We start from the raw sequence: 72,089 nt of genomic DNA on the forward strand, positions 1-72,089 counted from the left end.
CTTAGGAACCTCTAGTTAGAGGGGCTGAGGCAGAAAAAGATCTGTGTCTTCAAAGGTGACTTGTTTGAGAGAAGAGCTTATCCCAAAAAGCCTATCCCCAATTCACCACATACCCTCCCCCCCACCTCAGATGCCCTGATCTCCTCCTGGAGATTCCCAGTTGGCATGAGTCCTTCAGGCAGGGAGTAAAATACTATAGAACTATGGAAATCTTTCCAGTCTATTAAAGCAGTCAAAGGGAAAGTCAAGAAATTAGACAGTAGAAGCAAGGAGCTGCATGCAGAGAAAGGTGCAATGTTTTTCCCATATGACAGAGGATACCTGCTCACACTTATACCAGTGTCACTCAGAAGTAATTCACCTGAAATGAACAGAGCAGCCAAAGTGCTGAACCCACTGAAAACAGGATCAAGTCTGCAGGCTCTTTAAAGGACAAAGGCAACGATATATTCTGAGACTCAGCTCCCATTTCACAATGGCCGGATGGAAAGAAAGCAAAGCCTCCAAGTCTGACACACTTCTCAGAGCTTCAGAGAAACAAAAGAGAATGTGAGAGTACCAAGTATAGGTTTGTAATTTAATTTATGTTTATTTTGGTCCAAGGTTGAGGTCAATGCACAATGAGGAGGTTATCAGATGACTCATATTAGCCTGAGCGCTGTGCTGGGATAAAGTTAGTACTGTGCCTACCGGGAAGATGTAAGATTGTCAGATGGCCAGGGTACAGCCTTATATAATTCATTTCTATTCTCGAAGTAATTTTCTTGACCAAGTCTGAGAAGGGAAGGGTCATTATTTTGTAGGCGAGAAATCTGGGCTTTACACATAATGTGCTTGGCTGAATTGACAGGAATGATCATCTGATTGCCTTATTAATGTAGACTACTTGGGCTGTTTAGCACTTACTGTGATGATAAGACACATAGCAATATCTAGATTTTTTTTCTACCTGACAAAACACAGATGTAGATTTCTAAGCAGCAGTTTCTTGCTGTTTGGCCTAATTAATAAAACAAGCAGTAGGAATAAGACAAAAATTTGAAGAACCCAAGTTTTTTGCTTCAATTAACTCCAGAGCAAAAGCTCTGTGTTTTGTCTGTGGAAACAGAATAGGACTCCAGGTGTCATGAGGGAGACACAAAAATGAAAAGATGACCCAGACAGGATGTTAAAGAAATGTGAACCTGATGCTCTGCATGTATTTGAACTCAGGCCTATAGGAAATCTAGCCAAAATGAATTAGCTATGATTATCCATCCTTTTAGATTAAATATAAAAATCTGAAGCATAAATAGCTATTTCATGGTATCCTTAAAAAAATGGGTTAATGTTCACCTGGAAGCAATACCTGTGAATATTATATTTTTTATCAGTTGGCCAGAACATGAATTGCTCTGCTGCACTGTAAACAGTATCACCCCGCTACGCAGACTGTATTTTTGCTAATAGGTACTATGACAGACTTACAGGAGAAAGAGACTGTCTTCCACAACAAAGATTTCTCTTGTGTAATACATCTTGAAACTCCCCAGGTGTGGCTGCCCTTCAGAACAGGAAATGGGACAGGTCTGACATCTCTGTGAGAAGCTTCCCTTTCTGAAATGCCCTGACTAGACCCATAGGAACCTTTTGAGTATTTAGAGATAATTCTCACTTCAATACCATGCCCAAGCCTACTGTATAAGTGATCTTTGTGTGCGGTGTGTCACCTCACAGGCTTGCACAGCTGAGTGCACTTAACTGTATTGGCATAGGGTGATGTTCCACCCAGTAAGTTCTCATGAGATTGATTTGCTCATGGAGAACACAACAAAATGCTCAATGCATGGACCATAGCTGTTTCTGACCAGAAAATTCACAACTCTTCAATTATGCCCTAACAGGAGTCTCCTGAGACCTTTACTATACTGGATGTTGTCCCAGTGGTTTGAATTTCCCTAACTGCACCTTCTGACCCCATCCTGTGTGAATGGTATCTCAAACACTCTCACAGGGATGATGAGCAAGGTGCGGAAGGAAATTTAATCCATGCAGAGCTGAGGGCTCCCTGGCAGAAGTTTTAATTATGGATGAATGAACCAATTTGCTCTGTATTGAGAAAAAAGTAAAAGCAAACCAAAGCAAACCAAACCAAACAACAACAAGAAATCCACAACAGCAGTGGATCTGTTTCTGCTCTCTCTGTCTGTACTACAACACCACATTAATTTTGTCTTAATTTGTGTGGTTAAAGGCTCATCTCCACAAACCCGAAGAAACACAGAGGAACAACAGCAGGTGGGAAAACCTGAGTAACTTGGGCAAAACCACTGGACTACCCTGATCAAGCTGCTTCCAGGACTGCCATTGGGCAGTGACCAGACCCATTTTTGGGCAGTGAGACCCACCAGAAGAGTCAACTGGAGACAATCTCTGGGTTATCTTCTAGATGGGAGTTACTGCCTATGATGGGAAGAGACTCTTTTGAGGATGCTGTGAAGGATATTTTGAGACTGTACAAGACTGGAATGGGCCTGAAAGCCTCAGGCTTTCATATGCTCAGGTGCTAGCAACTGGCAATACCTGGTGGTCCAGGCTCTAGCCCCTGAGTGGGGTGGGTTTCTAAGACCTGCTACTGGAGGGATATATGCTGTGTATACACACATTTATATACACAGACGTTAGCCATTACTGAGCCTTCATCATGAATAGGGAGTGAGGGGAGCAGGGCAAACCTGTTGGTGCTGTTCATGCTTGCATGACTACTGTGTTTTCCACATTCTGCATATGTTGATCTGTGTGGCCAGACGTATATATGTATTTAAGTATTGTGTGCATGTGCATGTGTGTGTGTTGTGTGCCTTATACATGCTCAGCCTTGCTAATGGCTGGACCTGGGGATATGGAGTTGCTGTTAACGTGAGAGGATTTTAACTTTTGGCCCTTTTTTCATGAGAAAATATTGCTGCCTACATCCAGAGCTGGAATATGATTAGCTTCAGTCCATCTGCGAAGAATGAAATGAAGACTGTGTCCAGAAAAACACTTTTCTTTGCCCTGTCCATCCTTATGTTCACAATTCTTGGTCCTTCCACCCCAGACTGCACAGCTGCTGAGATACATTGTGCCTTGTTTTTCTTGTCTTCAACATGAAGCTCTTTCAGATGTGTGTACCTGGAGAGACAGGTCAGAGAGACACAACTAGTGAATCTCTTAAGAAATCTCAACACATGCGAGTCCATGGGACCAGATTGGGTGGATCTGAAGGTGCTGAGAAAGACGGATGTCATAATGGGGCCAGTCTCATGATGACTGAAAGGCAGATTGGTGGTTATCCTGGTGACTGGAGAAAGGCAAATATTGCACTTACCTTTGAAAAGAGTGAGAAGGACTATGCAGTGCACTACAGATCAGTCAGCCTTACTCCAGTCCCTGGGAAAACCAAAGAGCAGGAATCCATTTCTGGACTTATGATGGAGAAAGGGGTGGCTGGGAACAGTCAGCATGTATTTACCAAGGATAAATCAAACCTGAACAATCTGATTATGTTCTGTTATGAAAAGACTGGACATACAGTGAAGGGAGACCATGGATGTTTTTTATCTTGACTTTAGAAGAGTTTTCAACGTATTCTTCCACACCATCTTTGTATCTAAATCAGAACGTTACAGTCTACATAGGCAGACAATCAGCTAGCTGGAAAACTGGTTGTAACGTAGGAATCAAAAGGAGTTTGGGAATCACATCCTGGAGACTGGTTACAAGTGGAGTGTTGCAGGAATCTGTTCTAGTCTATGGCTCTGTCCTGCCATGTTCAATGTCATCTTCATCAAATATGCACAAGAGAAGACAGAGTGATTGCAAATGAAGATGAAGAATTGCAAATTACACCAAACCAGAATACACTTGTTATACTGAAAGACCCAGCCACTATTCAAAGAAACCTAGACAGACCAGGGGAAGCGCCTAGAGGAATCTCAAGAAATTTAACTTAACCAGTGAAAATAAATCTTGCTCCTGAGCTGAACTAACAATCTGTTAAGGTCTGACTGGTTGGGGCAATGAACTGGAGGTTCTAGTGAACAATCAACTAAGCAGGAATCAGCAGCTCACCTGGAACACGCCGCCCAGGGAGGTCATTGAGTCACCATCTCTGGAGCTGTTTAAAAGGTCTGACCTGGCAGAGTTTTGCACAACCTGGACTGACGTCAGAGTCGATCCTGCTTTGTGCAGCAGCTTGGTCTACTGCCATCCAGAAATACCTCCCAATTTGAATGATTCTGTGATTCTAAGCTATAGCCCTGAAAAAGGTATCTGTTTAGAGGCCAGTGCAGCCCTTGGGGTTTTTTTGTTTTGTGGAAAGATATGGAAGCTAATAAAGAACAGTATATGGCTCCCCAGCTTCCAAGGCTTCCCAAAACGATCACCTGAAAATAAAGAAGATGCAAAGGGAGACCAAGGTGACAAGGCATTTTCTTGAAACAATGCATCTGTAGTGCAATATTCACATTTTCAGGGAAAACATTTTGGTTCTATGGCTTTCAAAAGACCGGAAAACATGTGAGCCACTCAGTTTCTGAACAATAATCAACTCCCCTAACAAATTCTGCATGCCCTGATCTCCAATTTGATGCCAGATTATCCTAAAGATCAGCAGAACAAAAGCCTTTTAATCTTTGCTAGATGTATAGGTGCCCAATGTAGATCTGTCTTAAACTATTAAATATAATACCTTAATTCAGTAAAGCAACAAATCAATTGATCTTTACTTCTGCAGTTATAGGCACATTCTCTTTTTTTAGTGCTGGATTCCAGCAAAGCTATTTCATGCTAGCTATTGTGGGATGATGAGTTAACATTGATGACAGGGTATAATTTTCCAGGGCTTCTGTGTCACAAAAACTCCATCTTTGGAGGTCTTCAAGATTCAGACAGTCAAAGCCGTGACTGGTGTGGCCTAGTGTTGGCTGGCAGTTTGCTCTTGCAGAAGGATAGACTAAAGATTTCCAGAGGCACTCTCCAGCCAACACTTCTATGATTTTTCAAAGCCTGTCCTTATAGCTATCACTAAGCACTATGCAGATAGACGTGCATATAGAAGTCATATAGAATGGACCTTTTAAAAGTGTGCAGCCACTTCTGTTATCATCCTAATCACAAAAGTCCTTTTCTCTAACATAAGCATTTTCCAGCAGTAAGATGGGGAATCAAATCTACATGAACAAGAGTAAACTCTGGGGTCAGGAGACTGATATCTTCTCATGCAGTCTCTGTTAAAGAGTTAGACAGAAAACTTGCTGTGCAAGTCAGCTTGAAAAAAAGGTCTTTTTTTTTTCCAAATTTCCTTGACTTCAATGAAAAAAAACAATAAAAGTAAAAAAAAAAGTGCTATTTGAGATGTCTCCTGGGTACATCTGTATAAAACAGATTATGCTTCTTTTTCATTAATTTTAGATCAAAGGTCTTCATTTTTGAAGCAGGGAACCAAAGGGACCAGGTAGAGTAAATATCCTCTTCTCTCCAATTTCATGTGCAAACAACTAAGTTTTCAGGCTATGAAGAGGTGATTTAGTAGTTTTACTGCAAAAGAAAAATGTGCATTTATATCCTGTTCTTCATATAGATGACTCTGCTCTTTTTCAATATTTTTTTTAGTGTGATGATTATATCTAACTAGAGATTAGATTACATCTAACTATCTAGCCTGGCTGACATTTTTGTGGTTCTGGAGATCACTGCCATGGACAGACTGAATAGGAGAGAGAGGAATAGGTTTGTGCAGTTGGAGCAACTTCTATGTGATTTATTGTATTGGTTACTGCTAATGGGGGCAGAAAGTCCCATCTTCACATATCCATACTTACACCTCCTCCTGCTCCATGCAGTCACATGAAAAATGCCTCATCAATTAAAAAAGCATTCCTGGTTCCACTTTTTTATCTGTAGTCAATATATTTTCTTCTGTTTTCTATCCTGTCTGCTCCATTGTGTGGAAGGTAGCCTGCCTTACACACAGAACTTCACATGGATGATCAAATCAAGTAATGTTAGAGGGGTTAGTGAACATAACAGCCCTTATATGCTTATAAGCTGTTATGATCAACTCAATACATTGTGCTGTGAGGCAGTGTCCTAACAACTTTTTTCTCATGTCCAGAAGTCCGAGTCACAGCGACTGCTGATTCACATTCAACTTGTCCTGCAGGAATCCCAGCTTTTCCCCACTGAGCTGCTCACTAACCAGTCAGTGCCCAACATGCACAAGAGGGTGGGAACATTCCCTCCTGAGATTCACATTTATCTTTGCTGAAAGTAATGAGGTTGTGGTTGACCCAAACCATCAGCTCATGAAAGTCTAAATTATATTTGTGGTTCAATAAGTTCCTAGGCTTAATACAGGAGGAATTTGATGAAATGTCATACCCGCCATCATTAAGCATGTTAGACTAGATGTACTATTCTATGACATCTGTAAAAATAAAAAATAAAATGAGTAGACACTCAAATTCTATTAAAACATTGCTCAAAGGTCCAAGGCAACACACGGAGTCTGTCATGCTCCGCTGCTGTACAAACACTGACATAGAATGTTTCTGTACAAAGGAGACATTCAGATTTAAAACCCATGCAGCTGAGGTCTGTCATACCACTACTTTGAAGTTTGTCTGCTGATGAGAAGTGCACAACCAGTCAAGTTCTGCTCCGATCAGTTTTATCAAAAATAAAAGTCTGTTCATGAGGTCAGACAAAAATTTTTGCACCAGCTGCCAATCATGAATGGACTTTGCTAACCAAAGCAGAAAACTTTAAGATCAAGGATTTATAAGAACACTATTATGAAATTTTACTCAAAAAAAAAGCTTAGAGCTCTTTCAACCTAGAAGAAGGGTACTATATAAGTGCTTGTGTGCAGATTCATAGCTTCAGTCTAAGCACGATCATTATGGAGCTGGATTTACTACTGAGGGTGGGGACAAAATCTGTTTCGGTCAAGATATATTTTACTCAAGTACCTACTCCTCATCTTTTTCCAGTTTTGATAACAATCCCTATTGCTACATATTTATTTATGTTGGCTTCCAAAGTTGTCAAAAACTATCATTTGATGCACAGATAAGATCATGGCTTTGTACGCAAACCAACATACTCCAGTAGGATGCCTTCTGGTTTATTTTGTAACTGAAATATGGTAGCCCTAGGAGTTACACAGCAACGTTAAATGAAGATGATCCAATAAGCCATAGATTTTTCAAGTTCATTCCAAGGAGCATAGTTCAGGAGAAGATAGGTCTGACTTTTAATATGGCACAATTTATGCTAGTATAAACCATCTTTTACAATAATTGAGCCTGTTTACGTGGATATTTTTAGAGCTGTTTCCCAAACTTAATATCCTTTGTCCGAGAATCTCAAGGTGCCAACCACTTGCAGCTGATCTCCAGCAGCTTTTCGTATCTGTGACATGAGAGCACTGATACTCCTATGCAGGATGTGAGGGACTTCAGTAAGACACTGAACAACATCGGAAAAAAATCAGCCTCACTGGCTCACTCCCTGGCAGCTTACATACCAGTAAGGCCAAGTTGGATGGGGTCTTGAGCAGCCTGGTCTGGTTGAAGGTGTCCCTGCCCATGGCTGGGGGGTAGAACTGGATGATCTTTAAGGTCCTTTCCGACCCAAACTATTCTATACTTCTGTGATTCCCTACAGTGGAAGCTGACCCCATAGCAAGGAGGCATGGGTGGCAGTGGTACAGTGGGTTGATGTGTTAATAATGGAAGAAATAAGGAAAAGCTTTTTAAAGGATATGGTAAGTGAAGTCTTTAGGGAGTGATATCTTCACTGCAATTTGTCATCACCAAAATTTCCCATCTGGAAAATGTTGCTGTTTCATGTGGAATTTTTCGCTTAGAAATCAAATATTTTAGTGACACATTCTGAATCCTGAGCCTTACCCAGCCCTTAAGTGCCTCATATGCAGAAGAATAGCACAGATGTTCTGTACCACAAAGAATTTATCCAAAACCTCCTCAGGCTCCTGCTGTGAAGAGTTGTCCATAATTAATCAGGTAACCCTCTGTCTTTCCCCTTGAGATAGGCCACAAAGTTTGCCCTGGAGCCATGGAGTGAAGGAGCCAGGGGACTCCAAGCCTTGGGACTGAGTTGACACAAGGCCAACTTCTGCTTATACTTTTGTAGGAGTTTTCTGAAAGCAATATGACATCAGATTCTGTATTTTCAAAGCTGATGTTTTTCTGTGAAAGCACAGTTCCTTGGAAAATACTAATAAGAAAATACTTTCTTCCTGCTATTTTTTTCTACAGAGAAAGGTCAACCTTCCACCCCTCAAGAAACTCTAGCTATGCTGGCACAAGGCTAACAGGAATGCTGCAGGCTCAAGTGTTTACATGCATGAAAACTAATTTTGCAAAAATCGATAATTCCTTCTAAGATTTCTTGGCATTATTGACAATCAATTGTAGTGTCCTTGGCTGTGGCCTCAATAAGCATTTCATTTAACCTAGCAGAAGCATACTTTCCTTACACTCCAAAACTGGCTCAGGCAGATGCTAATGTGTACATTCCCAACCTCCCTGCTCTCATAACTTTATTTTCCAAGCTGATGACCACCCAATATTCCCACTTCAAATGAAGCCAAACTTTTTCTGGCCCATTTTCTTCTTCATGTACCGTTTCAGTTTTTGTACAGACAGTATCTTGCATAAAAACATTGTTTCTTCAGGTGAGGAGGGTTAGGGGATCTGATTGCTTTGTCATTTGGTTTGTTTTTTCTCATTGCCAAATATATCTGGAGTTAAAACTACAAACTGTCACTTGTAGAAAGACTGCTTCTTTGTCTATGATATCAAGAACCATATCATTAGTTCATTAAACAAGTTTCTTCTGAAAGAATGGAAAATCAATCAAAAAACTGAGTGAACTGAAGGACTAGAACTATAAAAAGGAGAGAAATAATTTAAGTCTAAAAGCGTATATTTAGAGATCGATAAGAATTTCTCCTCACTATTATGTGTTTATGGACTGGCAAAGAATGAAGATGAGTACCCCATGTACTCCTTGATTACAGGATGATTGCAAGACATCAGTAGGACAAGAATGTGAAAACAGTTAAGAAAATCCTAGAATGCATCAAGAAAGGTATTTCCGGCAAACAGTAAAATACAAATTACATAGCAGTAGGTGTTGGTAAGTCTTCCTTTGCAGTACTGTCTGTATGAATCTGATGCCAGTGTTTGAAGACAATGAACAATAACTATAACGGATGAAGGGCAAACACAAGCAGGATGATCTGGAAAGGAGATAATATAAAAAGGAACGAAAAAAAATGCTTACTTTATGTAGCCTAAGAAAGTGAATTTGAAAAGGGGGTACGATTTATTTTCCAAGGAGGGAAGATACAAAGGAGAAGGAACTTATAACCTAAAAGACAATTTTGGCAGAAGAATAAGTGATCTGTTTATTTATATTACCCAAGGAAGGATGTGGGCTGAAAAACTGGGGGAAGTTTCCAACAATAAAAGCTATGAAGTTCTACAACAGTCTTCCAGGACTGGGATGCAAAGGAGGTGTATTTTATATAGAGCTTGGCCAATCCTTCAACTGCAGGATTTAAGAGATCATTTGCAATACTGGGAACACAGATATGAAGATTAAAGAAGTTGTAGGAGGCCTTGTATTCCTGCCCAGACTCTTGATCCTCAATACTGCGTAGAAGTTTTAGAAAGAGGGGTGGTACGGAGGACAAGGACGGGAGAGAAGAGGAGCAGAAAGAGAGTAGTGAATACTTTAACTTTCCAAAAATGATGCTCTGGACACCATCAGTGTTTGTTAGTTGCAGATCCTTTTGTAGATAACTTTGTTCATTGAGGTAAAATGAGTCAGAAAACGTAGGTCAAGATTTTTTATATTGTTAATAGTATTAGGCATGTGTATACTTTTATAAGACTGTAGGTGAGAAAAATACAAGCTGATAAAGAGCAAAGAAACCACCCAGCTTGAAAAAACTTGAAAACAGAAATGGTAGATAACCTTCAACATCAAATCTCAAGCACAATCTGATATGCTTTCTCTGTGCACTCCTACGACTGCAAACAGCACTCTGCTATCTAGCAGTGGACAGAAGACAGAGGAAGTGGCAGACAGCCTTCAACCAGGCTCTAGTCCAGTCCATCTTTCTCCTTCCACTTGGTCTTTCAGCCTTTTCCATCTACTTCTTTTTACCTCTCCTACACATTTTTTCCTCATGGAGTTGTCTTTTTGGAGTTTTTCTGTTATGTTCTTCTCTTGCTGCAAAGTCATTTGGAACAGAGAAAGATGACAAAACTCATATGGGAGAAAAGAGGATGGTGAGACCAGACCAGATGATCATAGACCTACAGACTGTGTGGACTGTGAATGCATCAGCAATTACCATGAACAGACTCATGGGAAACTACTACAGAGCAGAGCTGGGAAACACTTCCACAGATTTTTGCTTATTGTATTTATCAGTCAAAGTTCACTGAATCTTTCCTGTTACTACTCATCTTCCTGAGGTGATGAAATCACCAAAGGTAAACAAAGGCAATCCAGGCCCTTTGCCAGAACTGCTACATTTTGACTAAAAACACAGTAGGAAGCAAGTGAAGTCTTTATTCAAACTACAGTGTGTATTTACATAGTTCTGCCTGATGTGCAAATATTTAATATGTGTGGGATATGTAGTTAGCATTCCACATATACAGCACTTTCGGCATGAAAAGCAAGAAATTTTGTACACTACCACCAGCTTCAATTGACCAAGAATGCATAGTAATACCTGCAGACAAATGTATCCCTGATCAGCATTGAATTGCTATTGCATTACTAGAGTCTTCTACAAGGGTGTTGAGTGTGAAATATCAGAGATAGGGTATTGTTTCCAGAACAAGGTTTACTGTGAACTTGAATGATTATTTCTTTGATTAGAGAAAAGAACTTACTCTTCAAGTGAGCTTAAGCAACCCAGAGGACTGAGAAGTAAAAGCGTTCAAGGAGCAATAGGAGTTCCCCAGGAGGAAATAAGACCCTGCTTATTATAGAGACCCTGTAAAGGCTGGTCCAGACCTCAGGCTATTAACACCAAGCTCTTCAATGTGAACACCATTGATACCGCTGAGGGAGACCTGAAGCATATCAAGCGTGACCACATGGCTTAGCGGGGAAATGATCAATGAGCAGTGGCATGGGATCCCAAGCTATGTTTTCTTTCATCCTGCCAGTGAGACAGAAGGGTTTGTGGAGGCTAAATGGATTCTGCAGGTCAGCAGCTGTTTGTACACCTGGTGTTAGCAAGAAGGTTTTGGCTTCTATGACCATGGGACCCTGTCTGAAGATCAGTGATAGCTTGGAAAGGACAAGATCCATGTGACCAAGTGGGAAAAAGTATCTTTGCCAACAGACTACTAAGCCTGAGAAAAGCTTTAAAGAACAATGAAGGAGAGAGAGGATGACCAGCAATCAAGTGAAGAAGTGGTGGATGGGCTTAGCTAGCAAAGAGGCTGGGAAAATATGGACAGCAGGGAACTTGCAACCAACAAAACAAGGCTGAAGTGGTGTCACCGCAACCATGTGCAAATAAATAAGGAAGCATCTATGGAACAGCATTGTATGGAAAGCTCTCATGCCTTTTCTGGGAAACCAGCATGCCAGGGTGCCTCTCTGAAGTGCCAGTGCACCAATGCACACACCACAGGGTACAGCAGGAGGAATTAGAAGTCTGCGTAGTTACTGGGCTACAGTCTCATTGGTATCACAGAGACACAGCTTACACAACCTAAATGCTGTGAAAGAAGGTTCTGTGCTCTTTAGGAAGGCCAGGCCAGGCCAGGCCAGGAAGTTGAGGATAGAGTACCCTTTATATGAGAGCACCATGACAATGCATGGAACTTTGTGTAGGAGAGGATGATGAACCAGCTGAGAGCTTATGGGTCAGGACTTGGGGGTGCTCATTGATGAGAAGCTCAAAATGAGCCAGCAGTGCACGCTAGCAGCCCAGAAGCCCAACTTTATCCTGGGCTGCATAAAAAGAAGTGTGGCCAGCAGGTCAAGGGATGTGATTCTGCCCTTCTGCTCTGCTCTTGTGAGACCCCTCCTGGAGTACTGTGCCCAGTTCTGGAATCCTCAACATAAGAAGGATATGGAACTGTTGGAACGGGTCCAGAGGAGGATCACAAGATTATCACAGGGCTGGAGCACTTCTGCTATGAGGACAGGCTGAGAGAGTTGAGATTGTTCAGCCTGGAGAAGCGAAGGCTCCAAGGAGACCTTATAGTGGCCTTCCAGTACCTGAAAGGGCTGCAGAAGAACCAGGGAGGGACTTTTTACAAAGTGATGGGATGAGGGGAATGGCTTTAAATTGCAAGAGAGAAGATTTAGACTAGACGTTAGGAAGAAATTCTTCACAATGAGGGCGGTGAGTCACTGGCACATGTTGCCTATGGAAGTTGTGTGTGCCTATCCCTGGAATTGTTCAAGCCCAGGGTGGATGAGGCTTTGAGCAGCCTGGTCTGGTGGGAGGTGTCCCTGCCCATGGCAGGGATTTGGAAATGAATAATCTTTAGGGTCCCTTCCAACTCAAGCCATTCTATGATTCTATGATTCTCATGGGCAGACCAACATGGGTGACATTGCTGCAGACATGGGTGTCTGCTACAGACAGCCTGATCAAGCCGAAGAAGTATATGAGGTCTTCTTCAGGAAAGTGGAAGAAGTCCTGTGTTTACAGTCTCTCGTCCTTGTGGGAAACTTTTACCATCCTAACAGCTTCTGGAGGGACAGCACTGCAGGGCATAAGCAGTCCAGGAGATCTCTGCAATGACAATTTCCTAACATAGATGTTTGAGGAGAAAACAAGGAGAGTCCCTCTGTTAGGCCATATGTACAGAAGAGGAAGAACTGATCAGGAATGTGAAGATTGGGAACAGTCTTGGCTGCGTGACTGCGAAGACAGAGTTCAGGATTCTGAGAAGAGGAAACAGGGCAAAAATCAGAGTAACAGCCCTGGACTTCAGGAGAGCAGACTTTAGCTTCTTCAGGTGTTTGCTTTGAAGAATACCATGGAATACAGCCCTCTAGAGAAGAGACATCCAAGCGATCTAGTTAATATTCTAGGATCGCCTACTCCGTGCTCAGGAATGGTGCATCTTAACAAGCAGAAAATATAGCAGAGGCAGCAAAGTACAGCTCGAGGCTGGTTACTGGTGGTGCCCAGTAGGAATCAGTACTGGGTCCAATAGTGTTTAGCATCTTCATTAATGACCCAGATGATCAGAAAGAGTGCACCCTCACCAAGTTTGTAGATAATTCAGAACTCAGAGGAGAGGATGATTTATCAGATAGTTGTGCTGCCATTCAGAGAGACATGGACAGACTGGAAAACTGTTCAGAGAGGAACTTTATGAAGTTGAATAAAAGGAAATGTGAAGTCCTGCTCCTGAAGAGGATAATTCCATGCACCATCACACTCTGTGTGGACTGGCTGGAAAGCAGATTTGGAGAGAGCATTCAGGGTTTCACAGCAGGCATCAGGTTTCTTTCCAAAGATCACTTTCAACCACAACTGTTCTGTGATTCTGTGAACTCCCTGATGGTGATGTGGTAGCACAAAACAGTCCAAGAAAAATAAAGGTGGGATCCTATCAAGACCACAGAGCTTCTGGTGAGGTACAGAGCAGGCCTCAGCCACACTGTCCTGTGAAATGTCTGTCAATGAACTTAGGTCACTCTGGGGATACAGTCTATTGAAAAGGATGGAAAGGCTAGACAGTGTCAATGTTTCCTTTCTGAATAGGATGCTCTTTAGATGCCCCTTAGTGCATGAAAAGAAGGTGGTGGTTTGAAGAGTTGGGGAGTAGAGGCCTTTAGAAAGCTGCTGGGGATACTGTCACAGAATAATGCAGAAACAAGCCATGATCTATTGCATGAGAGCAACATCAAAGCTCTGATAGACATCAAGAACAAAAAAAGAAACAAGGTGCTCCTCTGTATCAGTAGCAACAGAGAGCAGCGTGCACATTAACTTGGAACAGTCTGTCTGGGATGACAAATCAGAGACTGAGACATGAAAGGAGCAGTTGCTGGAACAAGCTTACAAAATAAATAGCTGCAAGCAAGTATCTAAATAGCTGCAAGTAGGTATTTAAATATCTGAAAGGATTTAAAGATTAAGTGGTTGCCCTTTTAACGAAAGTAGGTAAATCTCATTAAAACTAATGGCACTGCTATAGAATGGGGAATATCAAACACTGTACTTAACCTCCTGGCAAGGTGAAACATGTCCTGGACTCCAGTGGTCAAGTATCGGATTTTAACTAGTAATTACGGTGTTAAATTTCTACTTTGGTTTCCTGGAATAATTTTAATAGGTCTGAATAAGTAGCCCTTATTTCTTCAGCTGTCTGAACTGAATGGTTTAACTGCATCATGAATGATTGTCCAAGCCATGAGAGTAACTGCCCAAACACCCAACAAATGCCCATCAAGTTTTACAAACCAAAGGTGTGTTAAGTCACAGAAATACCTCCCACTTCTTCCTCTCCAGAGCTATACCCATACTTTATACACAATGGAGAGGCGTCATTGACTCCACTAGGCACAATTAATCCGCATCTTAGAGCACTATCAACTGCCCTGGCCAGAGTATTAAGTAAAACAGTGATGAAACTAGTAGGACATTATCTCCTGAGGTCTGGAAGGTGTGATGTTGAGGACAGTCGAAAGCATAGGCAAACTATTAATGTCTTCCTTTACTTCATGACATACATATGCTGCTGCGTGGCCAAAGATGCCACTTCAAACCAATGTTTGACCCCTGCACAACACAATTCTGTCTTTGAGAAATGTTAATCTTGACTCCCTTCTGCTCATGCACCCTTTTTGTAATGTACTGAGCTCTTGGGACTTGCAGATGAACTGGATACTGGAAAAAAGCATGACAGTTACACCCCCGGATCTCAGTATTACAGAGCTGGGATAATGAAGGGGAAGCCGCTGAGTAGCACATCTGCTTCTACTGTTCCTCACATTCAAGAATGCATGCTATGGATCTGCAGGGTGCATAACATGGCAAACTAAGTAGGTTCTTCCCTTCAAGTCCATCATAAAAGATCAAAGCATCCAACTTTCAAAAAATTTCAGTTCAACATCTTCCCAGTCACCAGAAAAGAAAGAAGAACTTGTTGCTGTTCAGTTACATCACAGTTCCCTTGGATCTTTGCAATCCTCCACCAGAAGGATTCATATTGATTAATTTTATAATTCATATTGATAACAAAATTCATTTTATTAATTTTATAATTCTATTGCAACCCATTGCAACACACTTGTCTGATGATAGTAGCTTGAGTCTATCACAACAGGGCTGGGCCAAGCCGAGCCTCCCTCAGGAACTCTGCCAGTTAGCAGTCTCTGAATCACATCTGTTAACAACTGTATTGCTTATCCCAAAATGCTACTCTGATTTTTCATGTGGATGGATCTCTATTCAAAGTAAATAGCTGTATTTGGTGACTCATTTTCTCTAGATAATCATGCTATTTCATATTTATCACACAATCCCCAGCTTCCTTACTGTACATGGATATAAACTTAATTGAATTTCAAGCATCAGGGAACTGAAATATTACCAAACTAATAGTTTACCTTTTGTCCAGCACTACTTGACAAATAATGGCAATGAACTTTAATATTGCCATTTCTTTTTAAGCTTCTGCCTGTAGCTGCCAGCACAAGGTAAATGAATTAGGTCAACTCTTGTTTGCTTGTTCTAGAAAGCCCTGCCTTCTTTTGCACTCTCTTCACAGACTTTAAAAGCCATCCAACAGGCAGCAATGAAAATAATTTTAACATTTTAGGAGATGATGCTTTCATTCCAAAACATATTTTATTCCAAAACATTATTTTAGAATAAAAATGTTAAATAAAGGCTATTACATGTCTGCCTACTTGCAGAACCTACATGCAATGCAGTAGCCATTGCACATACAGTTTTAAGGCAGATTCAAGGTACATAAGGAAGACAATTTAAAGTGAGGTATACTGGAGAATAGCAAGTAACAGCTATTTGCCCATGTGAAGTAGGAGAGCATCCATCCCACAAGGGCAGAAATACAAGCTATCTCAGTGTAGCGCAAGGTGTGCGACCAGGCAGCTACCCTGGAACTCACATACAGAAATTTCTTACATTTGCTTATCCCACAGCAACAAGTGTGTGTGTGCCATCATCATCTTGTTCTAAGGGCTTTTCCCTTGCAAGCCCAAAGGCGTTCTTTTAATTAGGGAGTGTTAACTGCAGATATTTAATAAACAGTGATTATTTGAGTTTTAATCTGTTCTGCAGGTTCTTCTAAGAGGAACTCACACCTTCAGGGGAAAAATCAATGCTCATGATGCTTTTCTAAGGTACAGCCAGAAGAATTTTTTTCCCTCCTAAAGAGCAACAAGCCCTGTCACAGTGTGACATAGGTAACAAACTGTGAATTTAATTAAGTGTGTAATTATACAGCAGATTGCAGCACAGTATGCCATTACTTAAATCAACTGACTTGCATGTTGGAAGCATGACAGTCCCGCAAACATGGCACTCAATCTAAACTGAGCCAAACACATTAGGGACCATTTCCACTGGGGGTGAAGAAGGAGCCAGGCTCAGTTCAACCAGGCTAGTGGTACTTCCAAGCATCTAACAAAAAAGAGAGCAGACACAGAGAAATTGAAATTCTAAAGGAGACACAGAAGCAAACTCATGCAACTCTGTGGTGTGGAAGCTATCAGGTGGAGTTTTCTTGCATCATAGGCTTGTACATTTTTGTATCAGTCTTTTTTCCTGCTCTGGCCATCAGTGTAGAGCTCTGATGCTGCATCTCTTTTCCTTGAGATATGGTAAATTGACAATGTCTTTTGAAAGCATCTAAGGCAAGTATTTCCCTTTTATCAAACTACTCTTCCCCCAAGAATAGTAGTTTTGGGATGTGTGTCATTATACTAGGCAGTTCCTAAGTTTGAATATTGACACTTACGTAAATATCAGTTGCAGTGAGAATTTCTGCTAAATAATCCACCCCAAACTGACATACATTTGCAAATCTCCTTTGAACCACTGTAACAGAAACACACATGGCATTTAAAACAAACAGCTATCATGATACTGAATTCAAAGCTCTGAATTCACCACAGCCGGGCTCAAGTGAATATGTTGGTGCTTCAAAGGTGCTGTCAGTATCATTGCTGCTTTGAGCATATAGTAACAGATGGCACATTTCAGGGGGAGTTTTGTATGTGCTGTAAGTCACCATTTTGCTTCTCTGTGAGGGGAGGTTGGGAGGAATAGGGACTGCAAGTAAATTCTCAGTGACCAGATGGACAAACATGCTCTGAAATAACAGTGAGTATCCAAAAAATCGGCAAAAGCAGCCTCAAATTTAATCTCCAATTACAAACATGACTATGATAAGGATCACATCTGAGTAGACAGAAGTTACTGAAGCAATTGTTGAAATACCATCAGGGAGCTGAACTGAGGCACCATTAATGTATGGTTTCAAGCATGAAGCTTTATGAAAAGCCCCAGTGACAAACAGTCCAAGCAGGAGGGACAGGACATGGCCCTGTTCTACCCTGTGTAATTGATGGATGCTCTTTATCATTGGCAGTCTTAGGCCAAACTTTCCTGTGCCTAATAAGCACATAAGAGTCTTCTGAAGTTTTAATTTATGCTGTATCACCATGGCGGGGGGTTGGAACTGGATGATCTTTAAGGTCCCTTCCAACCCAAACTATTCTATGATTCTATGACATTTTAATTTGTTTCTTTAATATGTTTTCAAGAACACACAAGGAGATGGGAGGCTATTCTTCCTTTGTTAAAGATTTATAAATCCACTGAAGTGCAGGCTGGGAAAATTCATACTTTTTTTGTTGACTCAGAAGGCTTGATGCTTCTAATATCTTCAGCACTTCGTGCAGGAGAAAAGTTAAATATTCAGAAGCACTGAAGTTAATCAAAAGGAGAAAAACCCTGTAGTTTAAAGGACAACAACAATGATGATGATGATGATTATGATTGTTACTATTGTTATTATTATTAATGGAAAGTTCATAATTTCTTGGTATCACCATTCTTCAGCCTTCTAAGGATGCTGTAAGACTCTCCTTTTTTTCTTCCAGGGAAATAAAAGCAGGACTTACGGCTGCAGAGAGGAGAGTTCACTTAATAAAAGTCATCCAGCATGTGATGAAGAGTAATTGAACTCTGTATTTAAAATTCGATTTTGTTTACTTAAAGGATATTCAGGGACACACAGATCACTAGAGACATGGTTTTTCATGCAAAATTATTAGTATTCTAGGTAAAATATTCCCCACTTCCCCTAAAAAAGTTAAAATATATGTTAAACAATTTCATTTTCTATTCTTTAAGCTAGACAGCAGCTCTTGGTCCGAGTCCAAGAGTGAGTCCGTGGCCTTTGGATGCCAACCATATCAATAACTAATAACATATCAATATTAATTTCTCTTTTTCCTCACAGTGACTCTTACAACCACACTGTGCCTCTTTTAGTGTACGCTCTTACTTGACCACTTTTAATCTCCAGATTCCAATTTGAAACACAAACACTGCCATCCCAGCTGGCAGATTCTACACAAAGCTGGCCATGTACTTGCAGCCATCCCACACTCTGGCTAGCAGCAAGGCATTGCGTTTCACTGCAATGCTCAAGTCCAGCAAGCAAGGCTTGTAAGGTCTTTTCAGATGAGGAATGTTTGAAAAGAACAGCACTTCTATCTTACCGCTATGCTGCCAGGCCTAGGTCAAGAAGAGAGAATTTGAAGTAAAATTGTCTATTTATTCAAACTCTTTGCACTTTTTGTTAAAGTGCTCCCGTTTCTGCTCCACTCACTCCTTCACCAGATGAACTGGTATGTCCTCAGCATTCAAAGCTCTATTTCCTGGCTTGAGTGAAGGAAAAGCATTTCTCAGTACCTTTCATTTCTGCTGTTTGTAGCCCTATCACAGGTCCAGGAGGGTAAAGGCACATCCTTTCTTCTTTTTTTTTTGTCATCACTGTTAACAAAACTACCAGTTTCCTGTGACAAGGCACTCAGATCTATTGGCATAGGTGCACTAAACAAACTGGTCCACACCTCCAACTGATCTCGCTAGGAGATAGATTGCTAAATACGGTTGTGGTTATGGGCCTGAATCCTTCAGAAGCAGTGACTTTGCCCAGGACATGACAAGACTAAAACTAGACCAGTAAAATCTTACACACTTAGCGAGAATCCTAAGGAAAGAAAAAATCCAGTGCATTCCTGGAAATTATTTACATGGAATTAATAACTAAGCAGACCACAGCCAATGCTTCAAAATTAATGGAGGTCCAGAACAAAAATGCCTAACCTGACTATACATGAACCAGTGTAAGGGTGCAATCTCTTCAAGAGGTCAGCAGCTACGCTGGACTGAACTCAAGCTGTGAAGTCCACATGGCACTGCACGATGCAGATTTATTGTACTAGTTTAGGGATCACCACACAATACTCCACCGTGTGCTGCTGACTTCCTCTATATCTTCCCATTAAATTTTCCAGGGCTGGCAGCTGGCTGAATGAAAACAGAAGAGGCTGCTTGCTTGCTAACCAGGCATATTTGACACAAGAAGCTCTCAGTATGGAAATAAACACAGAACATGTGGCAGGCCAGAAAAAAGAGAATTGTATCTGGGATGTCTAACCTGGTCACATAGTTATATTCCTTGTCCCCACCTCCCTCCCCACTTCAGAACCCTGTTGGTCTTCATAGTTGTATCATCCCATGTTCACTTCAATATGGGCATCCAAAATTGCAACAACATCTACAGTTGATGCCTTCTAACCAGAAATCCTACCTTGTGTTAGGCTTTGTCTTTTTTGATGTCTGTCTTTTCAGCTATCCAGGATGTTTTGCATTGTAATTTCTGAAGCATGTTTACAAAGATCCTTTCAGATTATCTAAAACCAGCCCCCACGTTCTAGGGATTTTTTTAAAAGAAATGAAAAGTTAATCAATATCAAGAAACAGAAAAGATCATGGCCTCATAACTTTTTCAATTCCAAACTGAAAACTGATTTGTTCCTTGCAATAGAACAGGTCCAATTATTCAGGTACTTATGAATTCAAGAGGCTTATTTTTAAAACTACCTTCCATCCCAGAAGGTCAGTTAAATACCTAAATTTCATTTACATATAATGCTATTGTATGGCTTCTAAATTGTGCACAAATACATCAGTATATAGAAATTTTAAACATGCCATAACAGCAACCAATTAACTCTCATAGTGAAGTAGTTTCTGTGTTTATGTTATACCATGTGGAAAGGAAAAGAGAAAACAAGCCCTGAAAACATGAAATGCTCCTGTAAGAGGCATGCCAGCTCCCTCATGAAAGAAAAATAATAGTGTCAGAGAAAAGGAATAGGAAGTGGAGACCTCTCAGCATTGTTTTGGAAATTCACTCTAAGCTCTTGCTCCACACAAACAGACATGTTTCTCTAGGATCTACAAAGCATTACAAAAAATGAGAAATCAAACACCTCATGGGGCAAGGGAGGGGGGAAGAAATAGAGCACCCTTACGATCAGTGGCTGTTTCTTACAAAGGATTTTACAGTGCTTTGTTCAGCTCAATTTTGAGAGCAACAACACACCTATTGCTCCCTTTAGGAGTATTTTCCACGACTCAAGACTCTTCAAGGAGTTATTTCAGATACTTACAGAGATATTTGCTAAGAGTACTCTTACTTTGGTACTCTGCCTGATGAGCTAGCGATGTTAAATACTTTCCCACTTCAGTCTTTAATCTCTTCAAATACTTGCAGAGAACCATCCTGTTCCTTATTAGTCACCCTTTTTTCAGGCTACTAAGGTGTATTTTTTTTTTCATGTGCTCAATTTACTTCTTTATTTTGGGCGATCTATTCTGTGTATCCCAAAAACACTCACATAACACAATATGGCATAAATCAGCAAGATTCTTGCTTTTCCTGGGTCACTTAACTGTTTGAACTGTAATCATCTACCAGGATAATTTCTAAGATATAAAAGATCCATAACAGGATTCCTATACAAGTAAGGCTGTTGATACTATATTGATCTTGAGGGTAAATACAGTAGATGAGCCCTTTGCCTTCTCATTTAATAAACTTACCGGAAACTTTTGACTTCGGCTTAGAAAGAGTTGAAGAGGGTGAACCCTAATCTCTCAAGGCTTTGTAAGGTGCACAGTATTAAACTGTGCCATATTTACAAGGCACAGAAATCCTCTGTGCGTTAAAGCTTTCTATGATACAATTAAATGACTGACTTGATGAAGGAAAGAATACTAAACATTGTTTAAATGCAAGTAGGGCTTCTAACCCTGCCTCTCATGGACAAAGTGAGGAAGTACACACTTGATAAGTCAATAGCAAGAGAGATTTAACTGCCAGGAACAGAATGTTGTGATCAGCAGCACAAAATCCAGATGGAGGCCAATCAATAGTGGCATATCCCAGGGGTTAGTACTGGTTCCAATAAACATTTTAATGACCTTGAAAATGCAGCAAAGTGCACCCTCATAGAGTCTGTGTATGATACCAAACTGTGAGCAGTGGCTGATACACCAGGGAGTCCTGATGCCATTCAGAGGGTCCTGAAGACTCTGGAGAAATAGGCCAACAGGAACCTCATGAAGTTCAACATAGGCAGATGCAAGGTCCTGCACCCGTGGAGGAACAATCCCATGGACCAGCACCAGCTTAAAAGCAGCCTTGCAGGGTTCTAATGAACACCAATTTGAACACAAACCACCACTGTGCCCTTGCCAGCAGATTTAAGCTAACATTGCTTGGGAACACAGTCCAGTTGATCTGGTGATGCACAGTTCATCAACATCTTCTCCCCACAGCAACTCCATTGTGTCTATGCTCAAGGTACACAAAGGAAAAAGACTGAGTCACAGTCCCCCTTCACAGTTGTTTACCCACAGGGCAGAGGATGAAGAAATGGAGCGTTTCCAGATTCTCCCAAAATTATATTTTTATGCAAACAAAATAATCTAAGGAGATGAGCATGCTGGTACAACAACCACCTTAAAATTGCTTTACTCTTCTGAGAGAGTTCAGTGTCAGGAGCTACCCAGTATGAAAAAAACCTCCATGATGACTGTGAAAGACTATCATTTTGTGTGTAAGTAGGGGAGCTATCAAATCTTTTTCAAGATTATAAGAAGAAAAAAGCCAAATAACAGTCAAAACTATCCAGGAAAACTCAAACATTATCACTGCAATCTATTATTCTGTCCTTCAGGAAATCTAGATTCCTCAGAACTTAAACAGCATGGCATTTTACTTACAGAGGTTATAAATGTTCCAGTCCAAATGGTCCGCTCTCTGAAGGATATTATTTTCTCGGTTCAGAGAATGAGGATTTACTTCCAAGGAATTAAGTCTTCTCCTTCTCAGATCTTGCAGTAAGTGCACCAGATAATGCACAAAACCTGTATTAATGATCAACAACGCAACTTCGTGCTGTCTCTCCAAGGGTGCTGTTTTAAGCTTAAAGAAACAGCATTCTGCTCCTGGTTGGAGTTTGTCTGCAGTTCTGGGTCTGCACTGAGTCTTCTTTCCAAATGCACTGTTTCAAATTGCCTCTACTTGACTAAGAACAACAACTGCTCAACTAAAACAATAAACAGTCTCTAATGAATCATGAATCACAAAGTTGATGATGATAAGGTAAAGCTTACAGGTGTTTTCACTTGCGCACTTATATGTATCTGCACAAGTTATCAATGAGAGAAAGCACATATCGCTCACAGGCTTGTGTAGTGAGTCCTCTGAGCTGAGGCAGGAAAACAAAGGGAACTGATAGTTTTGGGAGGAATAAACATGGAACAATGAGTGCTGGTCAGTATGTTTGTCTGGCCATGCCCTGCACCCAATCTGTCCTGTCGTCTTATTAAACTCCATTTCTAAGCATATCCCTGGGTGAGACACTCTATTGTGTGAGCATTTGTGTGCTTGGAGGTCGAAGTGCTACCAACCAGAGAGCACAGGTCAGAGGGACCGTGAGCCTGTAGTGCCAGGAACTGGAGTGACCAGAGTAACTGAAATCAAACCTTGGCAATGAAACTGGTGACCTGGAGTTTATCACAAACTGACAGCTAAATCTCTCTCTTGGCAAAAATGCTGGCAAAACTGGAAACAGGTTAACACCTTTTGTTTTCATCTTCACTCAGTTCTGTCACTACACCAGGTTACTGCTCTATTTAACACTTCCCTGGAACACAACTCTGTACTAGCCCAGGACAGTGTCAGCTGGGATACAACTGTATCAGTAAATAAAATTTTGTCAAGGCACAGGTTTGTTCATTTCCCCTTCACTGCCAATGCTGTAATGGTTCACTTATTCCTACCTGCACTATCTAGGACTTTCTCATCAAATACCTGTCACAATTTGCAGAGTAAATCCTACCAAAGGTGTTCCCTACAGGAATAACTTGAGCTTGGTGAATGTGTTCTGGACAGCAAGGAGACAAGAATGGGGCAGGGGTGGGGTGACCCTGGCTGGCCACCAGGTGCCCACCAAAGCCCCTCTACCACTCCCTTCCTCAGATGGGCAAGGGAGAGAAAATATAATGGAAGGCTCCTGAGTTGAGATAAGGACAGGGAGAGAGTCAGTAATCACCATCACAGGCAAACCAGACTTAGCTTGGGGAAATTAGTTTAATTTATTGCCAATAAAAATCAGAGTAGGATAATGAGAATATAAAACTTAAATCTTAAAACACCATCCCCCAAACCTTCCCTTCTTCACAGGTTCATCTTTCCTGCCAATTTTCTGTACTAGCTCCCCTGTAGCGGTGCAGGGGAACATGGAGTCGGGGTTGTGATCAGTTTGTCATACGTTGTCTCTGTCACTCCTTCCTCCTCAGGGGAAGGACTCCTCATACTCCTCCCCTGCTCCAGCGTGGGGTCCCCCCTACAGAAGACAGTCCTCCATGAACTTCTCCAATGTGGATCCTTTCCATGGACTGCCGTTCTTCATGAACTGTTACAGCGTGGGTCCCTTCCATAGAGTGTGGTCTTTTAGCACAGATTGTTCTAGTGTGGGTCCCCATCAGGTCACAAGTCCTGCCAGCAGACCTGCTCCAGCGTGGGCTCCTCTCCCCATGGGTTCACATGAGCCTATTCTAGCATGGGCTTCCCTTGGGGTCACAGCATCCTTTGGGCATCCACTGTCTCTGGCACAGGGGTCCTCCACAGGCTGCAGGTGGATATCTACTCCACCACGTGCCTCCACGAGCTGCAGGACATCCTGACTCACCAAGGTCTTCTCTACACGCTGCAGGGTAATCTCCGCTCTGATGCCTGGAGCACCTCCTCCCCTTCCTTCTATACTGACCTTGGTGTCTGCAGAGTTGTTCTACATATTCTCACTATTTTTTCCAGCTGTACATGTGCTTGTGTAGCAACCTTCCCCCTTCTTAAATATGTTACCACAGAGGCTTTACGCTGGTTGCTGATCGGTTCAACCTTGGCCTGCTGCAGGTCCACCTTGGTGTTGGCCAGCACTGGCTCTATCAGACATGGGGAAAGCTTCTAGCAGTTTTTCACAGAAACCACCCTGTAGCCTCCAAGCTACCAAAACCTTGCTCTGCAAACCCAATCCAGTATGCCAAAACCAGGTTTGGCCTTTTGCTTATTTCCAAGGCCTGAGAACAATCCTCATACTGGTCTTAAATGATAACAGAGGTAACTGTAGGCAAAGTACTGCTCCTCCTTCTCAATGATACTGGCCAAGCCAGAAAATCAGATGCCCTATACTTGACTAACAACACAAAGGAATCATGAACAAAATATGCAAAGGAATAGTTTGTTTTGGTTAGTTTTTTTGATGGCTCCAAGAACACACAACTTAGACATGCCAATTAATCTGATATTCTTTCCTGATGCATGTGTTTACTGTGAAGTAGCTACTATAACAAAAAGTGGAATATTTTAATTTAAGCTGAAGTTTCATCTCAGCAATTGTGTTCTTTGAAAGTTAGACAGAATGTCCCTCTGATGGCATGTTTTCTTTTAGACAGCGTTTTTCCAGATGCTGTTCATTCTTTGAAGATGATAATGCTTTGTGTTCACTGTGGTCTGTGCTGAACAAATGTGATTCTATGATCACCTCTGGAGTTTCTTTTATCTTAAAGGCAAGGTCAGGCAGAGCTGGAGTCAGCTCCAGATTAGCAGGAGTTTTGACTGTTACAAAGTTTCATAGCAATATTAAAATTAGACCTTGGAAAGTAATAGAATATGCATAAGATTTCTGGGAGAATTTATCCATACACACATAAGCGGGAAATCTATTCATTCCCCAGCTCTGGTCTTGCTATTGATGGAGACCGCTCCCTCATGTCGCCCACCCCTGATAAAGGATGCTTGCTTTCTAAAACTCCAAAACAATTCTTAGAAAGTTTTACTTGCCAGAATATTTGGTATCAACTGTGTATATACTCCTTCTTTTAGACTTGCAGACTTTTTGGGGTTGGTTTTATTTGGGAAGAGAAAGGTGGGAACAGGGAGGCAGAAATAAAAATATGAATTTCAGCATCACGTTAGGTTGGTTGCTTTGAAAAAAAGATCATTTCAATTTTACTTTATTTCATTAACACTTACAAAGAGAAGACAGTATTTTCATAAAACATACAGATTATTCTTTCGATGAAGTTTCACGAAACTCAGGATAGAAACAGAGCTACAAAAAAAAAGACTGAATGAGATCCATCTTGGGAAATAAAAAACTAAGCTAACAAGAACATCGCAGATCGTATTGTGAAGTCCAGTAAACGAGCAACTGCCATCAAATTAACTCCAGTGTGAAATGCTATGAAGAAAAGGTAGGGCACTTCAGAATTCGCATGCACACAGCAAGGGAAGTCTGTTTGCTGTGAACTCTGCTCATTCCATAGCTGCAATATTATGTTGATATTGCACAGCCTGGTTTAGAGCCTTTAAAAAAAAAAACCAAACAAACCAACCAGAACAGGAAGAAGCAAAGAACACCTTGTACTGTATGTGTTGTGGTTAAACCATGGCAAGCACTGTACTATACACTGTAAATGCATGGCAATACTTCGATTAATAGTACAAGTGTGGTACAACAGTACTCAAATACTGTGTCTTTTAAAGTATTTATTTTTAAATACTCAATATTTCATTATAAGTAACAACAAAATAATTCTTTGGTAAGAGGAACGTACTCACTTTCAGGATCAATGACTGACTCTTTGCTGGTCGTGTATCACAGTACAGACACCACCATGATATACTGAAAGAAGGAGGGAGGAGAAACGATTTCCAAGATGCAAAATTTCTGAGTGTTGCTGATAAGGTCACTCAGTGCCCTGCACAGCTAGCAAGGAAACACTGGGAAAGTCCCATACTAGCTGAAGTCAGTGGCATTTTTGCCAAACTCAAAAATTCTTACCCTCCATGGCAGAAACTGAGCACCGCCCAGGGCAGGCTCCTAATAGCTTTAATAGCTTTCCAGCACAAGGAAGGACAGTGGAGTATATAGTCCACACCCAAGATGTTGTTAACCTCCCCATTTTGTATCCTGGGCTACATAAAAAGCCTCATCATATAAAGAACCCTGTGGTATTCTGGGCTGCATAAAAAGCATGGCCAGCAGGTCAAGGAAGGTGATTTCTCTCCTCTACTCCGTTCTCACAAGACCACACCTGGAGTACTGCATCCAGATCTGGGGTCCCCAGCACAAGACAGACATGCACCTGCTGGAGCAGGTCCAGAAGAGGGCCACAAAAATGATCAGAGGGACGGAACACTTCTCTTATGAGAAAAGGCTAAGAGAGTTTGGGTTGTTCCGCCTGGAGAAGAGAAGGCTTCAGGGAGACCTTATTGTGGTCTGTCAATACTTAAAAAGGACTTGTAAGAAAGATGGAGAAAGACTTTTTGCCAGAGCCTGTGGTGAACACAAGGGGTAGCAGGTTTAAAAAGGTAGGTTAAAATCAGACATAAGGAAGAAGAGTTACAATGAGGATGCTGAGACACTGAAAGAGCTTGCCCAGAGAAGTTGTGGATGCCCCATCATTGGAAGTGTTCAAGGTCACGCTGAACAGGCCTTTGTGCAACCTGATCTAGTGGAAGGTGTCACTCTATCCTCAGCTTCGCCATCAGCCTTCCTTTGCCTTTCATCAGTGTCCTTCACCTTCTGCCTCCATACCTCAAAGAGGCTGCAGCCTCTTATCAGTAAGTTCAAACCAGAGCCCAGACTATTTAAGATACATATGGTCTTTGGAAGAAATAGAAGGTCCCATCCCTCTCTCCATCCTTAGATGTAGATACTATTTCCACTCACACGGGCTGTTCCTAAAATGCAAGTATGCTCCAGTCCTACTAGCAAGGGGATCTCAAAAAGCAAACTGAGTTAAGTTTTCTGCTTCTGCCATGTCCTTCCTCCACACTGTCCTGGTTTCAGCTGGGATAGAGTTAATTTTCTTCCTAGTAGCTGGTATGTTCTTTGGATTTAGAACAATATTGATAATGCCCTGGTGTTTCAGTTGTTTCTAAGCAGTCAAGGGCTTTTCAGCTTTTCATACAAGCCTGTCAACAAGCAGCACAAAAAGCCAGGAGAGGACACCACCATGACAGCTGAACCAAACCTCTCAAAGGGATATTCCATACCATACAACATCACGCTCAGCATACAAACCTGGAGGAAGGTGGCCACGGAAACTGTGGCTCAGGAACTAGCTGGGCATTGGTCAGTGCATGGTTAGCAACTGTGCCGTGCATCACTTGTTTTGTACATTCTTTTATCATCATCATTATTATTACTATTATTTTCTTCCTTTTCTGTCCTATTAAACTGCTTTTCTCTCAACCCACAAGTTCTACCTTTTCTTTTCCCCCTCAATTCTTTCCCCCATCCCACCAGAGGAGAGTGAGCGAACAGCGAGAGTGAGCAACAGCTCTGTGGTTGTTTTAGCTGCTGGCCAGCTTAAACCACAGCACACGTCCACCTCCTTCTATACTGAAACTGCACTAGCGGTTCCTTCCCAACAAAGGATAATGGCTATCAATATTTCCCACACAAGCTCAAAATACAGCAGTGCTCTAATTTATATGAATAAAGCCATTGCCATCAGAATAATCCCTCACAATATTCTCCTACTTCTTACAATTTCTCTTCACATCAGCCAAGATACACTGGTACCTCAAGGCAGTGTATGAGCCAAATTAACTACACTCAGCAGAATTGTATTTTTTTTTCTTTCATGCTAGCTGAGTGACAAAAGTGAGAAGTGATGTTTTAGTGACACCTATTCACTGTTTCCTTTTTTCTTCTCAGTTCCAGGGAAATACACTTTCTGCTAGATGGTCCAAGGTGGGGGAAGTGGAAGCAGCATATGCACACACACACATCTAACACAACTGGCAGTACAACTGCCTTCACCAACTCTTCAGCCTTTATTGGTCCTTAACTACCTGCCTTTTAAGTGTGCACACGCTACCACAGCCATGCAAATAATTGATCTGTTTCATAAACAGATGCTGTGAAGAGTCTACTTTCTCACAAGACCCTCTAGAGCAGGCTGAAGGTGGGCTAAAGGTCAGATTATTACCCTAAAGCACAGGGAAAGGACCAAAGCAGGTTCCCTTTCAGCCAGATACGGCACCAGGGCCATGTGTTATTATGCTATGGTACCTAAATTTGTCATACAGTTTTGGACCTAGCCTGAAAATCCTTCTGGCTACATGCAAGCAAGGAACAGAGGTTACAAATGGCAAAGCCTGAGCAAGAGAGAAGGTGAAAACAGCAGAGGCACTCACTGTGCTTGAAGATCATTGCCACTTTCTGCTCTACCACTGACCTCTTGTGGGGAGGGTGGAAAACAACAGCCCCCACTTTCCATACCGCTTTGAGCAACACGGCACAGACGTGCTAGACAAGAGTCCACACATTTAAATGCCATTCAATACTTTATGAACTGTAGATTAGCAAAAAAACTATTGTAAGCTGAGAAATGAGGGAGAGCATAACGAGGAAAATCCTGCCACTGACAAAAGAGTAGGGATAAAGATCACCGATGAAACTGACCTATAGCAATTTTGTATTCTGGACTGCATTATGAAACAAGTGACTTTTTTTTTTTTTTTTTTTTTTTACATTCAATTGCTTTGGGAGGATAAATAATGAGAAATAACACTGTCATTCCTGTAAGGCAGGATGCATAAGTCCCATGTAAGGCACAGTATTGTGAGAAACAAAACTTGCAGCTGCAGCAGCTGAGCACTAATGCAATGCTCCACTTTACCTTGCTGATGTGGAACAGGCTGCTTAAAGCAAACTTTTCTTGGGTTTTCACCACCTGCATGTTCTCTGTCTAAATTCTGTGTCTGTGGTGCAATTGAAGACACTGGAAAAGCTGTGCTTTGAACGTGGGGGGGGGGAGGAGGAACCAAACACCAGTGCATTATGGTAAGTGCTTCCAGAACTTGCACGTATCATTACAGCATTATCTTTGACATTTTTTTCTGCCAGAGTTTGACATCCAAAGATGGAGACTGCTTTTAAGTCACGCAGAACTAGCATAATTGCACACCTCTGTACTCTATGTCCACTTGGGAAACACTTCAGAAATACTACATTTTTCACAACAGGATGTGAATAGCATGCAATAAATCAAGATTAGGGCCACACATATTAAATAAGCCCTAATGAGGCTATTATTTACAATTAGGGTCTTACAGGAAAAAAAAGCCTGCAGTCAGAAAAATAATAAAAGTATCAAATTACTAACAACATGCACTTCCCTCCTAATGTGTCCTAGCTTTTGAATGTTTGAATTGGCAGGTTTATTTTAAAACAATGGAACTAGCATTTATCAAAAGAAAAATAAACAACCCATGAGAGCCAAATTGAATAAATAGTAGGCAGGATCAAAACATTCATATTATCACAAGAGTCTACCTCTTCGCAGCAGAGTAAACATTAGCAGTAATAAGGTTTATATGGAAGAGCAAAATATGGAAACTGTTGAAATTTAAGACACATTTTGCCCAGCAGTATCACAGAATCCCAAGGTTGGAAAAGATCTTTGAGATCATTGAGTCCAACCATACCTGTCCTCTACTAAATCATATCCCTAAGCACTTTATCTATCCATCTTTTAAATACCTCCAGGAATGGTGGCTTAACCTCCTCCCTGAGTCGCCTGGTCCAGTGTCTTAGAACCCTTTACGTGAAGAAATTTTTTCAAATGTCTAACCTGAACCTGCCCTGGTGCAACTTGAGGTCATTCCCTCTTGTCATATCGCCTCTCACTTGATTCAAGAGTAAGTAACATTCAAGCTCTTTGATACAAGAAACGTCTTCTTTCACACCATGAAGCCATCAGAACACTGCACTGCATGTACAGGATCTAGATCTCTGCTCTCAGTCCTGTGCACAGACTTACTCAGATTCAAGCCAGACCCCAGCTAACAATGGTCCTGCCAAAATTAAACCAAAAGCCTCCAGCAGCTATTTGGATAAGGAAACAGAAAGCACAGCTCTGAATCACATTCAGGCAAGGATTTTTCTTTATCTTAAAACAACTGAAAATATTCAATCCTCAACTCAAGTTTATACCTCTTACCAAAAGAAAGATGGTGCCCCAGCAACATAAAAGCTTTGAGCACCTAAAAAGGATTAGAGTTTCTTATCTAAAAAAGGAAGAGATGACACATTTCATCATGTCTATGAGCCACAGCATACATTATTACCACAAGAGATTAGACAACATGTAGTAACTTGTTTAACTGATGCTCCTTAACATTAGAAACAGTTTCTGGTTTGGTTGACTTTTTCTATAACTGCTCTGCTCAGGGCAGAAAACAAAGTTCAAAAAGTCAAAAACTTAAAAATGGGGTTTTAACTAAGACCTCATCATCCAAATAGGTGGCAGTACCAGAAAGAACATGTTCTAGGCCACACAGTCCTGAATGGCAATGTTCTTCCAGTCACTTGAGCACTTACAAAAGCTCAGTGATATACTTGCTTTGAGAGTCAAGGGAGAAACAGACACATTCCCTCTAGTCCCAACCCTCAAAATATTTTAATGTTCACAAGCTAAGCAACAGTGTATGTAAATTTACTTTGATGATCTTTTCAAGAGAAAATTTGCATTTCCCTGACAGTTTTCCATAATTAAAAATACAACACGAGTGAAACAGAGTTTACATGATTAATGTATTTTACTCAGTATGTACACAGTTCTCCAAACAAATTGGGTCATACAGAGGCAGTTTAAGAAGTGTTAAAGAATCACCTTATTAACTGCTACATGGGGTATGTCTTAGCTGGCTTTGCTTCCTCCAGCTCAGCGTCCAACCAGCGGTACCTGCGGTGACGGCGCAGAACTTCAATTGCTTTTTGTTCTAGAGCTGTTGGTTGAATACCCAGGTCTTCCAAACCAGGAAGATCAGGAAACGTCATGTCTGTTATGTGAAACTTTAAAAAGAAGGAAAAAAAAAAAAAAAAAAGAAGGATAGAACAAACAGAATTACAATCAATGCAACCATTCGCATACTAAAAAGTGTTGTTATACCTGAAGTCACATTTCTTACCAAATCAAACTGTCATAAATCCATAGTACTAGAAACATTTTAATGTGTCACAAAGCAATTTTTTACAAATGGCAGCTCTTTGGAGATTCTACTACAATTTCAAGGCTGCTGACATAAGGTTGTTTCCCCCTAAGAAAGAATATTGCAATACAATACGCTGCTGCATTTTGTACTAGATCTGAAGATCTATTCAAACACAAATGTGGACTTGGTCAACTGCGTGTCAGTTCTAGGTCCTTGACCATAATTTTGGCTCAATGTTTTCCCTTGGGAGTAGCAAAAGATTCAATGTGGCCCCACAGACTTATGGTGTAATTATACAAGGTACCGAATACCCAGTGTACTTCATCAGTATATAGGTGTTCTGCCTCTGTAAGCCCTTCAGGCTTCAGATTTAGATTCAGGAACAAATAGTAGCAAGATATGGAGAAAGTGTCTTTATTTTCTCTCCATCAGGTATATGTTATCAGGAAGACTGCTGCTTTGCAACCACAAAATTGGGCCGAACTTGCAAGGTCATATTTGAACTGCAGCTATATACATTCTGCTTTGACAAGAGATGTTGAATTATCACCTTGGTTTTTTCGTCTGTCCATGGTTTACAACACGGTCCTCTACAGGACAAATATTTAATTCCATTACCATATTTGCAACACATATGACACCTTAGAGAATGGAGATTTCTCTTATGTTGTTATTCCTTGAAAGGTTTAAGTGAACCATATCTAATTTTGTGTAGATTACTTCATGATGAAAAACTGAAAAGACAAACAATCAGACACAGAAGTGACATGGAGAAACTCCGTTTTACACTACCCAAGGTGATAGCTAAATTGCAGTAGTTTTAGTGATTTGGTGCGGGCTTATTTTACGAAATGTAACTCTATGAACTACAAAGGCAGCTAGAAGTAAGGTTTTTAGGAGATGTTACATCTACATACTGGGTCAATACAGCCAATAGAACTGCAATCCCAACTCTCTCTAGAATGCGGGATGAATCAGTGGTTTGGGGGAAAAAAAAAAAAAAAAGAGGAAAATAAAAGCCTTGCCCTAGAGTGTGAATAAGCTTAACTTTTATTACATGCACTCTGCACAGTTTTTCACAATTATTTCCAAACAGAATAGAAAATTATTTCATAGATGGAGAAATGTAAACATAGAAATTGTTTATGGCTATTCACTATGCAGCTCTAGGTATAGGGCTCAGAGTTCTGCCAGATTCATGGTAGTAACTTGTCTCAAATTAATTTTGGGAAAAATCAAACTGTTGATACTGCATCATAACAAAGGGCATTAGAAGTCCAACTCCGCAAAAATTTCAGAGAACAGCAAGCTTAGAGATTGTCAAGTGTACATGACTACTGTTGTTAACCTACACGTCAACAGTTTTGACATTAATACTTGCTAAATTGCTACTTTTTCCTCACTTGCAGTAGTGTTTTTGCAAGTTATTTCTCCACCTCCGCTCAGACACTATGCAAAGTTAGGCATAAACATGAAGTTGCAACATGTTCACAAGAAATGCCTTCTACTGTTAAGTGCAAATTTGAGCTGTATCCACTGCTGTCACTTCAATATGAGCTGTTAAAAATGCCATTATCTGGATGGCGTAAGAGATTTTAACCCATGTAGAGGTACACAAACTCACTAGTTACCTAAAACTAGGGGCCCCCCATCGGTAAAGTGCACATGGCACATCAAATCTCTACTTTGGCTTTCATATTTTCAATAGCATGAGTTTTGGGGGAGGAGGGGGGCACACCAAAAAACATAGCCTTCACCACTTAATGCTTCAGAAGCTCCTTCCTTCCACCATCATGTTACTTTTCGAGATATAAGTCTCTTATCAATTGTTCGAACCACTTTTTAAAATGTATTTAGAGAAATACATTAACTATTCCTCCTCCACCAATGCTAGTGGAAAGACTACATCATAATGATGCCTTTTTCAAAAAATTCTGTTAGTCCTTGTCTCTTCTTAAGTCTATGTAAGACTATACCACAGGAATCTCCAAACTGCTTTGACATTGTGTCCCCTTGGCACTGTAATGGGTCTGGACAAAAGAAGTTAAGAGTAAGATTGCAGAACAGTAATCACAGCAATTGTACAGCAGGAACCACAGACACACTTTGAAGGAAGGTTTATATAGAGACACCTTTAAAAAATTAAAATTTTGTAGTATCCAAACAGTCTGAAAGCAATTCTTTACAATCCAATTCTAGCCATTGGACTAACTAAATTCTACACCGTATGATGTGCACACATTTCAGCACTTCTTCAATGCAAAATTACACATGCAAGTTACAAGTTCCCAATTAAACATCTCCCCATGAAGAATCTGTGGGTTGTGCTACACTTACCCGGTCCAATTTGTCTCGTGTTATCCATGGTTCAAATGGACTAATCTCAAAGAATCTCGCAACTAAACTGTAATCAGAAAGAGTATTGCAAAAGCACAGTCATTATCCAGATGCACTGAAAAAAAACAAGAACTAGTAAAAATATTTCACACTTCACATACAGTGAGCAAGAGCTTGTTCTGGCAAGCTATGAATTCCTTAAAGTAATGAACATGCCAACCTGCAAGTTCTTAGCTGTGTTTCTGATAAGTTTAACTGTTTGCTACCAAATTATTCTATCTCATATTGTTTTACTTTGGAAGGGAATAGAGGAGCAGATATATAGAAGTAAAATTGAGCATTAGTGGGTGGAGAAAGTAAGACTCCACATCCATTTCCCCACACACCAGAGGGTTCAGTCTTGCCCCTGCCTTTCCTCCAAACTCTGTCCTGTAGTAGTGTAGGCTGTAATCCAAGTAGTCACGAAGTTTGATTCAATGCCTCCATGAGAAAACATGCTTGCTGACAGCTAAATGATTTAACAGCCATACAAACAAGATGATGGAATCTGGAGCAATCTATAAAAAGGATAAAGATTAGTGTATTTGCTGTTTCCATAAATTACATTTCCCTTGAAAGAAAAAAAATCTGGTAGAGAAAATAGCACTACAGCTCTTGCTCAGTGTTTCAGGACCAACAGTATGCAAGGCAGAATCTCTTACTGAAGTGTTACCTTGCAGACTAGGAAGTTAAGTTACTGCACATAAACAAACTAGGTTTATCCACAGTTTAGATGCACTCTTTTCTCAAAAATATGAAATACAACTTAATTCAGCCCATAAAGAAAAAAAGCACAACACGGACGGAAGGAAATGCGACGTAAACTCATAAGTACTCACATAGTTACTCTTCAACAGGCTCCTCTGTGTCAGCCGAGCCATGTTAACCTGATGCCTCTCTAAAGCCCATTCAGAAGTAGTTGCAACCATTTAAGATGATGGTCTAGCACTATTCAGCATTCCTTACATGAATCCAATATTGAGTCCTAATGCACTGTTCTAACATTGTTGATTTTTTTAGCTTATTAGTTTGCAGTGTACTAAAATTGAGGAGGACCAGCACCCCAAACATTAAACATATCAACCATCCTGAGGGCAACTTCTGAAATGGCATTTACTCTTTGAGGTAGCTCTTCAAAAGCACGTCGCATTATGCCTTAAGGACTAAGGCCAGGCTCAGATTTATACTGCACTTTTTCACACACTATCACTCAGTAGCTGCAATTCAGCTTCTCTCCTCAGCGCCCCCTGAGGCCAAAATGTCCAGTTGTAGAAGCAGTTCAGTGCATGCAAATGGAGCCTTCAGACTCCATCCGCTGTAGTCAACTGCAGTGATGCTATACATTTCCCTTATCTCCCAGTTCATGACCATCTTCTAAAGTTGTTACTGTCCTCTTATCACAAAGAAATGCTTGCTCATAACTGCACTGCTCAAATTCCCAAGCCAAGATCTCAGTACAAATTCACCTCCAACAGTGACTCCAATCAATACAAAGGACAGAACTAGAAAGTCAATCAATACTCTTCCTTATGGCAACCTTTCTTCCAGGGCAGTAGTGCTCACCAGACTGGAAGGACAGCTAACCGTAGCAGGGCCTACGCTCAGCAGCATACACACAGATTTTCCCTATCGCACTATTGAAAGTCTATCTAGCTTGCTACTGATTGTCTCTTACTTTGGACCTTGTACTGCTTCTTGACTCAGCAAAAGCAAGGCCATTCTACGACACAGGAATAAATAGTTATGTTTATTACAAGTATAACTTTCATAGCTCATTAAATGCAGACCTGTGCCCAAGCAGAAGACTCAAAGGTAGCTAACGAGTACCTAGGGAAAGCCTAGGTACATTAAATAAGAAATGCAACAGTTATTTATGCTTCTGTGCTGCCTGATGTATCCCAAGTTCTTAGTGAAGGAACGGTCCCACTTACTGGTAGAGAGGACGTGGAAGCGGATAGGGAATAAAGGTTCGAAAGCAAACTGCATAGACGTATTCCACCATGTCATAAAGGAGATATCGTTTCGGTCTGAAAAAAAAAACAGCAACAAACATTGTAGGTAAGTCACATACAGTTAAATACTTGCAGCAAGAGACAAAAATATTTGCACACCCCCACTACCCTCAAGCCTACCAAGGGTCTGGTTTTGTCAGTCAAAATAATTTGCCAGACTGGTCATTTTTCTCACAAGAGGGGAACAAATTTTGGCTCTCAGGATTCTGTAGTGCTTGAAATAAAGTGGGATTAATTTAGAAATACATATCATCTGACACCAGTGTAACAGCGTAAGTCACAAACTTTAAAATTGTTTTGCACAGGTGCTGGCATGGGGTGCTCTCTATGCCAGAGAGAAGAGGCTGGGCTTGCACCATACCAGACAGAGCCAGCTCCAATACAACCACCACAGGGCACGGCCCCTCAGATAGAATGGTGGCAACTTGGAAACATATTTAAGGAAGGGCAAAAATGCTACACATGCAGAGAGAAGTGAGGGAAAAAAGTGTGAGAAACAACCTTCCAAGCACCAAGGTGAGAGCAGGAGGAGGTGTTCCAGGCACATAAGCAGAGATTCTGCTGTGGCTCATGGAGAGCCCACACTGGAGCAGTTTTATACAGCAGGACTGCAGCACATGGAGCAGGGGAACATTATGAGGAAACAGTTGCAGAGAGCAATCTGCCATTCCCCATCCCCCTGCATCACTTGTGGAGAGGGAGCAGAGGAGTTGGGACTGAAAAAGTGACACTGAGCCTAGGAAGACGGTGAAGGGAAGGAGGCGTTGTTTAATTCTGTTTTTTTTAATTTTTTTTTTAATTCTGTCTTTTTTTCACACTCTCCAGATGTATTTTAATTGACAGTAATTAAATTAATTTTCCCCAAGTTGAGTCTATTTCACTCATGACAGTAACTGGTAAGCAATCTCTCCATCTTAACCTCAATCCACAAGCTTTTCATACTATTTTCTCCCCTTGTCCTGCTGCTGGCCAAGGATAACCCACCACAATCATACTGCATGAACTGTATTCTGTGTACTTTTAAAGCACACCTTTAACATTCCTCCTTCACACGATAATTATGTATTCAAATTCTGAACAGAAGACAGTCAGAGCTGGGACAAGACAGCATTTGTACGATACAATTCACAGCTTGTAATAGAAGGCAGCCAGAAAGCAAATGGTAAATCAAGATTTGTTAACAATACATCCCATGTGCAGAAGCAAATGGCTCCAAGGAGATTGATTGATTGCCTTTTTGCTCAACTACAAACATACCATTCTGTTCAAAAGCTAGAGGAAGAAACTTAAAATAAATTCTCCCAGAAGGGTGCATTCCTCCTCTCAAGATGTAGGGAACGAAGTAGTCAGTACTTAAGAGAAACATATAACATTTGCAGTTCCCATTTCTTTCTTCAAACTTTGGCTTCGCATTTTAACATTCTTATCTTTATAGATGGCTCAGACTAAAACAGCTATCTCCCTTGGCTTTCAAGGCAACTTGCTGGTACTACAAAACATTCTGAAAATCTTCATGACAACACGCAAGGGCACACTCCTGAGCACTGCTGTGCCACTTGATGTTTCAGCCTTCAAAATTACATCCTGTTATTCAAGATCAAAGCAGCAGTAAACACACCAAAAGTGTGTGTGCCCTAGTGATATGTCATACTTTTCAGCTAAGGCAGGGACCTCAGTGACATGATAATCATCTTGAGAGTGATTACTTCCTAGGTAGGGGGCTCCTAAAGATAAGACTGCAGGGTTTTTTTTCCTATCCTCCGTCTCCTTTAAAAAAAAAAAAATAGCAGACACTGAATTACTGTTGGAATCTAAAATCCCACAAAAAAGAAACCAGGACAGACTAAGACTGTGTAAATCTGCAAAACTTCACACAGTCCAAAAATCCAAGTGTGATACAAAGAACACAAATTTCAGTTTGATAAACTCAAGATCTCAACGATATAAAGGCCTGAGATGGCATGCATGAAAACTGAGCCTTCAGCTGACGTGTTCTTCCGAAAGGACAGTAATATTAATAAATCACAACCAAAATTTATTGAGAGATGCCAGAAAGAAGACAGAACCCCAAATTACTACTTCTTTAGTTTGTAAAAGCAAATTAGGGCACAACATTGTAATGGATATACCTAAAGGCAAGTCAGCATATTTGGGAGAATTCAAAAGAATTCAACAGTCAAAACTCCTTACCAGCTTCATCCAGGTGGATGAGTAATAGAACCTGAGAGCATGCCGCATTTCTGAAGTTAACACTACAGCATTACCATCAAAACCAAGTCACTAAGTTTTCTTTTGTTAATAGAACTTACAGGAGATACACAGCAAAACACAAACAAACCCCAAAATCTTCGTTTTCATCAGTTATTAATTTTTTGCCTTTAACATCTTCAAGTTTATTCAAATGTAGTATAAACAAATTTCACTTTTACCCTGATATGCGAGAACCACATAAGGATGTATAATACAGCCAAACTTAAAATTATGTAAATAAAGATAAATACTATTTGTTTTCTTACAAAATACCAAACATTAACAATTCCACTTCAATGTGATTCTATTCTTGGTGAACTGCCATTACATCAGCCACAATACTAGCAGATAGCAAGCTCTAGAGAGCATTAGCATTGAAGACATTTAACAAGGGGATGGAACAAAACCAATGTGAGAAAGACAGGTATGAGTGAAAACCATATACCAAATCTGCAGTCATTCAGAAATATAAATGACACTACCAACTAGTTAAGAACCTATCCTGCCATGTGAGGTTGAGAAAAGAGAAATAAAATGCTCTTTTATTATTTCTATTATTTATTAAGTTAGTATATTAAACTCAAACTGGTAACTCCTTTTAAAAAAATAAAGCAGCATCTCATGTAGCTTTAGTCAAGAGTTTTGCTGTGGAGTTCCTTTGGTTTTCCAACACCAATTTGGACCTTTGGTTTAGACCATCATTTAGTCATTCCAAGTCTCTTCAGTCATTGTTAGGTGCCTGAAACTTCACATTCCTTGCAGTGAGAACCTGGCATGCTTGCTTGAATTCCTACCTCGGAAACCTGAGAACTGAACTCCTGGCCTTCTGTAAACTGCCAAAAAATGAAACCTTGAAACTGTAAGAATATATTCAAAGTTTAGCCCTTCCATTTGGCTGCAAGTGTTCTATTTAATTGCAGTTCTCAATTACTCCTGCTGTTGGAACAGTTGTTTCTGCTCAGACAGAAATGAATCTAAAATCCGGCACCTCTCTGTGGCAGGCATCTTTAAATACACATTAACCCATCTTCAAGTTTGCCAAGAGATAAAATAGTCACTTAAAGGGCTAATTTCATCAGATTTGGGGGTTCTGCATTAGTTGTGTCCACCTGACACCTATACATCTATTCTCTTTGATTAAAAACTGGGTCAGAACAGCTGTCCAGCATTTGTTTCCGCTTTTAGTTAGTGTGAAATTTCACATCATCCCAGAAATTTGAAAGCAACTTCAAGTTACTTAATAACCTTATTGTTGCTGTTAGTAGTCTTTTCAGACCACTGTGAGCATCTTTCTCTTATTTTACTCAGTATGATCAAAAAGAAGTTGAAGACCTGCTTGCTGCCTTTTCCTAGCCCAGCTGCCAGAATGACATCTTTCACAACAGCTCAGCTGCAGCACTGAAGACAGTGACAGCACACGAGTAAATATAAACCAGCAATGGTCTCTGCACTACAGGAATAAAGAGCTGTCCCTGCAACAGAATCACAAAAGCAAGTGTGGAAAAAAAATGTAATCTCACATAAGCTTTTTGCAAAATCCAGATACTATGCACATTTTCAGTGTATGCAGGGGGAAGACAGAGATATGCACCCAACAGAAAAAAAAGAGGTGTTTGGCATCATTTGTATCTTGACTAAGTAACTGTTTTCTTTATCAATGAATCTAACATACCTTTCACCACATATACTGCATGAAGATCTGTTCCAGTGCTACGTTACAATACCAAAACATGGATTCATTACCTTGGCATTTGCTATGCTGTTTATTCTTAATACTAATGACCTGTTCTGACTTGGAGCTTTTGTTCATAAGATATTCCAAGAGATCCATGGCCTTCATCCATTTTAATTACAGGTGTTTTCCACACAGCTTTAGTAGAATTTTCTCCAGATCTATTTTGTCTAGCATGTTTCCTGAGACTGTTTATTTCTTTGTGTGCAAAACATAACATTAAATGCAATGGGGCCCAAACAAGGATTTTCAGAGTACTCACAATAACAGCTTGAGTCATTTTTCCTCCCAAAAAGGAGGTGGAATTTATTGCAGCTCAAACTGTGTGCATGGATGGAGAAATTAAATGTACTGTGCAGCATGCCAAAAAATGACACTAAAAAGAAGTACTTCAGTTAATTAGAATCAGAAAAGTAACCTACCCAGCCAAAGCGTATGTTTTTCCTTTAGCATCAGGATCCTTAATTGCATTAATAATGGCCTTTGCTACATCAACCACCTGCGAGAAACAAATCCAGACAATTACCAGCAGAAAACAGGAATGCATGCACACACTCCTCTTTGAGGAGTTATTTACAGCAAGACAAGAAAAAAAACCCAACACACACACACACACACACAAAGGACTTGGGATGGTCTCATTTTATTAAAAACTTACATATACTGGTTGCTTCACTGTTTTTTTGCCCAGCGCAATAAGAGGCACACCACCAAACCAGCGCATGTCTGGTACATAGAAAGACACAAATAACTTGAGAATAAAATCTGTGAATCCTTTCAGTAAAAAAATAACCAATACATGGTGCATTACACTGAGTACAGTTCATCTCTTCTGAAGAACTTTAAAAAAAACAGAATTACCACCCGATTTCAGTAACATTGTTTTCAATGCACATTTAGTTTTCTTATTAACATCCACTGGAAAGGCTGTGTTTACTGTTTACCTGGAGTGGTTCAGAGATCTCACCTCTGCAAAACAGTTTCCACTCTACCTTGCATCATCAATAAAATCGCTAGACAGAGTCATTACAGTTGCTTCTGAGATCAGAACAAATCAGGTTGATTTTTACGTTCCAGCATCACCAACTTGAAAATCTACTTTCAGGATAAACTGCTTTCAGAGTTTAGATGATCAGACTTTGATCTGAACAATCTAAATAAAATAACAGTAGTACAACCCCTCCTCCCCCTGAAAAAAACAGACAAACAAACGAAAAACCCACACCAGACAGCACAGTCTAACTAGATTCAGAAAGAATTCAGTCATGAGATGAACATTCATTATATTTCCATTACACACCTTCAGCTACAAAATACAGTACATTTCTGATAAAAATATACCTTTGCTTTTCAAAAGCAAGTAACATTTTCCCTCTGTTCTCTACAGACAGGTATAAAAATCATACATGGTTTTATTATTTCAAGAGCACATACTTGCGTAATGATTGAGAAATCGGTCCTCTCTCCCAAACATCTCCGAGGGCTTTAGAATTATAGCACCTGGAAATTCTTCCCTCACTGCTTTCTCTCCAACAGCCTATCATTCAATTAAAATGAACACATTCATTAGACACCTTCTGACCTGTCCAGAAGAGACACCTTTTCAGAACTTAATGCATCCCGACCTCAGCACTCAAAGAAATTACTCCATCAGCAGCACAAAAACTATTTACATCTGAGCCATTTGATCTTTGAGAGCAGTATTACAGCGTAGCATGTCACATAAGTCCCAAAGTCCCCCAGACATGTAGATCACTTCTCTTTGAGATACAATACAGCCTCACTAGCGAAATGATACAAATTTAAAGTGAAGAAGTTCAAAAAGGAAGATGTCTAAACTAAGTACTTCTCTTGTTTATGTCAGACTAGAGCTTTGACGGAAATGGAAGGTTTACATAACCCCTACTACGTCCTAAGAATATTCCAAGAACTACTTAAGTACAGTTAGGAACTTCAGTGGCAGCTATCTGCTTTCCACATGGGACTGGCCAATACAATACAGCCTAACTATCCTGTAGACTTGTTACACATTCAAAGCAAACAAATTTTAACCCTGGTTTAAAAAAAACATTACATTAAACACAAGTCAGAGTAGTGTGCTCAAACAAGCAAACAAAAAGCTGAAACTGGGACAACAGCTATATTAAAAAGAGTAAGTCAGTAATAGAAAATTATGCCTCCTAAAAAAGAAGAAAGATGTCAAAACCAGAGACTTTGGGTTTTTTTTGCTTTTTGGGTTTTTGGGTTTTTTTCTGTACAGGAGCAGGTTAACGATACCACTCCAAGGGCCTATAATCACGATACTCACCTGTCTTTGCAGCATTCATTTGGCATTAATAACTTAGTTTGCTAAGTCATTCCAGCTTGATATTGGATCCCAAACCATCTTCAAGGTAGTTCCTCTTTCTTAATGACAGCAGTTTTAGTTACAAAGATGTTCAAGGACAGAAAAAGCTTCCAGGAATACAAGACCCATTACCTTTCAAAGCACATGAAGTACTAAGGAGGATTTCTAGTTCAAATAAGTAGAGTAACTCAAACATTCCTCAGCTGCAAAAAACATTCCATAGTAAATTCATATACTGATTTCCTTATAACAGACCCAATTGAGGTGGGGGACAAATAAAAAAATTAGACTGTCAAAAAATAAATTCTAAAGGATTCCAGACTTACTTTATTCCTGAGGTACTTGGAAGGACTCTTCATGCTTGCATTCAGGTGAGAGATATGAATGAATGTTTCCACACCAGCTTCCCTAGTTATCCGTGCAATACTTCTAGGGATATTTACAAATGCATCTTCAAAACTGAAATTTCTAAAACAAAGGCAGAAAACAAATTCTAATGAAGAGTAATCAACAGTGGCTGCCTACCAACCAACAGCAATCATTACATACTATGTAACTATTTCAAAAACCTATCTTGATGATCTTCATTAGAAAGAAAATTTTCTTTCATGAGGGACTCTTCATATGGTAAAAACATCAGGCAAGTGAAACGCAACAGTAAGCTTCAATTACAGAAACAGTATTGTCTGCTTTTTCACCTGTTAAGATTAAATCAGTATGAAAAATCCTCTTGTCCACTTGTCTGTGACAAACAGAAATTCTTTCCAATTGAAAAGACATTATTTTTTTAAGTGCTGCATTTTGAAATCTGAGCAAAGCTGACTTTTTATGACACCTGTTCAAAACCGTATTTGATTTGATGTATTCAAGCAGCCAAAGTTATGGCAGATGCTAGGCACTGGGAAAGCAGACGAAACCAGACCGAATAACTTACAAGTGCTTATGCAAATGGAAAATTTTACATGGATAGTACAGTTAGAACTATTTCATAGCATCTGTAACAGACTTCAGAAAGAAGCATACAGAAAGAACAACAACTCTACATATTTTATGGCATTAAAGGGGCCTAAACTAGGGGCTTCAACTGTAATCTAGTCTGGCATCTGATCAAGAACAATACAGAAGCTTTGTTTCCAAGCAGAACTGACACTATAGGCTGGCAACAACCCCAAAATTCTTTCCAGCTATCCCAAGTCTGTAAGAAAGAGAATTGGCTTTTCATGTCTTTATATTGTCCTTGTAAGCACCCTGCTCCATCTTTTCCATTTGCTTTTGGGTAACAAACATCTTCTCCAAATGCCTCTCTCTGTCCTTATCTACTCCCACAGCTCTTCAGATCCCACTGAAGTCTAAAGAAAGCCTTAAAAATAAGAAGTTATTTTTGATCCTTCAATAACTAATCTGATCCTGGGAACCATCACCCCTGCTCTACTCACAAAAATAGATTTTAGAAACACACAAGAACAAACAACATCCCTCCTGTAACTATGGAGTTTTCAAACATCATATACACAGATGAGACTGTACACTAATACTAGGCAAGGAGAAAAGTATTTAATGGCAGGCTTTACTGTTTTTGACTAATCTCAGCTTCTAATCTGACTTTTTTTTTTCCTACTTAAGTTTCTCATACACTTTGGGATGATCACAATGGTTAGTCTGACCTAAAGTTTAACAGACAGAAGAATTTTATCTCAGAGTTACAGCACCACCATTGATACCAATATGCATAAAGTACATAAGAACATTTGTGCAATGCAGTTTTGGAACATTCAAAAGTTCTGACCATGTACCAGGACTCCTCTGCTCTTGCGTCTGTCAAAACTGACTGGAGTGACTAGGTCTGGGGCTTTTTAACCAGAATGAAACTTTTTGTTGTGGTTGTCACACTTCCTTTCAATAACAAAGAAACCCTCTCTTGCATAAATCATACTTCTGATATACATCCAGAATTTTTTAAGGGGGGGAAGTACACATGAAATACGTATCTGAAAGATAAATCAAGATTACATTGTTCTTAGGGAAATTTTCTTTTCTTCCCTCGCTCCCACATTACAAAGAAGTTTCTATTTTTTGACAGCTATAAGTATTTCAATTCTTATGTTCTTTAGTAACAGCGCAAAACAATCCTCACAAGTTTGTTTGTACACTTCTACCTATATCACAAAGTCTGAAGAAGATATAAAAAGAACCAAAACCTTGTCCAAGACCAAAGTTAATTTAGGTTTGGTGCACTTTTCCCCAAATAAACTGTCTTATAGAACCCAACAGTGGGACAAGGAGCCAAGTGGCAGTCAGAAAAAAAGTATCTCTACAAATTTGCATGCGAAATTAAAGGGTCTCCAGAAGTCATGCATGATATTTGACTACACAAGAAAGAGCTGAAATAGTATGTCTGTTGGCAAGCACCTACTTTAGGAAAAAATAATTGCACAGTTTGAGAGTACGAATTCTATTCCATAATACAATTTGACCACTAATCCTACAATTTGAACGCCAAGTGGCTGCAACAAAGGCATTAGGCTTCTAAACGTAGATGAAACAGATACCCAGTTTTGTATCTATCGATTACCACAGCAAAATTATGTGCCATATAAAGGCAAATCACACAACTAAAGAGTTTTTGCCTGGGAGTTCTGCACATTGCTTTAAATGAAGTGGGCATAATTGCATGCACACACACACAAAAAAATGGGGCTACTAAAGGTATTTTTAGCTAAAATAAATATGGGACTTTTTTAAAAAGGATTTCAAAAAGGAACTGTTTTCAAAAATTTTTACCAAAAAACGTTTGTGTAGCTAATAGTGTCTGTGCCAAAATTGTATCAAGGAATTATGTTATTAGTCATAATCTCAAGGACTCTCCACTAGCTATTCCTGTTTATTAACATGTACCAGGGAATACAAAAAGCTTGATTGTAGCTTATTCTAGAAGGCTACAATTCATCACTACGCTGAAGTGACAGGACAAAAGCCCACTTTCGTAGTAACGTAAATACGAGATCACAGAAACTGGTGAGTGTCTACCAGCTATAGGAAGGCACCCATGAAATACCTATAAGGTGTGTGAAAGCAGAACACTGAACTCTGACAGAACAAAAGCAGTATACTAGAAAGTTACAGAAAGAACGCACTTTGTAAAAGCAGATCATAACCATGACACTAGTTAACCATTTAAAAAAACAGAAGTACTTTTATATACAAAACTTCAGTTTTGCCTTTTCATAGAAGCTAAGAATAAGGTCAGTGCCACTGCATATGGTACACAAACTGTAAAACGTGGGTACAACATCCAATACCTGATGCAAAACTATCTATACAGGAAAAAAAAAGAAAATTACTTTGTTTCCCATTCCTTTCCAACAAGATTAATGACCACATTGCTGTGTTCCACGGCTCTTCGGATAGAGTCTTTGTCCTTACAGTCCCACTCCTATAACAAGAGCATCAAATGGGGAAAAGATGAGATAATGTGTAAATAGGCATAATCAAAGAAATCTCTTTCACACCATTTCCATTTAGAGTCTAAACAATAGCTAGAGTTCTGACTTTAAGAATGATTAACAGACTTCCTTGTATAGCAATGGTATTGTATTTGATCTAAAGCCAAAGCAAAAGACTTACTAAGAAGAGAAGTTGCCCCAGGTCACCCATCGGCCGCAGATACATGAGGTCATACTGATCACAGCGATAAGGTATGATTACTTGAGATCCAATGCGACCTAAGTGTTCAAAAAAAAAAAGTTTCATTTATCTCAGACTACTATGTAACTTGAAGTAGATGAACTTCTGAATATACAAAACTTCCCTTTTCTCTGGCATTAAAGCCAACAAGTACATGTAGATATCTTTAATAGTTATCTGCAAAGCTAAAAGTAGAACAGAACTAAGTTTTGAACCTACATTATTGGGGGACATATCTGAGTATTTGGGACAGAAGCTTGCAAGAAGCTTGTAAACAAACAACAACAACAAAAATCAGCGTGTACTATAATCATAGTACAATATCCTAAAATGTGCCATATCTAAGGTTATTTTATTTTTTAAGTTTCATGGAAAGGAGAAAGGAAAGCAGGGCAATTTTAAAGAATTTCCATAAATTCCTGCAAAAGTTTTAGTAAAACGTCCTAATAAGGACAAAAGCAGAAGAATTAAATACGTGCTGTACCTCTCCTCAGACCTACATTTTACAGGCTGAAAAACAGTACTTATTTTCGTGACTTTAACAATCTCCAAACACTTCTGAATTTCCTAGATTAAAACAATCTAATTGTCATATCTTGTCACTTTAGCAGACCAAACACTACAAAAGTATGACATAAAACAGTTTTAAGACGCAAAATTAATTTTTTAATTAGTACTCCTGGGGAACATTACCTAAACGGTTGACAACATATCGTCCTAGGAAACCTGTAGCCCCAAATACAGTGGCCACGATGCCACTAACAGAGGATCGTCCACTTCTTCCACAAGGGATCACAGCATGATGAATTTGGCAGTGTTGCGGCAACACAGATGGTGCTGCAGCTAACACAGAAATGCCAGGGCCTAGAACACAGAACAGGAAAGAGCATGTTATATAAGCTAAAAGTTACCGGTGTCAAACCACAGATAATGTAATTTTCCACATTACTGATCCATTTACTCTAACCTCCCTCAGCAAAATTTTCTACGTCAAGACTCCTGACAAGGTATTTCAGAGACATCTGGAAAGGTCAGAGGAGTGAGCTGTTGACAAAGTCAATGACACAAAGGAGCAGACTAAGGTTATTGGTTCCTAAACAGCAAGTAAGCTTAACTGGCTAGCATTAGTACATGAGGTGAAGCATAGAGTTTAAGCAAATAAAAAATACTTGCTACAGAGAGGTCTCATGTGGCCATCTCCACATCCTGCACCCAGATTTGGGAACTCCAGGACAAAGACCTCAGAATCACTCTAAATGCAGTTAACCAGACTTTGTACCTCGGTCTAAATATAGCACACTCAAACGTTGGAAGAGGCAGCAATCCTCCTATATCATACCTATGGAGTGCATCTGAGAGAGCAAAAGCAAAGAGCCAGATCCACAACCCACAGAATGTTGCCTCAAAGCTGTTCCTTTTCTCAAAGAGCTATGAAAAGTTGAAAGTGACAGAAACCAGACACCACTTGGATATTGACCTACATTGACAAAGTAGCTCCAGTATGGACTTTGAAGAGAAGTATGTCCTCTCCAATCAAGTTTGTCACAAGCAAGAAATAAAATGCTTGTAAGAGATTTGTGAATTTAGAAGTGTTTAACGTCACTACATGTCCACACTTGTAAGAAGAAAGGAACAGATTAAATACAGAGTGCATAAACACACTACAGACATCCAGCTGTCGACAAGAGCAGACGGTAAGCTGGAAAAACTAATTTGAGGATATAACCGAAATCCAATAACTGACCTTCCAACTTTTAGTAAATCATGGCCATAACCATTTTCTGGATAAGAATACGCAAGTTTCACCTTTCCCATATAAAACTAACTAACGAGAATCACACTGAACACAAGATTAGTATTCAGTATCAGAATGAGGGATGCATTAGAAAACAACCAAAACTCACACTTGTAACACTGAAAGAGTACGTTTTACCCAGATATGGTTAGGTATTACCAGTTACCCAGTCACACTGATGTTGCAGCCATGATGTTAAAAAATTAAAAATGACAGGGAATGTTTGTACTTAAATTACATTTTGTTCAAGCAACAGATAGAATTAAACCCAGAAAATCCAGCAAGATTTCAGTGCCTGAATGAAGTATTTCTGTACCCAAAAGTTTGCCCGTCCCTCCTCTCTCCACACCCCACAAATGGAATAACAAAAGATACCACATCTCCGAGTTTGTCCTGAAAGATAGTTGGACCCCCACTTAACTAAATAAAGCAATCACATATGTACATTTGTACTTACTGAACTAACATAACATGATTATAGTATACAATCACATTGGCTGACGGAAACAGGACAAAATATTACCTATGAAAGTAGCTATAAGAATTCCTAAAAACCAAGTCTCCTACAAAATACATCCAAGCTCAGGAATAGATATATTAGATATCTGTCTCAAAGTGGCAGATATGCAGGGGTTCTCTATTACTGAAGCAGAGACCTTGAGACTAAGTATGAGAAAATAAGAAAATATACTCTTTGACATACATCCATTAAAATAAACAAACAAAAAAATAACCCAGAAAAACAAACAACCACACACACACACACAACCAAAAACCCTACACTGTCAAATCCATCAAAGATCTCCTGGAGTTTAATAAATTACACAATCCTGTGGTATCCAATTAACGTCTTAGACCTACACATCAGATTTCTAAAGTGATGCACTGAGATCATACTAAACTTTATAACACCTCAAACTGAACTTTTAAGGAACACGCCAAGTCATCAGTGCCATACTCACGACTTATCTTCACTGTCTGCTTTTTCTACCAGACAGTTAATTTAACACCACCTTCTAAAATCTTCATGTATACTTCTGCAGAATTGGAGTGAAGATGGTCATCCTCAAAGAATTTCCAATACAGTACACTTTAAAACACATTACCATGCTATCTTTAAAATGTTATCTGACATGAAAGAAATTTACATTCAAAAATCTTGGAGAGGGAAGCTGCTTTCTTTTTTCCTTTATTCTTTTAAATGACAACAACAGAACAAACTTTTAAATGAAATAAAGAATGTATACTGAATACCCCATACAGACTAAAGCCTGTTTCTATGTAATGGGTACGCAGAGAATGTAGTTAAACAAAGCTCAGTACAAGTGCAAGCATAAAGGATAACAATAAGGAAGACAGATGAACTTGTTACCTTTATTCTTGTAGCATTCTAATAACAAGGAGTTTGTTATTTATTTTTAAGGAGAAGCAGACTCACAGAAAAATGACTGTGTTCTTTGTACTCAAGAGGATTCCTTCAAGTATGCAGAAAAGCTACATGGTATGCTGAGGTGGTGAAAGCGAAACCTTAGTGACCCATACTCTTTCTCAGCACAGATCAACCCATGTAAGGACAAGTAAGTTAATCTGAAAAAGTCCTGCAAGTCTTCCAACTACTTTGTGGTGGTTTTGCTGTTATTACTGCAAAAACTATTGATGACACACTCTTCAGGATGCTATCACTGTCACACTAACAAATGATATGCCATCACTCTCTTATATTCTCCACCTGTTTGTACACACCTGCTGTTACAGCTTTCATAAACCATGCTAATACCTCCAGACTGAGGAACACTGCTTAAAACCCTCTGCTTCCACGTAACATAAGACTACCTCAGAGACTCTTAATCCAGAACAGTAGAATTTCATCTTCTTCACTAACCAGAATCTATTCGTCACTGGAAGTTCACTTTTACAATCCATCTTTGAAGCAGTTTATGAACACTAGTTTGAATCAAATCTCATATACCCACAGTAAACCAGAACCATCTTTTTTTTGAAAACACACATTAGTTCAATTAAAACTACATTAAATTCCTTCTTTATGTTTATCAACCAACAACACCTCTTTGCCATGTCCCACTTGACTCAACACACACTGAATCTATTTAAGTAAACATCAATTCTCTTTGGACAGCAAAGGCCAAAATACAATCATAGAATGGTTTGGGTTGGAAGGGACCTTAAAGCCCATCCAGTTCCTCCCCCCTGCCATAGGCAGGGACATGTCCCACCAGACCAAGCTCCCCAAAGCCCTCCCCATCCTGGCCTTGAACACTTCCAGGAAGGGAGCATCCACAACTTCTCTGGGCAACCTGTGCCAATACCTCACCACCCTCATTGTGAAGAATTTTTTCCTCATGTCTAGTCTAAATCTCCCCCCTCCAATTTAAAGCTATTAAAGCTTTAAATGCAATTCTGGTATCTAAACATGCTCATAGACGGTGCCCAAAACGCCAAGGTCACTTAAGAAATCACAAAGGCACACAAACTTTTGGCCTGCAGGGAGGCATTCCTGCTGAAATTTTGACAGCCTCAGTGTGACAGCCTCCTGTGCAGTCGTGCCCGCAGCCTGAGCCGCTTCCCTGCGGCAATTCGGGCTTCAAACCCCAATTCCCTGAAGACAAGGCAGGCGGACACCGGCCGTTCCCGCCGCAGGCTGTTTCACTGCGGCCCTCCCAGCGCCCTCACGCGGAGCAGGCGGCTGGCGCGGCGCAGAGGACTCACCGCGGCAGTGGCGGTGATACTCACCTGCCCTTGGCGACAAAAGGCCGCGGCGAACCCGAGCGCAGCGAACAGCCACCGCCATCTTTTACTTTACCCGGCAACCCCCGGGGCCAGATGGCGGCCGGGCAGGGTCAAACCGCTCCGCGCTGCGCGCGCAGAGAACAGGGCTCTGGGCGGGGCAGGGAGAGAGAGGAGCAGAGCACGTGCAGCCTCAGCTCCACTGCTGCCCCCCCCCACCCCGAGAGTAGAGTTGGGGGAATGGGGAACGTGGGACTGGTTGGATGGGGAAGGGCTTTGAGATCATTGGGTGCAACCGTACCTGTCCAGTACTAGATCATATGATTGAGAGCAGCCCTGCACAGAAGAACTTGGGGGTGCTGGTTGATGACAAGCTCGACATGAGCCGACAATGTGCACTCGCAGCCCAGAAGACCAACCGTGTCCTGGGCTGAGTCAAAAGAAGCGTGGTCAGCAGGCCGAGGGAAGTGATTCTGCCCCTCTATTACTCTCTTGTGAGACCTCATCTGGAATACTGTGTCCAGTTCTGGAATCCTCAATGTAAGAAGGATATGGAGCTGTTGGAACGGGTCCAGAGGAGGGCTGCAAAGATGATTGGAGGGCTGTAGTACCTCTGGTGTGAGGACAGGCTGAGAGAATTGGGCTTGTTCAGCCTGGAGAAGAGAAGGTTCAGAGGAGACCTTATAGCAATGTTCCAGGACCTGAAGGAGGCTACAAGAGAGATGGGGAGGGACAATTTTGCAAAGGCCTCTAGTGAGAAGACTAGAGGCAACAGGAGAGGGGCAGATTTAGGCTAGGAATAAGGAGGACTTTCTTCACCATGAGAGTGGTGAGGCACTGGAACAGCTTGCCCTGGGAAGCTGTGGATGCCCGATCCTTGGAGGTGTTCAAGGCCAGGTTGGAAGGGGCCTTGGGCAGCCTGGTCTGCTGGGAGGTGTGCCTGCCCCTGGCAGGGGGTTTGGAACTGAATGGTCTTTAAGATCCCTTCCAATCCAAACCGTTCTATGATTCTATGATATCTCATCTGCCTGTCTTACAAGTACCTCCAAAGATGGTGACCGCACCACCTTCCTGGGCAGCCTGGTCCAGTGCCCAGTAACCCATTCTGTGAAGAAATTTTTATCCAATCTGAACGTGCTAAACCATATCTCCAATGCCTCTATGTCTTTATTATAGTGAGGAGCCCAAAACAACACAGTATTCAGGGTGCAGCCTCACCAATGCGGAGTACAGGGGCACAATTGCTGGCCTGATCCTACTGGCCATGCTGTTTCTCCCGTGAGACACTTCTCCCCACTGATCCAGAGAAGCATGGCTAGCTGAGCCCTTGGCAGGGCTGTACAAGGCACTTGAGCACTGAACATGAAAATAGGCATTTTTCAGTATGAGTTCAACCCAAGAAAAGAAAAGTGACATTGAGACTTTTGACTGTGTGGAGGAACTGGTGATGCTGGTACAATACATATTGTAACTTGCAGAGTTAACAGTACTGGCAAATTAAATGCTGTTTATATTCAGCATAGGCAAGGGAGGAAGGAAACAGGATCACAGAATCATAGAATCGCTTGGTTGGAAAAGACTTTTGAGATCATCGAGTCCAACTCTGCCTGTCTACTACTAAACCATATCCCTGAGCATCTCAACTGCCTGTCTTACAATTACTTCGAGGGATAGTGATGCCACCACCTCCCTAGGCAGCCTGTGCCAGTGCCTACAACCCTTTCCATGAAGAATTTTTTCCTAATGTCCAGTCTGAACCTGCCCTGGCACAACTTGAGGCCATTCCAGCTCATCCTATATGATTCAAGAAGTAGTTACTATTACAAAAAGGGAATATTTTTTATATAAGCTAAAGTTTCATCTACATTACTGTGTTCTTTGAAAGTTAGACAGGATGTCCCTCTGATAGCATGTTTTCTTTCAGTGATTTTCTAAACACTATTCATTCTTTAAAGATTACAATATCTTGTGTTCAGCGTGATCTTTGCTGAACAGATGTGTCTTCTGTAATCACCTGTTTCCAGTATTTCCCTATCTCAAAGACAAGGTTGGGCAGAGAGCTGGAGCCAGCACCAAATCAGCAAGAATTTTAACTGCTGTTAAGTTCATAATAACATTAAAATTACTTGGAAAGTAATAAAATATGCATAAGATCTCTGGGAGGATTTGTCCACATGCATGTAAGTGGAACGTCTCTCCCCAGCTCTCATCTCGCTGCACACGATTGATGGAGATCACTCCTCGTTTTGCCTAGCCCCGATAAAGGATGCTTGCCTTCTAAAACTCCAAATGAGTCTTAGAGAGTTTTATTTGCAGGCATTTTTGGTATCACTGCCACTGGTCACTTGGGAGAAGACACCAGCACCCACTCCTCTACAACCTCCTTTCAGGTAGTTGTAGACAGCGATAATGTATCCCCTTAGCCTTCTTTTCTCCAGGCTAAACAGCCCCAGTTCCCTCAGCTGCCCCTCACAAGACTTGTTCTCCAGCACCTTCACCAGCTTTGTTGCTCTTCTCTGGACGTGCTCCAGGACCTCAATGGTTTTCTTGTTGTAAGGGGCCCAAAACTGAACACGGTTTTCAAGGTTTAGCCTCACCAGTGCTGAGTACAGGGGCAGAATGGTAGTCATGCTGGCCACACTGTTTCTGGTACCATTGGCCTTCATGGCCGCCTGGGCACACTGCTGACTCATGTTCAGCCACTGTCAACCAACACCAGGTCCTTCTCTGCCAGGCAGCTTTCCAGCCACTCTTCCTAGGCCTGTAGCACTTCAAGGGGTTATTGTGTCCCAAGTGCAGGACCTGGCACTTGGCCTTGTTGAACCTCATCCCGTTGGTTGCAGCCTATCAATCCAGCCTGTTCAGATCCCTCTGTAGAGCTTCCTTCAAGCAGATCAACACTCTTCCTAGCATAGTGTCATCCATACACTTACTAAGTTTACCTCAGCTGGTGCTAGCTCCTGGTACTGCCAAGCTCCCATCAGCCCCACTGAGCCCCGTCCCTGCCCCAGCTGCTGCATACAGCCGCAGACAGTCATAGCCCCTTGAAGTGGAGCAGCTCCTCAGCTGCAAGCCGGAGCCCAGACAGCCTGTAGGGTGTGAGGAGACTGGGGTGAGTATTACAGTGGGGTGCAGTGCGTAGGCTGACCCCAGCCAGGGAGGGATGATGGAGGTCACAGAGTCATGGCTCTGGAGAGTGTGGCAAGAAGTGTAGGTGCACCCAGGGGAGGAATTTCAGAGGCAGAATGACGTCTGGTGCTTGTGAGTGCATTTGAAAACTCCAAGCTGAAATATTTGAGGGTGATGGAGCACTGGAACAAGCTGCCCAGAGAGGTTGTGGAGTCTCCTTCTCTCGAGATATTCAAAACCTGCTTGAATGTGTTCTTGTGCAACCTGTTCTATGTGAACCTGCTCTAGGAGGGGACTTGGACCAGATGATCTCCAGACATTACTTCCAACCACGACCATTCTGTGGTTCTGTGATATATTATCTCTCACGGGGAACTGCTGTTTTGCAGGTCCTTGTGTCTGCTTCCAAGTGCCTGTCTAATGGGAAACATGCCAAGTCCAACAATTAAATGACAGTAACTTTGGCCACTACTGAGTTGGACTGATGGAAAACATTTTCAGTGACTCATTACTTATGCCTTGAATTACCTGGCCTCTTTAAATTAGACTTAAATGGGAATTAAACAATTTTGTGATTATACATAGTAACCACTCTAAAATTCCTTGCTCCTTCTGTCAACTTAGGTCTTCAGTGTTTCACTGAGAATTTTTCCCTTAAGCAAGTGCTGCTGTGAATGTTGCATCATGATCACACTCGGGGACTCTAAATCTGCCACTTGCACTATTATAGCCTCATTTTTCCCATGGGTTCCCATTGCTTTTTAGTCTGCATGGAATACAAATGGCCATTCTTTAGTAACCTGGCTTACACTGCTATAGCCAGTGCTCATATTCACCAAAATGTTTTTAAAACATCAGCGCAGTAAAATGCGGAGCAATTAAATAATATTTCTAGCAATTCAGTGCAGATTCCAAAACAGTCAATCTTAACACAACTCCTGTTCTGATATGGATCCAAAGTGGCAGAGCTGTGGTATAGCAGGTGATTTGGGGGTTTGGGCAAAAATCTGGTTGCTTTGTGAAGTCCAGCTATTTTCAGTTCTCAGTCACAACACACTTTTTTTTTTTCTTTAATGTGTAAGCCAGGTGCACATTGAACTAAACGCACTCATTTCTTTTGGCTGGTAGCCAGGACTCACAGGGGCAGGCTCCCTCCACCTCCCACCCCCAAACTACCTACCCACCACTGCTCTCTCTGCCTTGGTCCTGCCTGACAATCTCACCGCAGCTTTTCTGAGTGGTCCAGCCTGTCTCACAACCTTCGGAAAATCCAGTTTGTACAGTTGTGCTTAGATACAATACAGAAAAGCCAATGCTCACAATCTCAATTTGCATTTAATGAGTGATTGTGGAAAGCAGTGGGAGTTTACCAAGCAGAACTGGGTATCTAGACTCATATCAGAACTGGTGCACAGCTACATGAAAGCAGTTGTCCAATTCCAGCATCTGGACATCTTGTTCTTGGTCCAAGTGAGAACTTCTTGTTCTGGAGACTTGACCTGTGTTTTGTACAGTGATTTTATAACAAATGCTAAGCTTGGACTAGAAAGAGAAGAATGAATTAAAGCTAAGGCAATGAAGTATAAATCGGAAGATGTGTCTTCTGCTCCAGGCTTGCCACCCCTATATTTTAGGAGAGATGAACTAGAGCTCTGTGGTTTCTATTCTCCATTTTTAAAAGAATGTTTTTGTATTTCAGCAGTGCTGTCGCAGAGATGAGATGTGCTATTTGACCAGAGATGTTTATGTCTTGTGGTGATGTAATCATAAAAAAAAAGCAGTAAGGTAATGGGCACATCCAACTTTTACAGCTCCAATTACAATTTAACTAGGTTAAGTGTGCAATTTACAGGGAGCTGAATTTGATTTTAAAAACTATTTGGAACATCATCTTGTTGATTAAGGACTATTTGAATCACAGGGAAGTTAGAGCTAAATATCTAAAAGCAGCCTCAGGGTGACACCTGAAATGTGTGAGGATTTATTAAGAGTCCCCTGCCGAGTGTTTCTGGTATCTCTTAGGTCTCTCTGGTCAGGAAACAGCGAGCTGAGCTACCTGCAAATGTTGACTTCAGCGCTTGTCAGCATGCCTCAGTTTCCACACAATCCAGCACCCTTTGTCTCCTTGTGGCCTTACTGTTGTTATGGAAATACTGATGTCACTCTGCTTTCTGGCTGGAGCAAGATAAGCAGGAGACCAAAGAGTCTGGCTGGTAAGGACAACCTTAACAACAAGCTTTAATTATAAAACTATTCTTTGAATGCTCCCTGGGCTGACAAACACACTGGTGCTGCTGAGGTGGGAAAGGCCAATAGATTCTTCAGGTTATTCAGTGCATGTAAGGGTTAAGTAAGTCTGTGAGTTAATGCTTGCAGACACAATCTGCTTTCACATTTCACCATCTTTTGAATTCATACGGATGTTTCAGAAGTTTAAGAAACCTCTATAGACAGTTCACTTCTGAGACAATCCTTTGCCATCATCTTCCTTGTCCCTCTCTTTTTTTCAAGAAATATGTGAAGAACAGCCAGCAAATACACTCCTTCCTCTGAAAACTTCCTTTTCTGCTGGGTTTCTCTCCTGAGGTATTGGGGCGCAGTGTAGAAGGCAGGAACAACCTCTGCTCTGTACAAGCTGTGTTGCATGTACTTCGTGGTATCTTGCACCTGTTCTTTTTGTTAACTCCCCTGAAAAGTGTTTGATTTGTAAGGTGTTATGTAATTTCCCCATGGTGGTAACTTCTCATGCTGTGATTAAAGCACCTTCTGAATCAGAATGAAAGCCAATTGAGTGCAAGAAAACAGTGGTAGGCTGCAGATCTTTGTGTGATAGGTCGTTTCCTATCATACTCCTTACAAAATTGGCTTAGATGAAGCGAGGTTACATACTGTAGATGGCAGAAGGGGATCATAGCATTGCCAGTGGATCAAGCAGAGGGTTAGCACTCGGGAGACCAAGGATGTGTTCCCAGTTTTGCTGCTGGTCTGCTCCAAGATATGTGGAAGTCATGTCATGTTCATGTCTCAGATTCGCTATCCATAAAGTGGAATAATTTTGCCTAATTTCTGAAGCACTTAGAAATATACTAATGAAAAACACTGTATTAGAATAAAGTATTGCTATTATTGTTATTAACTTTATTTCCTATCGGTAGCATATTTTTAAGTTAATATTTCAACAGCTTCCCTTGTTTATATAGAATTATAACTCATAAATACCTGTTTTTCTTTTTTTAGAATTGTTTCTTAGTAGTGGGATACTGCTACTATTTTCTTTATCCTTGTAAATGTGTTACCCTAAGTTATCTCAGACTCCCCCACAGATTGTCTTTCTGATAGTGTACAAGCATAAATAATTTTGAGGAAAATTGATGTGACCATCTCGCATTAAGACCTACAAAATCAAAATATTTTAGTGCTGGCATAAGAGCTTGTTCTCAGATAAATGAAAAGCTATAGCAGGTTAAATTCAGCCTCTGTTGAAATTGATGTTACATTTACACATGGGACCTCTGACACACAAGTGTCATAGGAAGAGAAAGGAGAGGGTACATAGCAGCCACATCTCCTGGAACTCAGAGTAAGGTGCAGAGGGAGCAGGGGGTGCCCATAGCATTGTTATGCCACCAGTGTGAATTTGAGGCTGCCTTCCTCCATGGTAACCCCTGGGAAAACAGTGCGTACCTACATCTATTGTCCTTCCAATAGATCTTGGATATAAGCTAAGGAGTAGTTGATATTTACACTGTCCTGGATCCCGCTCCGCACATCTGGCCAGTGTCAAAGGCCAATATTCTATAATTATGTGCATTTAGATATTCCATACGTGGAGTGAGGTGGGGGTTAATGTTTAATGCCAGGTTTATTTACCTGAAATTATTTGATGTTATATGGGATTTTGATATAACAGAATGGCATAGCAATACACTTAAATCACAAATGCAGATTACCTTAGCAGACTATAGCAATTGTAGTGGACAGTGGAATCACAATACAAAAGTGTTTCTTGTCATGAGTCTCTGTAAGAAACTCATGATGGGCATCCTCTGCTGCTGGGAAGTAATATGTGGTTGAAAGGCAGCTCAAGCCCAGGACTATGGTGCAGTCGGATAAATCAGCACGTGTTATGTGAATATGGTAGCATTCTCTTTCAAACATACACATTTGCCAAATGTGACAGGCTCACTGAAATCAACAGAAAATATTCTGAATTGTAAAATTAACAATCTGCATGAGACTTTGAAGGATCTGGAGTATCTGAAACTTTGGAGCCCAATTCTTTCTCAAAACTTTTGAATAACTAGTGATGTAATGTCTGCTCAGTTAATTGTATTTTGACTTATATTTTGCCAAAATTGCAATTGTTACAGGGTATTTTACGCAGAAAATGAGGAAGAAAAAAACCCATAAAGTTCCTTTGGAGAAAAATGAACATGGGATATTAAGGCAAAATTATTTTATATAGCATGAAAGGGAGTTGGCATTTGAATTATGCATGCTTCAAAAAGAAGAGATTAATATAATATTTAACAAAGTGGGTACTCTCTCTGCAAAAATTGATTTTCAGACAAAACTTAGCAGTGCTACTGCTTATGCATCTGGGAAATGAATGAGAACAAGAGAAAATTTGACAGGTTCTTGTTTTGCTGCCTTTTTCTTTTCACACTCCTCAGTTACTATTTCAGCTTCTAACAAGCTTTTCCAAATACTAATTGCTGCATTTGATTTATGTTGTTCTCAAGTGCATTGTGGCACCTCTAGTAAAGTTAAAAAATAGCAAGTGTAGGGTATTAGTGTTGCCACTTACAAAGATATCTTAAAAACAGTTTCTGTCCATTTTAGATTATAATTATATAAGGTTGCCTACAGTAATTTTACTTGGAAATACTGAGGAAAATAATGGTCTTTCAGACTTTTGCAGGCACAAAAAAGGTAAGTTAATTAAAAAATTTAATTTAAATACAGTGCATTTCCAAAAGATGCAGGAGGCATTTTCTGGAGTTGGGACATTAAATTATGACTTTCTAATCTTTTAGAAAACTGTGTGTAATATGCTCACTTGCGTGAATTACAGTTTGTAGCCTCAGCATCTTTTGGTTTTTATCCTTGCGTTTTTAATCAGACAGAGATTTTTAAAAGACCTTCATTTCTCTGTAGAAATCATAGTTTCAGTTTGAGTCTGTCTGTAAATGCAGATAAAGCATAAAGCTATCAAATTAAATTTTGACTTCTCTCTGGTGAAAAATTAAAAAACTTGTATTTCCATAATTCACAACATATTATAAACACTTCTTTTCTTTTCATATCTATGCCTTTCTTGGATTGTTTTCTTTTTTTTTACTCATAGATATCCAGTAATATTGACTGGCTGCAGAGGCAGAGAGCTCTGTAAAGTAGATTGCTGTATTCTTGGTGGCAAGACAGAACAGAATTGGACAGCAAAAGATGTGTTTCTTCTATTTTTTTATATATGCATCTGCATATAGAAAAAGCACTCAGGAAAGCAAAATGTCTGTTTAAGTATTTTTAGGGAAGTTACACTTTTTCCTTGTTAAATTTGCTAATGAAAGGAACACACTCTGCTACCAAATACCAAATGTTTGTACATGTGCAACAAAGCTTTGGATTCTTATTGCTACTTAATTCTGGGACAGCCATCCCTTGAATGTAGAAATGTCACTGTTGCTTACATGCAATAGTTGCTGCTGCTTTGCAGTAAGGAATTTGTTGTCTAAATAAGGGAAAGCAAAATTCTTCAGTTTCTTGTACTGTGAATTGGGTAAGCACATGCAGAGAACTGTGGCTAAGAATTCCTCATCTGATATATATATATATATATGTTTTCTTATCAGCCAAAGTAAACCATTGCATACTTTTTCAGACCATGTTCTTCACTGCTTAATAATGTTGACCTTGGCACAAGATAGGACTATTTAAATTAAGACTCGGTGTGTAAATCCAAACGAAGTAATTTTGAGTTGAAGCGAGACCTGGATAAGTGTAGACTAGCCCTTTCTGACTCCTCAGCAAAGGTATTCCGGTTTCTTACGAGAGGAACTTTAGGGGTTCATTTCCTGTGGGTGAGGACTTGGATGTCACAGGGGAGTATTTCCAGAAGCATGCACACTTCAGTCTGCATTCTCTGTGTCACAATCACAAATTCAAAATTTTGACTGAACATTCTTTTTTGTTTTGTTTTGTCACAATACTAATTTTATCTCTCTTCAAATTCATGCAATCACACACGCTGAGTTTAACAGAAGGTTTGGGGTTTGTTTAACTTCCAAATACTCATTTGAAGAGTGATAGGAAAAACTTGCAAAACTCTGTATTGTGGCTTGTTTGCAATGGCTTCAGAGAGAGACTAAATACTGGAAAACCTCATTTCTGAGTAGAAGTTAAATTTGAAAGAACAGGTGAGGAAAAAGAAGTAGAAAGGTGAAGATGCCAGGAACAACTATTTTTTTTCTACTGAATTGTTATGATAATCTCTAGTAGTTCAGCTTGCAATATATAAATCTCTCTTTCACAAGTGACACAAAGGATGGTGGAGTTTGAAAGAACCTAGTCCAGGGAACGCAGGAGAAAGGAAGCCAGTCTGTTCAAAGCAATCACTAGAAGGGGAGAGATAAGAAGATAAAATGGAACACAGAGAAGGATTGCAGCTCTTTATTCCATGTCCACTGTGGCAAGGCAGGGTAAAGAAAAAATCTGCAACATTCAAATGGCCAAGTAGATGTATAAATCCATACTCTTAAGACAGAAACATAAGGAGAAAGGTTATAGTTTGTGGCACAGCCACAATATCGAAGGTATAAAGCTGCAAAGACACAACTAGCTGCTGAAGGGGATGCCAAACATACTGACTGTTCCATCTAGTGGAAGTAGACCTTTAAGTGCCATCAAAGGGACCCAAATATTGTCTAATACCAGTCTGAAAAATGTGAAGCTTTTGGACAATAAGGAGTGGCACAGCTGTATGCTCCCTTGTATTGCTACTGTGGCCACGGAAATAGTGTCTGGATGAGAGTGCCACTGGTAAAATGGCTTATCCTGAATTCTAGCAGTCTAAATCAAGTCCGTGCCATTCTGTTGTTACCTAACTGAGCCTATACATAAATAATTCCTGCCTACCTTGTTGACCTTACCTGTAGCTATATCTACAGTTTTGAATTCTACCACAAATTTACACTTGCATTAGTACTAACTATAGAGGATATTCTCCAGATGCAAACTCTTCTTATGACAAAGCCATTTTTAGGCATTCAAAGGGTAAAAGCTCAAGAAATTCTGCCACTAGAATTAGTGCTGCCTGCTGAAATGGAAGTAGAGGACATACTACATAACGGCATTCTGTGTCCCCCCTCTTTCCCAGTACTTGCTGCACTGTTTATACTGATATGTACACCATTTTTCATACAATCTTGCTGCAGATACTGACTTGGGAGCAATGCTAGGCAAAAGGACTGGTTATTCCAAGTCCCAGGCTGTTTCAGAAAATACAAAATATTCCAAGATACCTGTACATAAATCCCCTAGCTGTTCAGGGTTTCTCCTGTCATTCTTTCCTTTTTAAATGTATATCTTCTTCATTCTGTGGAAATATCTACAGCTGGAGTAACTGGCTGGCTGTACGCTGATTATAAGAAACAAAACCACAGAGGAGTAGTGATTTAGAGTCTATGGTTTTTATCTAACCTGAGATTAGAAGTGTCCTCAGTAACGGGGCTACAATAGATATCAGATAACAGTCACCATCACTTACAGAACAACTGTAGCCCTCAGCAGAAAATAATAAGACAAGCTCTAGTTGCATCATAGCAAAACTACCTAACCTTTCTTCATATCAGTATTTACATAGGTTATGCCACGGGTGGGGCTTATTGCTACCATTGACAACATGCCACTGAGATCAGTATACTTACTGATTCTCTTGCAGTCGCTAAGACCAATCAGAATTTCACTTGGTACTCACACACATCTTCTTGACATGGAAAGAGCCTTTGTGCCAAGGGACAAAGGTGTGGGTAATTAATCACTATGCATTTCTATTTTTTTTTATTCCCAAGACTGACTCAGGAATCTGATCCCCTCAAAACCTTGATATGGTTTCAGAAAGACCCTTAAAGGTATGCACTCGTCTTTGAGGATGCTCTGGAAAGCATAAGATTACCTCAGTGCTGGGGAAAGTCATGGATCGGGTGATCTTGAGTGCTATCATGAAGCACAGGCAAGAAAACGGGGTGATCAGGCCCAGTCAACATGGGTTCATGAAAGGCAGGTCTTGCCAAACTAACCTGATCGCCTTCTATGACAAAGTGACTCAACTACTGGATGGGGGAAAGGCTGTGGATGTAGTCTTCTTGGACTTCAGTAAAGCCTTTGACACAGTTTCTCACAGCATTCTGCTTCAGAAACTCTCTGCCTCTGGCCTGGACAGGCACACACTCTCCTGCGTTGAAAACTGGTTGGATGGCCAGGCCCAGAGAGTGGTGGTCAATGGAGTTAACTCCAGCTGGAGGCCAGTTACAAGTGGGGTTCCCCAGGGCTCGGTACTGGGTCCAGCCCTGTTCAATGTCTTTATCAATGACCTGGATGAAGGCATTGAGTGCACCATCAGCAAGTTTGCAGATGACACTCAGCTGGGTGGAAGCATGGATCTGCTGGAGGGTAGGGAGGCTCTGCAAAGGGATCTGAACAGGCTGGACCGCTGGGCTAAGACCAGTGGCATGAGGTTTAACAAGGCCAAATGCCGGGTCCTGCACTTGGGGCACAACAACCCTATGCAGTGCTACAGACTAGGAGAAGTCTGGCTAGAAAGCTGCCTAGAGGAGAAGGACCTGGGGATGTTGGTTGACAGCCAACATGAGCCAGCAGTGTGCCCAGGTGGCCAAGAAGGACAATGGCATCTTGGCTTGTATGAGAAACGGCATGACCAACAGGTCCAGGGAGGTTATTCTTCCTCTGTACTCAGCACTGGTGAGACTGCACCTTGAATGCTGTGTTCAGTTCTGGGCCCCTCATAACAAGAAGGATGTTGAGGCTCTGGAGCATGTCCAGAGATGGGCAACGAAGCTGGTGAGGGGGCTGGAGAACAAGTCTTATGAGGAGTGGCTGAGAGAGCTGGGGTTGTTTAGCCTTGAGAAGAGGAGGCTGAGGGGAGATCTTATTGCTCTCTAGAACTACCTGAAAGGAGGTTGTGCAGAGAAGGGAGCTGGCCTCTTCTCCCAAGTGACAGGGGACAGGACAAGGGGGAGTGGCCACAAGCTCCACCAGGGGAGGTTCAGGCTGGACATCAGGAAAAAAATTTTCACGGAAAGGATCATTAGGCACTGGAATAGGCTGCCCAGGGAGGTGGTTGAGTCACCTTCCCTGGAGGTGTTTAAGGGAGGGTGGACAAGGTGCTGAGGGGCATGGTTTAGGGAGTGTTAGGAATGGTTGGACTCGATGACCCAGTGGGTCCCTTCCAACCTAGTGATTCTATGATGCTATGATGGAAAGTCAGGACAACCATCTACTGAGGCAGAGCTACAGGGATGTTCATCAAGATGGGCATGAGCTTATCTATGTATTTCTCACTGACTTGGGTAACAACAGAATATGGTGCACTGTGTCACTAGGAGGATTTAGTGGATGTAGTGAACATATTAGTCTGGTTGTCAGATCCAGTGCTGGGACACCAGCTTTTCACTTGAAGATGAAAGTCACTCCAAATCCAAAGGACCCAAAAGGTGCAGATCACGAGGCTACTACTTGGAGGCAAATGAGAGTAAGAAGAGATTTCCTTTCATGTTGACAGGTTCTCTAACCTTGTTATTGAAATGGCACATAAAGAGAATAATGGAAAGTCAGGTGGCCCTGACCCATGTTTTACTGTTCTTGGAAAGCCTAGTCATAAGTCCGTTGAACTGGGTACAAATAAAGACAAAAATAATTCATCAGCAAATGTTATTCATTTCAATATGAAAGAAACTAAACATGAAGAGAGTCCATCTTTAAGAAGACATTTTTTATAAAGAAATAAACCAGTCTTCCATTACAAATGAGCTTTTCCAGAAGAGAAGGGTGGGAAACAAGAGAAAGAAAAATGTGATCACAAAAACATTTTGGCCAAGATGAATTTGTGAATGATTTCAACAAAGAGATACTAATCTATGCAAATAATTTAGGTTTAGTCATAGTTGTCTCAGTGTTGAAGACCATGGAAAGTCAGGCAAATGACTCAAATATAGCTTGTATTTTTCTGAAAACTTGTTACTTAAGCACTGTAAGGTCATGGTTTCAGACCTAGTGGACTCCAGTATGAAAAACTTGCATGATGTAGCAGGCAAGCTCTTCACAAATTCAGGTTTTGCTTCTTCTGTGAAGCCAACTCTGTTCACCCTTGGCAGCTGTAAGGCTGCAGAAGTTGCATAAGCAATGTTGAATCATTTGCATTCTACCTTCACAGTGCAATAACCTGGAGGAATAATGTCTAGCATATGCCTATGTGAAGACAGGTTCAGGAACAGAAGCAGAGGCTCATAATTGACATTTGCAGCAACAAGGACTAAAATATTGCAGAAAGTATAAGAAATTACCTGTGCAGATGCAGTGGGTAACCACAGTATAAAGAAAGGGTTTACCCTCTGGCATGAAAATCAAAACCAATGCAGCCAGTGCTCAAAATCACAACCAGAAAGGAAAGTTGAAACAAGATCACCAAAGAACATCTCCTTGAGTTCAAAAACTTGGGATGTAGCCAAAATGTTACCAGGCTCGTGGGCTTCCCTGTGATTGCATTATGGCTCAGAGATTATTATCTAATCTTGCAGAAGAATGCCACAAGAAAGCAACAGAAGGTAGCAATGTTAGCAAAGCAGGTCACACTGACTTTGGGTTGCTATTAAAGGAGTCCCATGGTCCCACCTTCCAAACATTTTCAGAAAGATGTTAGGAACCAACTTCAAGAGAACCTGAAGACAACCTGTTTCAGCTGGTCCTGGTCTGTTTCTGTCACTTTATGAATATTTGCATAGGCAGTAGGTATACATTAGGTTTGCAAAGAAGGTCAGTGAACTGAGAACTCACACATTTCTGTTTTGTGCAGTCTTATTGAATGCAATTTTTTACCCAAGACTGATCATGTTTGCACTAGCATTATATCTGGAATGACTCTGTTGAGTTCGGTAAACAAACTGACCCTCTGCACCCTAAAGGGTTCCTGCAACAGAACTAGGACCATAGTGGGGAAATGGAAATAGCATGGGTCTTGGGTGACCTGGGCTGTATCTTCCCAGATGACTTAGATCCCTGCATGGGCAGATTTTGCCAATCCAATATTTCTCAGCAGGAAACATGGTTTGTGCCAGTACTCATGCTGTATTTTCCATCACTGAAGGCCCTCAGAAAGGATCCTGCGCAATCAACTCAGTAAATAATTTTGTCCAACACAGCTTCTTTGTGCTTAATTTGGTGAAGCCCAGCATCAGATCCTTTCCATGTGTTCGTAAGATACAGCGATAGAAATAAGAAGTATCAGATAACAAAATTCCTTTCACAGTGAACAGGAAAAGTTTCATGGAGAAAAGCACTCTGCACAGCTGGAGGACCACACAGATCAACCTCATTTGCCAGACTTTAGCAATGATCTCATTTCAGTACATGATGTGGTTAAAACACGGAGGTCTAATTAAAGCTTGCTTTGGATGGAGAAATAGTATCAAGAGCAGGAAGAAGGTGAAAGGTTGTTTTACTCTGTGGTTATCACCCTAACAGAGCTGGGAGACAGACTTCTCAGATTGTAGGTTACTTCCTTTGGAAACATTACCTTCTTTTTCCTTTCAAACAGACAAGTAAGTACTGTCAGGAGTTCCTGGGAACATCCAATTGGAGTAGTTAGAAAAGGATACAACAATTGGAGACAAAGGGAATCAAGATAATCTTTATATCTGGTAATGAGACATCTATCTCCTGCATGTAAGTAAAAATAGGTTCACTATGGGAGTCCATAGATTTTACACAGAGCAGCCACAGGCTTTCCCAATGCTGCCATCAGCTGATGTAAGGTCTTTCGTGAGGTTGTACTGTGCTTGTACTTGTGCTTATGGCAGGAACTGCTGAATGTGCCACTGACAGACTGGAAAACTTTGTGTTAAAGAAAACTTCATATTAAAGAAAACTTTGTGTTAAAGAAGACTTCTAAAACAAAATTATTGCTCCTGGATTCTGAGGAAATAAAAGTCTCTGAAATTAATATGATATTTTTGTCTGCAACTAGGTAAAAAGGTGCTGCTCATAGCACTACCAGGTGAGGTGTAGTATTTCTGTCATCTTTGCTTACCCACATTTTAAAGTTCTTCACATAAGCAAGGGTCTGGTGCATAAATGGATTGCTCTTGTCAGGTGGAGAAGGAATTGTCTGCAATGGCTTTAGATCTTCTTGTGGACAGACAGGTAGGGAACAGAGTCTGGGTAGCCCAAGCAGGTAAAACAGACTATATCTAATAACTTGCAAGAATGCAAAAACTAAGAGATTGTCAATATCTGCATTTGGTTTTTTTTTTTTTAACAGTTCTTCATGCTGCTTTCTATGATTTATCTCATCACCTGAATTCTTCTCCATATACTTGCTTAGTTTTCTCTTCCAGCCCATCTCAGAAATTTTGAATATCCAGCATTGATACAATTCTGTGTCTATAGAAGCCAGCAAGAGGAATTTTAATGTTTGTTAATGTCAGTGAATCAAGACCTTGGTCAGACTGCCTTATTGCACGTAAATTGGGTAGGAGTGGAAGACTGCCTATTTACTCTTTTGCATAACAGTGTTGAGCCAAATCATCATAAAGCCATATCTCTAGAGACAGTTGTTGGTTTGCAGGTGAAGCTGCAAGGACTCAACACCAAACCTATTTTGCAGGGCAGGTGGTCAGTTTAATTTTGTATTGTAAAATAACATGAATTTCTAAACACTTCCAGACAAATTTTCAATGGAGGTATAAATCAGCTGGTAGACTGTTACCATGAGTGCTGGGGGATTTATTTGTGTGCCTCAGTTGCAGCAGCAGCAAACCAGAATTTGAAAGTCCCAGCTGAGCTCCATCCATTACTGTGGTGCTTGAAATACATCAATCTAATTCACTGTCCTCAATCAGCCAGAAGTCTCCTTTGTAACACAAATGATTTCCAGGTTTCGTTTTCCCACTGAGGATATTATTTCAGATTATATTTCCCCAAGTATGTTAGCATGCATTTTCCAAGCTGAATCCTGTCTTATTTTCGGCCCACATTTCAAATGCCTGTGTGTTATTTCTCTGTCATCATTCATTTGCAGTTCTTCATCTCATATGTTTATTTTCTTAAACTTTAGTTTGTATATAAATGGATTTAAAACATTACTGCACACCTTCCCAAGTTCTTGGCTAACTTGTTCTTGGCTAACACTCCTTTCTGTTTGTAGGCACATAATCAAAGAATATAAATTTACAGGAGACCTGAAGAAGTTTCCTAGACTGTTCCCCTGGTCCACCATGACATCAGCACTGCCTTAATCATTCCTCACAAACATTTGCCTGGTCTGTGCTTAAAAGTCTCCAAAATTAAAAATTCTGTGTTTTCTCTAGACATTTTGTCCTATTCTATTTACCAGACTTGCCAATAGAAAAAGTGCCTCAGTGTTTAGTTTAACTTTCCTCTGAAAGACTTGCAATGTCAGAATAATCACCACTTTATCCTACATCTTAACCAATTTTCGTTCCAGTGTCTCCTTTCAGGTTGACCAGAAATCCATGCCCCATTAAAGATGTGCTTCTGAGTAATTTTCAGTGAAGGTGAAAGAAAGGTGTATTGCCCATTCCTTAACAGTCTCATTTTTACTTTTGTTTGCTTGTTTGTTTTCCAGGTTTAGGTTGAGTGTGGTCCGTAACAAAAGAGGATTTCAGAAGAGATCTCAAGGAAAGCTTTGACTTGACATCTAAAATGTTGAACAGCACATACAATAGCTAATAGCAACACAAAGACATCTTAGGAAATATTTTAGGCAAATGACACAGCAAGAGCTGATTCTAAGAAATCTCAGTTGTATTTGGCAGTGTTGTGATTGTAAGTCAATTCTTGTATTTTTATTTTAAAGCAATAGTTCACTGATGGCAAAAGGAGTCAGCCTGACAGGCACTGTGACTTAGCCTGTGGCCTTTCAGAAAACAGAGAGGGGTTTACATTCATCTGACTGTTCCTTCACACCCCTCAGTGTGGGGCAAGTGCGACTGATAAATTCATTATTATTGCCTTCATGCCCTTTCCTTCCTGTTCTTCTGACCCCAGACCACTATGAAGAATGAAAAATATTTTGTATCTGCAGCCATCAGTCACTGGGCACATTACTGCAACCATCTTTTCACTTAATGTGACTCACTGAATAGCCATTGGTTGGTAGCAACTTCTGGTAACTGTGGGCCTCAGCTGGATCTCACCTTGTGTCTCACAGACCAATTCAACACACAGAGAGACAGAGAAATCTTTCCACTGACTTTAAAAAGCATTAGCTTGGGCCGTCTCCACAGATATCACCTTCTATCACAACATTCTCAGCCAATTAGCACTTATTTGTAACCTTTTAGAGTTGATCTGTCACTTAGACACAAGTAAAGCTAAAGATTTCCTAAAAAATGCCTGAAAATTATGTTTTAATTTTATCTTAATCCACAACTATTTCACACTGGTGTGTTTCTGAAGACAGTCAGGCCCCATGCATGCCAGAAGGTTTTAGCAGGATTACATTAGTACAGGTCAAAGATGACCCCTGGAGGACTGCTAAGTGCTAGCATAAGGTGTACTGGAGATATATTTATGTCTTTAAAGAGAGATTCCACTGCTTTAACCAACTACCTTATAGATTCAGATTACTAATGCTTTTTAGGAGTTCACAAACAGGGAACCAGGCTTGGCAGAGAGACAGTGAAGGTCAGGAATAGCACTAGTTCTCTTATTGGGGTCAAGGAAAAGCTTTGCTTAGCCTGTTCACCCCTCTCTCTGTTTGAGCTACTTCCAAATCTCTCTCTGGACAGTGGGAAACTGCATGCATCAGCTGATCTCAGAATGACCAGTGTCTGTCTTTGTTCAATTTCTCTTCTATCATTTGTTTATTCCCTTTTCTCACTTACTTCCTTTCAAGCCATTCTTTCTCCCTGTCTTTTCTGCTCCTTCACAATTTTTCACCCGTATCTCTTTTCACTTCCATCTACACTATTCCACGAATTGATTTGGTTGTTTGTTATAATCTATTTATTTACATGTTATTTTTTCAATTTTAGTAGCACCAGTGGCCCTGAACAGAGTTCCAATCATACAGTTTGAATGTCTAGCAAGAGACAGTCCCCACCCTGAGGAATTTGTATCATGTGTGGGCATGAAAAAAGAAGCAAAATTAGTTAGTTTCCTAAGGTCCTGTAGCATGTCAGTGGCAGAGCAGAAATTAGCGTTGAAGTCTCTCAGCTTAGTCTCCTGAGTTGCAGCTTAGTTATTTTCTATTATATCTGTTACTTTTCATCTTCTATCTGTGTGTGAAAGTCATATTTTGTTCCTGGCAGTCATCTGCCCATGCAGGACCAACCTGGGGAATGGTAGGGATTGGCAGAGTTTTTGCATTGCTATTGTATGATATTGTCTTCCCACACCTTTTCCCAGAGCTTGCTACACAAAGTTAAAGCATCTCCTGAGATTTGCATATAAAAGTGCTATGCTGTGTCTGCTTTTGCTCCAAAGCCTTGATACATTTGGTGCACTGTATGCGCAAGGCTGAGCCTGTTCTCAAAGCCAAACATGTCCACTGCTTTATGAGCGTGTTCATGAGCTTTTAGCACTCTCTGGAGGAGAGTTCGAATGCTTTCTGCTCCTTAAGGTATGTCGTAGCTCCTTTGTGTAAGGCATATGACACAGGTATAAGGAGAAAACACATCCTGTGCTATTTACATACCTTGGCTTACTTAGCTACTCTGAGTCCTTGTTACAACCAGTCTTGTGGATAGAAAGTCACTGAGCCTGGCCTGCTTAACGCAGCTTCTCACATCACAATACAACTATAACACCAGCCATTCCTCCACTTACTACAGCAATTGGGAAAACTCTGGAATTAACTAATTTTTGGAATAAATTACTTCGGAGCTGTGTTGCTCTTTGAGAATGAGAGATGAAATTGTCTTTTTAACCTCTTTCACCTTGCCTCTGCCACCTTCAGCTTTTGGTAGAAACTCTACAGGCACACTCATATGAGAAATAACCACAGAAGCCCATGCAAAAAAGCACCTCTACAAGACTAATCCCAAGAGGTTTTCCCCTCTCCCTCCTTTTTCCTAAATATTGTCCTAACTGGATCTAAACATATGGTATTATCACTTCAGCAGTCACCAGGTAAAAATAAGCCTGTATTTTCAGTCACTTGAACAAGTGTTTGTTTAAATAGTCCTTTTCCACCCTTGTGGAAAGAAAGCTAAATTTATAACCAGTAACTTCGTCAGAGTCAGTCTGGACCATATTAGCATTTAAGAAAGCAAAACAAATTAAAACCCCAAATCCAGCACACAAGTTTATTCGAGTGGCAAACAGAAGGCATAAAATTAAGAAAGAATCTTCATGGACAGTTTCCTCGCCACAGAAAATCCTGAGCTTGGAGACATTTTGACAAGCCAAATACTGGGGTTGTATGATTATAGGTGCTGCTGTCAGTAGATTTATTTTGTGGGACTCTTCAGAGATTATCTCCAGTTCCGTGGTTTTGTATTCTGATGCAGGGCGCGTTTTGTATTTCGATTGCGTATGTGTTGGAGATATTCATTAAGCTTTCAGAAGGATATTCCATAGCTGTAAGCCTTTTAAATCACATACAATGTGTTTCTTATTTCCCTATGGCATTCTGCTTGCATCTGCTTGGTATGTGGAGCGTCCAGGCCAGCCGCATTTCAGTGAACCGTTTGTCTCCCAGTGATGGAGCACGTGGCTGATAATACAGGGACATGTAAGCATTCATGGTGCTTTTCTTTTTAAAGCACGTGTCTAGCGTTTAACACAGTCAATACTTTTACAGACAAAAACAAGACAGAATTGTCCTCTGTACCCAAGAAGAAGGAGAAATATTGGAGCGTTTGTGCTTGAGGAAATGTTGCATTTAAAGTTCATAGAAAATAGACTTGAAATTCCTCCTCCTAAGGCAACAATGAGGATTCACAAAGAATGTTGATTATGTTTGCAAGTTTATCTGCTAGCAAGAACCCTGGATCTGTCTCAGTGGCTACAGAATCAGTGCATTCCTCCTTACCAATGAAATAGATTTCCTGCTCTGCCTTTTTTTCCCCCTTTTCTGCACTCACTGCAAAGGAGCAAGGAGAAAAGACTAAAACGTGGGCTGGGATTCTTTAAATTCCTCAGATACCGTGCAGATGCCTAAATGCCCTTGCTTCTACCAAGTGTTTTCCCATAGGTCACTAAGTATCTGAACATCTGCTGCTGGATAGATATACTTCACTCTTTTCCCTGGCCAGACTGAGTGCATTGAGCCCTAGTAAAGTTCTATTAGTCTCCACAGGAACTCTCCATGTAGTTCATCTGCAGAGTTGAATCTAATCAACATTTTCAGGGCACACTTTCTAGATAAGGATCCACACACAGAAAAGGAGTTCTTTCCTTGCCTCATGCTGAGCATTTGGATGAAGTAGTTAACAACCAGGGTCAGACCTCTCTCCAGCCCAAGCACATATGTATTCATATCTCTGAAGCAGATGGTAAATACTGAGGTCAACAACTTCAGAAGAAGAGACTTAAGACAGCATCCCCTCCACAGATACCTCTGTGGTTGGATTTTCAGCTTAAAAGTGGTAAGCATAGCACACAGAGTGGGGACTGAACCTGACATAAGCTATTCCTTTTGTAGAAGGCTATACCTTTCAAGCAGGAGCTTTCTTGGCTCAAACAAAGCTCCAGAACAGAAGTCATTGGTGAGAGGCCTAAATGGGGATGGGTGCTCTCCTATAGAAGACTAACATTATGTCATCTCCCATTTATTGGTGACTGCATAGGCATTTCTCCTAGGTTTTTGGGACACTGTTTTGGTATGCCTTACTCTCCACATGTGTAATTATCTGTGTTCCTCGCTTGATCAAGGACTCTGAATTCCATTGAACACTTTGGGTGCCTGAAAGCTATGTATCTTTTCATGAATCTAGTAGGTAAGTCTTCCTCTTGGGAGTAGGTAGACCTGCTAGAAGAACACCACAGGGTTATCAGAACAGCTGTTCTCCCTGCCTTCCCTTTTCAGCAAGAAACGGACACTGGGTTTTATATAAAAGGGACATTGGGTGTTCTGCTC

General features: G+C 40.7%; 1 protein-coding gene across 2 annotated transcripts; it reads right to left on the reverse strand.

Annotated features, from left to right (window-relative positions):
* Positions 1-3,134: 3,134 nt before the first annotated feature.
* NDUFA9 (NADH:ubiquinone oxidoreductase subunit A9) lies at positions 3,135-50,757 on the reverse strand. Of its 2 annotated transcripts, XM_054070149.1 has the most exons (12): positions 50,630-50,757; positions 46,777-46,947; positions 46,024-46,121; positions 45,741-45,832; positions 42,726-42,867; positions 41,487-41,589; positions 40,711-40,778; positions 40,475-40,551; positions 35,990-36,085; positions 34,020-34,086; positions 31,361-31,542; positions 3,135-3,153 (listed from the first exon to the last, which is right to left on the reverse strand). In XM_054070149.1, exons 1-11 carry the CDS (start codon positions 50,685-50,687, stop codon positions 31,372-31,374), a joined length of 1,143 nt encoding a protein of 380 aa, XP_053926124.1. In that variant the 5' UTR covers positions 50,688-50,757; the 3' UTR covers positions 3,135-3,153; positions 31,361-31,371. The 2 variants fall into 2 exon arrangements, with proteins under 2 accessions (XP_053926124.1, XP_053926117.1); XM_054070142.1 differs by lacking the exon at positions 3,135-3,153 and having other exon boundaries at positions 24,007-31,542.
* Between the last annotated feature and the right edge of the window lie 21,332 nt (positions 50,758-72,089).

This window comes from Cuculus canorus, chromosome 1 (genome assembly GCF_017976375.1).
Source record: "Cuculus canorus isolate bCucCan1 chromosome 1, bCucCan1.pri, whole genome shotgun sequence".
In the NCBI taxonomy this organism is placed as follows: domain Eukaryota; kingdom Metazoa; phylum Chordata; class Aves; order Cuculiformes; family Cuculidae; genus Cuculus; species Cuculus canorus.

What these genes read in the sequence shown, in the direction of transcription:
- NDUFA9 (XM_054070149.1), bottom strand. Translation starts at nt 50,687, where the DNA reads ATGGCGGTGGCTGTTCGCTGCGCTCGGGTTCGCCGCGGCCTTTTGTCG. An exon ending in TGGGGCAACTTCTCTTCTTA is followed by an intron (nt 45,833 to 46,023) that starts GTAAGTCTTTTG and finishes CTCTTGTTATAG; the next exon opens with GAGTGGGACTGTAAGGACAA. An exon ending in CCAAGTACCTCAGGAATAAA is followed by an intron (nt 41,590 to 42,725) that starts GTAAGTCTGGAA and finishes ATTGAATGATAG; the next exon opens with GCTGTTGGAGAGAAAGCAGT.